General features: G+C 40.7%; 2 protein-coding genes across 7 annotated transcripts in view; one reads left to right on the top strand and one right to left on the bottom strand.

The window, feature by feature from the left end:
• ulk4 (unc-51 like kinase 4) overlaps window positions 1-2,949 on the bottom strand; it is a 92,404-nt gene extending 89,455 nt beyond the window's left edge. Inside the window, exons 1-6 of one of the 3 annotated variants that reach the window (XM_030749211.1) lie at window positions 2,776-2,949; window positions 1,895-2,035; window positions 1,412-1,511; window positions 910-1,049; window positions 662-824; window positions 1-16 (exon numbers count right to left, since the gene is read on the bottom strand). The exon at window positions 1-16 is cut by the window's left edge and continues 86 nt beyond it. In XM_030749211.1, coding sequence (XP_030605071.1) covers window positions 1-16; window positions 662-824; window positions 910-1,049; window positions 1,412-1,511; window positions 1,895-2,032 — 557 coding nt within the window. In that variant the 5' untranslated portion in view covers window positions 2,033-2,035; window positions 2,776-2,949. Of the gene's footprint in view, window positions 17-661; window positions 825-909; window positions 1,050-1,411; window positions 1,512-1,894; window positions 2,036-2,401; window positions 2,741-2,775 lie in introns of those variants that run through there. The other 2 variants (XM_030749209.1, XM_030749210.1) reach the window with 2 other exon arrangements.
• A 14,937-nt stretch (window positions 2,950-17,886) lies between these two features.
• On the top strand, window positions 17,887-58,027 carry trak1a (trafficking protein, kinesin binding 1a). Of its 4 annotated transcripts, XM_030749741.1 has the most exons (17): window positions 23,845-24,089; window positions 26,627-26,821; window positions 42,073-42,149; window positions 43,272-43,388; window positions 43,560-43,660; window positions 43,784-43,892; window positions 45,897-45,975; window positions 46,091-46,221; window positions 46,330-46,404; window positions 47,158-47,295; window positions 47,436-47,512; window positions 47,613-47,852; window positions 48,315-48,625; window positions 50,692-51,159; window positions 52,420-52,522; window positions 52,814-52,910; window positions 53,759-53,869. In XM_030749741.1, the coding sequence occupies exons 1-16, from the start codon at window positions 24,086-24,088 to the stop codon at window positions 52,884-52,886; spliced, it is 2,298 nt and encodes a 765-aa protein (XP_030605601.1). In that variant the 5' UTR covers window positions 23,845-24,085; the 3' UTR covers window positions 52,887-52,910; window positions 53,759-53,869. The 4 variants fall into 4 exon arrangements, with proteins under 4 accessions (XP_030605600.1, XP_030605601.1, XP_030605598.1 ...); XM_030749740.1 differs by lacking the exons at window positions 23,845-24,089; window positions 52,814-52,910 and adding an exon at window positions 17,887-18,106 and having other exon boundaries at window positions 53,759-58,027; XM_030749738.1 differs by lacking the exon at window positions 52,814-52,910 and having other exon boundaries at window positions 53,759-58,027.
• The last annotated feature ends 13,677 nt before the right edge of the window (window positions 58,028-71,704 follow it).

The raw sequence follows: 71,704 nt of genomic DNA, 5'->3' as shown, positions 1-71,704 counted from the left end.
CTGTAAGCTGTAGAACCTGAAAATATACATACATACATAAACATGCAGTAGTTAGCAAAAAAAGATACTGCACAGGAAAATAATCATATGAACATTTTAATTATTGAGGCTTTATAGCTCTGTTTTCTTGATATCACCAAGATGTCAAAACAACAGCTAGTCCTTCATCCACTCTCCCTCCTGCCAATCTACATGTCCTTACACAAGACTTGTTTTTGTTATTGCCTTAAGTGAAATATATCTCCTGAGGTTGCACACCCAGAGCACTGGCTGCAACATGAAATCACAACGAGTTGCTTCAAGGGGCTTTATATTGTAGGGTAAAGACCCTACAATAATACAGACAAAACCCCAACAATAAAATGACCCCCTATGAGCAAGCACTTGGCAAGGAAGTGGGAAGGAAAAACTCCCTTTTAACAGGATGAAACCTCTGGCAGAACCAGGCTCAGTTTTAAGCCTAAACTTAAAAGTAGAGAGGGTATCTGTCTCCTGAATCCAAACTGGCAGCTGGTTCCACAGAAGAGGGGCCTGAAAGCTTAAGGCTCTTGCTTATCCTTGTTTATGTTTCCATTTGATCCAAAGCAGCTACATATCAGCTTGAAATCTTTAGCGTTCTCTTTTCTCTAAACAGCAGAATGATTACAGATTTTTATCAAACCTTTTAATCTTTCCTTCATGTTGTCAGTGTTCTGATTGGGATATCCATCACCTGCCTCCTCAGATGCAAAGAACAAGGTACAGAAATCCTCCCGTGTCTCACTCTCTGCCTTAGACAGACAGAAGTTACCAAACTTCAGAACACCACTGCCATCTAGCAGGATCTATGAGCAACAGATGGAGAATTATTGCATTCATGTGATAACATTGCTATTATAGTCTTACATAGAGATGAATGCAGGTGCAAACCTTAGCAGGGGTCAGGTAAGAGAAAATGATTCCTGACTCATGGATGTGTTTCAGGCCTTTGACCAAGTCCCATCCAAAACTTCGCACCACATCTTCTGACAGGGTTCCATCATGAGCAATTACAGACTCCAGGGACCCCCCTGAAAGGTACAGCATGCACGTGTATATTCAATTCAATTTTATTTATATAGCGACAAAATCACAACAACGGTCGTCTCAAGTATGGCATTTGAGAAAAACAGAGAGACCCAAGAATGACACCCCTTGAATCATTTTAAAAAAACCAAAAAAAAAAACCCCCAGCAGTTTGTTGTTTACAATCTACTGTATACTAACACTCAATAAGTATGAGTAATGGTTAACAAAAATTCTGAAACGGTAATTATTATTAAAAATATATTAAAATAACTTAAGCTTTAAGCTGCTATAAGTTGAGGTTCTCATCCCAGATACGCTGATATTTGAGTACCACTTACAACAACTGCCAGGAATAAATACTGACCTGTACAGAGCTCCACCACCAACCACAGGTGGTTATTTGTCTCATACCACTCATAGAATTTTACTATATTTGGATGATCCAGATCCTGGCTGAGACGTACCTAACATGACAATGATAACACACTTAAAAAGTTGGCTTTTTACAACAAGGCTCAGTGACAAATTCCACCCTAAAAAAAAAAAAATCACATGCACTGATCACACGGTCTCATTCAATATGAAAAGCACATCGCATATACTGTATGTTAGTGTGCTGTTAGTGGCTGGAGAAAGAGAAAGTTATCCCTGCTGAGACTGCTGGCCCCAGGACTGAAACCCGCATGAGAAATGGATGAATGGATGGAGATATATATATGTATATCAAAAATGATCTCAGCCCAGCCTTCTTTGGGCAGTTTAAAACAACACTGTTATTGCTATGTAAAAATAATGCAACTGCAGCAGAAGTCTCAGTAAGTACATGAAGTTTCAAACACTGTCCTACATGGTTAGTAATCTCAGGTCTCTTGGTTTTGTCGATGCACTTGATGGCAACATAGCTGAGATTGCCCTTCCTTCTTCCTTTATAGACAATAGAGCTGCGGCGTGTCCCGAGCTCCTCATACAGAATGAAGTTCTCCATTTGCTGTGGAAAAGGGAAAAAAACAGGCCTAATTTATAATTATGCAGTTCAAATGGTTTTTTATCGCTGTCAAACAGAAGCACAAAAGTGACACACAAAGTCATCATTCAGTATCCCAAGCTTTACCATAGAAGGCGCACGTATGCAACATTATCGACTCTGGCAGAAACAACACATTTGAAACATTTTGATAAAAGGGACCTTTAGATTTTATTTGATTAAAACCCAATAAATATATATAATTACAGGTAGTGTGTTATAATTGTCCATTGCTGTCTTGTCCTGTTTAGTCAACCATATGAGCAACTTTATTGATCCATAGCTGCTGTATTAAAGTACCTGTAAAACGATCCGCCCGACCGAGCCTACCTTTAATTAGCTGAACACCTGTTTCAGCACAGCAGCTTCATTAGAGCGAGCCTCTTTTATAAAGACTTCTTAGCCTTTACCCAGAAATACAGGATAACAAGACATGTATGTTTAAAGGACATAGTTTACTTTAAGTGTGAAATAACACGTTATGTAGCGTCCACGTAAACTTTGAAATAACTGTTGAACTCCGGGGTTCAGGGTCTGTCGTATATCCAGGAGCTAAGGCAGTTTTCTCTCTTTTACCCCCCCCCAATAACTAATTAACCCTTGAAAATGAGCGTAATTACACGAGAAGTGCATGCGCTCGTACACAAGCACAGAAAAAAAAACCCTGCAGTTAATCCCGAGCTTGTCATCCACACTTAAAGTACCTCAAAACCCACCTCTTCAACGGACCGCCGTTCGTGAGCGGAAGAGTGATGGGCCGCGTAGTTCTCAATCGAAGAGGGATGAAGAGAAATTCTTCACATTAAATGAAGGCTAAATCTTCTCGCCACCGTCATTGAATTGTGCAAAGATATGTGTATTTCCCTTTTATAAAATGTATCCGTTTACCTATGATTTAATCAAAACGATGAATTTATTGAAAACGCGTTATTAATTTTGACCGAGCCCACCACCAAATGGTATAGTCCAGCGTTGCTAGGATACCAGAGTGAACACAACAGACAGCGGGCGCTTGGAAGAGCGTATCCAAATTAAAGTGACTGTATGTGGCATTTTATTATAAAATATAACAGAAATTTATATAAATTAAGAACAGCTTTCAATTTGGGTAATACAAAATCCTTTATTTCAGTATTTCTGAATATTTCGCAGTTAGGCTCTAACTCTGACCATACTCTGGTCTTCAGGGTCCAAACGCCACCCCTATTTAGCAGATACACATACACACATACACACGTGAGACTATACAGTGACGTCATTAATTGAATGAAATTGTCAGACATAAGTTCATATACTGTCACACTGATGAATGGAGCTCAGTCTGGCTGAGATGTGGTCATGTGTGAGTTGCACACAAAAATGGTAAAGCAGAGTACACAGGAGACGTTTTCCTTTGTAAGAAGTGGCTGACTTTTTTTCTGAACCTAACTAAGTGGTTTCGTTTCCTAAATCTAATCAAACTGTGTATAGAAATAGGAAAAAAAAATTTGAAGCTGGCTTAAGAATAACTTTAGGCAGTTTAAAGCTGGAGTTATTAGACAGCATAGAGCAGGGAACGGTGGAAATCTGTGCATACATTTAAAACTTACCAAATCGTTAGATTACATAAAGATGCAGAGTGCGATTTCCGGCGAGCATATTTTATTCACCAAAATAAAAGCCAGCAATACTTTCAATGTATTTATTTACTATAATTTCTTCTCATTTCAGTGTTTAAATTCAATTTCCAGTTGATATTTTTTTTTAATATAGTGCCAAATCACAACAACAGTCACCTCAAGGTGCTTTATATTATAAGGTAAAAACTCAACTATCAGCCAACCCCCTATGAGCAAGTACCTGGCAACAGTGGGAAGGAAACACTCCGTTTTAACAGCAAGAAACCAGGCACAGGAAGGGCAGCCAGGGGTGAAGGGGAAAAAGAGGAACAGGAAAAAGACACACCATGGGAAAGATGCAATTGCAATGGACATTTAATTTTAAAAAGTAGGCTGCTATCCCGGCTCTTTGAAATTGATTAGTAACTCTTATGCAATGCCACATTATTTATGAAAAATAAATGGAAGTCTTCCCTTTGATTCCAGAGAGCTGAGAAAACTGTGACTTACTCATCTGTGTTCATGCATCCATATGCTGACTGAGCAGTAAGAAAACACGGGGAAATGAAAAAAGTTAGAATTTGAAAATGGAAAAAAATGTCAGACTTTGCTTATATTGCTTAGGACTGATGTTTGTTTTGGTTTGAGAATAAACGCGCACGCACACACACACACACACACACACACACACACACACACACACACACACACACACACACACACACAGTGAGCAATAGTGTCATGTGAATTTATTATGGTTTGACAGTTCATTTTAATCAATTTCATTTTAATTCAGATGTAATTTACTTTAATTTAGATTTTATTTATCATCAAACACACAATCAATTTGTAAACTGTATGCCGATTTTACTGTATGTATTTGTAAACAGAGGGTAGTGCAGTGTCTTGTGTTCAAAGCAGGCCCATATAAGCAAGTGAAGTTCAGTCCAGTATGACATCGAATATACCATCAATACAGTTTATTTTGAAAAGGCCCAGACCGGATGTACGGAGGCATTTTTCCCGCCTTGGTGCGGCTCTGCTCCGTCAGCAGCTTTGTTTCAAGTGCCTGTGTCGCTCGCTCCAGCCGAGGAAGTAAGAAAGCAGCACAAGTTTTGTGAACAGGCACGGGGCTTAGTTTAGATTACACCCCTCGCCTGTTTGTTTGCCTTATTTTCCGCCACATTTTGACCTGAAACTCTGACCCAGCAGCATCACGGATCCTTTTATAGAGTCGGAGAGTGAGCAGGGTCTTTGCTGTTCGCCTCCCCCTGAAAGAGAAACCGGAATCATTTGGACTGAAGCGGTAAGAAGTGTTTGACGGTGCTGTGTGTGTGTGTTAGCACAAAGTTTGCTGATCATGGTGTGGAGCAGGTGCAGGTTGCCACAAACTGGCACCTCTTAACTGTCCCAAAGTAACGGATGCGAACCGTGCGTGTTGTAACCTGCTGTGCAATGTTGCGCTGCATTTCCTTTATAGTATTTTGTTTTAAGTGACACTTTTTTATTACTAAACTAATCCCTTGAGCTAGGTCGACAATCTAATAATGGAGCCGTGTGGAGTTTGCGTTTGCAGGAGAGCCGTCTGTCTCATGCGTTGCCTGTTTTCCGTCCTCAGTGAAAATGTTCTGCCTCGCAGCGCCGCGGCTGCTTTGGGGAAGAGGAGGGCACCTTTAATAAGATTAAAGTCAGATTTAGGTTGTTTTAATCTTATCACAGTAAACCTGTCTTCACTCATTAAGAGCAGCCCCCCCCCCCGTCTTCATAATCAGGCTGACAGATTATTATAGCCCCAACTTTTGCCACCTTAATGTCAAGTGACATGAGGTTTTTATTACTTCTCAGTTTAGTGAGTTGGATCATTGCTTCTTATAAATAACACTGAAGATCTAAAGTTGCTGTAAGCAAATTAGCAGCAGCTTTTCAGTCGAGAAAAAGGGACACTGAGATAACCAACTAGAGAAGAACCCATCAGAGAAGTCGCAGGAACACGGTATTGTAAATTCAGTGCATAGCACACTAAAATCATGTTCCTTTCAGCAATTGTTAGTTTTCAGGAGCAGCTTTTCTTTTGTCGGTCCTAAGAAGCTAAATAAGGTTCCATATCGTTTGCCAACTAACAGCACATGATCTGAGGACAGCCTGCATACTGTCAGATGCACAGCAGACCTCACTGTTAGCGCTGTGTCTGCTGAGGAAGTTCAGGGCAGGTCTCTGAAACTGAACATACAGTTTGAATGTCTGAGGGAGAGAGTTACTGACAGATGGACTGAGGCGTGTGATCTGATCTGACCTCTGTGTCTCATTCCAAACACACTGTCACGGGCTTGTTTACACAAAGAGCTGCTACACAGTGGGTTTTTTTGGTTAGTAGTAGGATATTAACCCAGCCCCTCAATCAGTCAGAATTAGCCCCTTTCTTAAGGGGCAAAATGTGTATTGATTTATTTTGCACCAGAGAGAGAGAGAGAGGGGGGTGGCTCAAAATCATTTACTTAACTTAATTTAAGAACAGGAAAAAATTTTTAAATACAAATCATGTGTCACACAGAAGTTTTAATTGAAGGGAAGTTCTACTGAAGCTGAAGGTGATGTACTGTAAAGCCTTTAACTGGTGGACTATTTCATATCCTATAGTGTGCAAAAGTAACAAAAGGCAGAGCAATACAGCACGTCCAGTGCAGCCTGTAGGATGTGTTGCTATTTAATACTGTTGTCTATAAAACAGGTTTTCAGGGTTTTCCATGTACCAGTTTTTTTTTTGCTTACTAAGTACTTACTCAGCCGGTGACCTGGGTCGAGCTGAAAATGTGATGTGAACAGAATGCTTGCCAGTGATTGGTTAGGCAGTGACATCACTAAAAGAGCCATGAGAGCGACTCCTTCACAAGACTCAAACCCGCTTTATTTGAAACCTGGCAATAAGGGTTAACGACTACACACTAACCAACACACGTTTTGTGGCTGAACAGAATCCAGGGGAAGCTAGGTGGAGCAACTGATTGTGTTTGTGTCACATACAAATGATGTAATGGGACTTTCAGGCCGCCTTGCTGATGCTTTACTCAATTGCGATGGAAAAAAATAAACTTGTGTCGAGTGGAAAAGAAGCATATTTTACTGGATAGGAATGTTTGTTGTTAGAAGTAGAAAAACTATGGATGCAAAAAAAAAAAAAGCCTCTTGGAGGCTCATTTCTTCCTCAATATTTTTATTCCTTGTGTGGCATTGCATGATTCAAAATAATCCTTATTTATCTCATTTTGACCTTTGGTGCAACCCTTTATTCATTTAGTGTCTGAAACACACTGTTTTAGCTTCCTGCTATCTCTCTTTAAGCCAGATTTTTTTTCTGATTGGCTGCCCCAAGCAAGCAAAAGATATGGACGGCAGTTGGTTGGAGTCTATTTTAATTTTTTTTTCCCCCCTCATGGCCTCATAGTGAGAATATTGGACACCATACAGAGCCAAGAGTAGGAAAAAAATAGTCTGGAAGTGAGTGTTTGAAGCCTGAGTACAGATATGACAGAAGGAAAAGCATAATAGGTCCCCTTTAATGACAAACAGGAAGAGTTATTTTTAGTGTGTTACAGTTTGCTGAGCTGAGCTGATGTGATGCAGCTGTCATTGCAAAACACATGTACTCATGTACTCAAGGTTATTGTGAATCAAGCTGAAGTCTTTATCAGATTTAAGCCCCCAAAATAGTTTGTTTTATTTGGACATAGAAGATAAATGCTTGCTGGATTAGATAATCCCAACAGTGTTGTTTTCTCAGAAGTTCTTCATGTTTTTACTAAGTGTGCAAATACCGGGCCTTATGCACACTGCTCTGGTTTGCTGTCACTGAACTATCACTACTGACTGTCTGAGGGGAGTGGGAGGGATTTGTAATACAGTATAATGCAATCAAAGTGGTAAGACTGATGGCTTTTTTTTTTCTTCTCCATTCCAACTTTGGGCTATCCCAACATGAGTCACCTGCTGTATTGTAACAGCTTAACTGCATGCATGCCATTCTGGGCCATGGTTTTGTTTGTTATCCCTCATGTCTTTCTCTTGTCTGTAGACTAAAGTTGGCAAATAATTCTGTCCCTGCCTCCATGTCTATTTCTATTTCATCCAGCCACTTCTCTTCCTTCTGGTATTATCGCTTTCTTCCATGAGCTTTTCCTCATCATTCTTTCCCTGGATTTGATTCTTCCTTTCTGCTGTGATGAAGAGCGTCTCTTCAGTGCTGCTTTTAATGTGGCTGTATTGCCACCTTTATGAGGATCTATCAGCCCTTTTCTAGTTTGCTCTTGCAAAACAACATCCCTCCTTTCTCTCCAGCACAACACCCAGGAAGAATTCAACCCTGACCTTAAATGAAGGGAAAGCATTTTGGGGGGAAAAAAAAAAATGCCTCAACCTTTTTGAACCAGTCATGTGACATGATGAATTTTAAAAATCCTATAACACCTTCTGTCTTCTAATTTTTTCCTCAACTTCTCTCTTTGTCTTCCTCTTTGTTGCTCCTCCCTGTGAAGACAGTTGAATTGAGACTGCATGTGTCCACGTGAGCAACAGTATCGGATCTCTGTTGTCTGACAACACGATTTGAGTCTGTAGGAAAACAAAGGGCTGGTTGCCATGTGTCACTGAGAAGCACTCGCATTGAGAGGCTGGAGTGAGTACGTCAGAGATGGGTACAGTGAAGAGAGATGAAAGAGCAGAAGAGATTTTCTCCTTTATTCATGTTCATTTTATGCAAGCCCTGATCTGCTCATCGTCAACAAACGGGGCCACTGAAAGAGCAAACACTTAAAAATGCTGCAGTGGTGCAGGACAGAGTTCTATAAGTTTACTCATAATAATATAAAACTGGACTGAGCAGATAGAGTGCCAAATCAAAGTCCCTGAATCGACAAATGTGTTTTCATTTGTTAGTCAAATGAGATGCCTGCTTGGAGCTGTTGGATGTGCAAGGTGGGACAAAAAACACCAACCATAACGCTGTGTGTGGGTCCTAAAGATATTATATTTAGAGCAGCAAAGGTAGTTTTTGAGTACTCTGGCAGGTATTTATATATCTCAGACTTTGAATAGATTTTGTCAGCACAAGAGTGATGCAGCAGTGCAAGTTACAGCCATGAAACGTTACAGGCCATTCCCTTAAGATCAGGCTGAGTTTGAAGATGGGTGTGGTCTGGAAAGTCACTGGGGTAAGATTCTCTAGTTCTTATTTTTCATCCATTTATAAGATCACAAGCTTTATATATGCAGTCATATTTATGTGCCTTTTCCACAGCTTAACTTTATACTGTGGTCTTTAGCTATAAATGTTAGCACTGCATGATGTAATCAACCACTTGCGGTGGGGCATCCCGACATTAACTACATTACAAGAATATATGAAAGAGAAGTTACGTTTGACACTTTGGACTTATAAATCTGTCAGTACGTTTCCTCAGAAAGTAAGGAAGTAAATGCTTCTTTTCCTCACTGCTGCCTGTCTTATAGAAAATATTCTGTAGGTGTAAACTGCAAAGAGACAGAGTATGCGTTAGGGCTGCAACGATTCATCGACGTAATCGATGACGTCGACTACAAAAATTTGTCGACGTAGAATTTCATTGCGGAAGCGTCGTACTTTTAAACTCATCCATCTATTTTGTTCCGCTTATTGTGTGATTTTGTAATTGCAATACACTACAGGAAGATATTGGGGCAGTATTGCCTCCATTGTCTGCCAGCAACAACAATACCAACGAAGAAGAAAGTAACAGAACAGCGTAACGCTAGTGGAACAGTATGGAAGCTCGTTTCCGCCACTAAAAAAAAAAAAAATCGCCATCCGTAACGCAAAATTTTGAGTTATTAACTCGAAATTTCGAGTTATTAACTCGAGTTAATAACTCGAAATTTTGAGTTATTTTCTTGAAATTTCGAGTTATTAACTCAAAATTTTGAGTTATGGATGGCGATTTTTTTTTTTTTTTTTTTTTTTTTTTTTTTTTTTAGTGGCGGAAACGAGCTTCCATAGAACAGAGAGGAGGGTGGAGAAAATGAGAGAAAATGGAGACAGACTGTCAAAGGTGTGGGAGCATTTCACAGAAAACCAAAATAAAGCTGAATGCAGACTGTGCAAAGCAGAGCTTTTCTTCCACGGCATCATCGCTGCAGTGCTGAGCGTTTAAAACGCCGGCACCCTGGAGCTGTGACTTATTTATTTGCACATTATATTTTCATTTAAAAATAAAAATTTCATTTACTTTAATATGCATTTTTTTATTTAATATTTATTGTGATGGTCACATTAATGTTAAAAATACATTTGATTAGTTTCAAACTTGTATTTTTATGGGTCATTTTAATTTTGATAAGAGAACAAGGTGTTAACAGGTGGGCAGACTTGAACAGGTGAGTTAAGATTGAAATAATCGTTGACTAATCGATAACAAAAATGACAGATTATTCGACTACCAAAATAATCTTTAGTTGCAGCCCTAGTATGCGTGTTTGTTAAGGGGGCCCCTCTCTGGATCTGCAGTTGAACCACAACATCCAATTAATTAAAAAAAAAAAAAAAGTGCTGTAGTGTTGGGAGACAGGTAATGTAAGCTGAATGTTAATGAGTGAAGAGGTTTTCATGAATGTATGAATCCAGGCAAGGGACCAGTGATGCATAAGCAAGACCCACCAAGTAACTAAATCTCTACAAAAGCACAGTTTTTTTTTAAACCGGATTAATCCTCCTTAGAGTTTCCTTAGTCGCTGCTCTTTTGTAGATTTCCTGTCAGACTTGCCAAAGGATGAACACTGTACTCGAGACCAGAAACCTGTGGTGAAGTTCCCGAGGTGTTTTTTATGCTTCTCACATTAGTTACTGCATAAATATTAAAAACTATCCTGTTAAATCTTAAGAAAGAACTGTAATTGATCACTTAAATTTGTTATTAAATGGAAGTTCTGAAATTTTTGGGTTTAATTGCATCTTTTTTTTTTTTTTTCTTTTTTTTTTAATCAAGTCTGTATTTATACGCCTTTTCATTGCATCTCTGGTCAGGCACAGGATAATGGGGTATTGATTGGTCCCATGATCAAACGGTGGTTGACAGGAAGGCCTGAATCCTGGACTGACCTTCATTTATAGCCTCACACAAACATTTTGTTGGTAGTGACAGTTCCACTGATGAAAAAACTGCTTAGTTGATCCTGAAAAGCAGTTTTTGACTTAAGAGGTACTGTTTTGTTTAGCCTTCACTGCCACCACACATTTTTATACATAAAGATAGTAATACAGGCTTAAATATTTTACTTTGCTGATATCTGAAACCTCGGGCAAACAGAGAGAATATGTTGGGGGGGGGGGGGTGAAAGTTTGGAGACTGGAGACATTTGAGACTGGACTGAACCTTTTAGGTAAACTTCTGATCACTTAAACACAGTCTGAAAATCAGTATTACCCTTTGTGTCTGTGTAGATTCTCAGTCATCCAGGTCATAGTAGTCTCTGGAGCTTGAAAAAGGCGACTGGACTTCTTTTTGTTTCTTGAAGACGTTTCACCTCTCATCCGAAAGGCTTCTTCAGTTCTCAACCAAATGGTGGAGAGACCCAGGTATTTAAACCCCTGTGGGCGTAGTCCCCTGGAGGTGGTTATGACCCTCTATTGATCATGTGCGTGAACACATGTGCCCAGGTGTTTCTTTCTCATCCTGAAGCAGAACAGATCAGGATGAAAGTTTCAGCCACTCTCTCCAGTGCAAGACTTCCTCCATCCAACCTCACCATTCAGGAGAAGAAGGCCATCACAGCCCTAAGCAAGGATCAAAACATCACCATACTGCCAGCCGACAAGGGGAGGTGCACGGTTGTGCTGAATTCATCGGATTACCACAACAAAATTACTACACTCCTCAGTGACAACAATACTTATGAGGTCTTGAGACGTGATCCCACAAGCAACTACAAGAAAAAAGTTGTTTGCTGCCTGCAACAACTTGAAAAGGAAAAAGCCATTGACCGCCCCACTTACTACCGCCTGTACCCTGGAGAAGCCACTCCATGCATTTATGGACTCCCAAAGATCCACAAAGAAGGAGTCCCACTTCGACCCATTATCAGCAGTATAAACTCGGTCACCTACAACATTTCCAAACACCTCGCCACCATCTTATCACCGCTTGTTGGCATCACACCCCACCACATTGAAAACTCTACAGATTTTACTAACAAGGTCCAGAATCTTGTACTGGATCCAGATGAAACCATGGTGTCCTTTGATGTGGTTTCACTTTTCACTTGCATACCCACAACTGAGGCAGTGGAGACCGTCAGAAGACGACTACAGGAAGACGATTCCTTACTGAACAGAACCAGCTTCACCCCAGATCAGATTTGTGCACTTTTAGATCTCTGCCTTACCACAACATATTTTAAATACAATGAGGGATTCTACAGACAGAAGCATGGATGTGCCATGGGCTCCCCAGTGTCTCCCATTGTAGCCAACCTTTACATGGAGGAAGTGGAAAGTAAAGCTCTTGGTTCTTTCAAAGGGATGGCACCTAGCCACTGGTACAGATATGTAGATGACACCTGGGTCAAAATCAAAACCCAAGAAGTAGAAGCCTTCACTCGTCACATTAACTCAGTGGATAAATACATACGTTTTACCAAGGAGGACACCAGAGATAACGAGTTACCATTCCTGGACTGTGCGGTGCTTATCGAGGAAGATGGAAGCCTCAACATTGAAGTTTACCGGAAGCCCACACACACAGACCAGTATCTCCTCTTTGACTCCCACCACCCTCTGGAACACAAACTTGGGGTGATCAGGACCCTACAACACCGTGCGGAAAGTGTTCCCTCTAAGGCAGAAGGGAAGCATAAGGAACACACACACATTGAGAAAGCCCTCAAAACATGCGGTTACCCCAACTGGGCCTTCATCAAATCAGCTAAGATGCACAGGAATGAAGGCCAAACACAAACTACAGAGAATGGGAAGGACAAGAGGAACAACATTGTCATCCCATATGTGTCAGGCTTGTCAGAGAAACTCAGAAGAATTTTCTCCAAGCATGACATCTCAGTATACTTCAAACCAAGTCACACCTAAGACTGGTTCATCCCAAGGACAAACCCGCCAAACACAAGATCAGCGATGTAGTGTATGCTGTTCAGTGCAGTGAAGAGTGCTCGGACCTCTACATTGGTGAAACCAAACAGCCTCTTCACAAACGAATGGCACAACATAGAAGAGCCACCTCGACAGGACAAGATTCAGCAGTACATCTGCATCTGAAGGAAAAAGGGCACTCTTTTGAGGATGCCAATGTTCACATTTTGGACAGGGAAAACAGATGGTTTGAAAGAGGAGTGAAAGAAGCCATCTATGTCCACTGTGAACAACCATCATTGAACAGAGGAGGTAGATTACGTCACCAACTTTCCCCCGCTTACAGTGCTGTCCTGAGCTCCCTTCCCAGACGTCTCAACCCCCATTCACACCTTTGTTCCAGTGACCTCAATAGGCCACAGGAAACAATGGAGCGGAGTCCTAAATTGGTTTCAACTGAAACCACTGATTAAATATGACCCACGCCCCCTTCACACCTGGGCACATGTGTTCACGCACATGATCAATAGAGGGTCATAACCACCTCCAGGGGACTACGCCCACAGGGGTTTAAATACCTGGGTCTCTCCACCATTTGGTTGAGAACTGAAGAAGCCTTTCGGATGAGAGGTGAAACGTCTTCAAGAAACAAAAAGAAGTCCAGTCGCCTTTTTCAAGCTCCAGAGACTATTACCCTTTGTATTCAACATTGCTGGATCCCTTTGTGTATTTGCATAGTTGAGCAACAGGATTATGTTGACCCTTGGTTTTTAGTCACAACCAATACCCTGATTTCTGTCTCCTTCACTTCATGCTTCTGTTACAGGGATTTCGGATGTTTGGCCTGCAGTCTACGGTGATGTTATTGAACCAGCTTTTCCACATCACTTACGTCTGCATCAGGAAACCTCACCCATTTATCTGAGGCTCTGACCTGATTGTGAGCATAGGCAAAAAGGGGGTTTGTAATAGGTGATTTAAACGCAACTAAATTAGTAAAAAACATTTGCAGGAAGTAGTTTATGGTGCACACAGCATTTCCTGTGTTTGCGCGCTAACTCATAGGCATAATCTCAGCATGTTTTGTACACTTTCTTGCTGCTAGACAGATGACCACCAGCTGTCTATCAGGATATCTTTGTATATTCCATTAACCAGGACACACACATACTGCACATAGTAAAGCACTGAAAACAAGTCTAAGTGCTTTACATGATCTGCTGTTGAAAGTAAAGAAATCCCCCTCTAGCAAGGACAAATCTGAGCACTCAGCTGTTAAAAGTGCAACGGAAGCATGTATTGTGAATTGATGCATTGACTGTGGTGTGCTTAACAGCAGACATGCTAATGGTATAAAAAGGCAAACTGACAGTTAAGTACTCACAAACTACAGTATAAAGCCTCAGTTAGTTGATATTTAACAGTTAGTGAAGTACGGTTGGATGTGTTGCTCCACCAATATGATCAGTGGAGTTCAGTGTAGCTTACTCTGATTCTCAGCCGCCTTGATCAAAAGGTGGTAGGTTGTTAGAAATGTGTGTCTCTGTATTTTAATGTAGTAATCAGTTGTTGTTAGTCAGCATTGGATTAAATGCACTGCTTTTCTTTTCCAAGTAGTTGAACATTAAAGAAGGCCAATTCTCAGTAGGAGACTTGGATATCACGAAAGACTAGAGCACACTCACCTTGGGCCGCTGTGAAGTTACACCACATGTGCCAGAAAATATGAAACGTATTGAGGTGACTGCTGTAGAGTTCTCATGCATTAGAAAACACGTGTGTGTGAAGTGTAACATTATCAGGATTCACCTGAATGTACGCACGGTGAAACACATAAACCGTGTGCGTGTGTGTGTGTGCGTGCATGCATGCGCACATAAAGACATGGGATTGTGCTTTGCTGCATTTTGGTTCTACTGTAGGTGTCTGTGTGTGGTTTTGCGTATGCTGATTAGAATCTAAGGCTTGTTAAGGTCAAGTTGCAGCAAAGAAAGGGTTAGGCCTCTGAGCCAGCCTTGACTCAGTCTTAGTGGAAAAAGTTTTTAACATTGCTAAAAGGTTTGGGTGGTGCAGCTCTGGTTTCTTAAAACAGCTGTTGAATATTTGTGGTCTGTGTTGTAATGTCCATATTGTTGCATTTTCAAGCCCAGTCAGTGGTAACTGGTTAACAGGATCCACTGACAAATCATCTGTTTGTGTTTTTTTTTTTAGACTGTCAGGGCTAAGATTGAACAGTTCTCATCTCTACATAACAAAATCTTTAAGGGGAATCACAGAGTACAAGTTGTACCTAGAAACCCAACATGAATTCTTCCAAGCAGCTAATGTAAATTTCCCCATTGTGGGATCAATAAAGTATCATCAAATGAAATCAAATCATCTAAATGATTTAAAATTTCCACTTAACACAGCTGTGATGTTTTTTGTTTTGTTTTTTTTTTTTTAGGGAAAATCATCTTTACACTATGCATTATGAACTCTGTATCATCAGAGCGAAGGATGTGTATATCGCCATCATCAAACAAATATTTGGACATTGGCGCAGTTTTTGTACTCTTGCCTCTTAAAAGCAAGAAATGCACTGTACAGCTCAGCAACACTAAAAGACAGTGGATGATGGGGTGGGGGGGCTGATACAGCATAGTTTTGAATATTGAAATATGTTGTGTGGCAATATTATATCAGTACAGAAACACCAAATATTGATAATTTATTAAATAAACAAGAAGCCCTCCGAGAGCGCAAACCTTCACCAAGGCTGCTCACTCTCTGGGCAGCATTTACTTTTGAGGGAATGGTGTTTTATTTATATATATATATGAATGACATATGACTTGACTGGCTGTAAATCCTAAACATTCATGCAGTTTGTCAAACTCCGTGAATTCAAGTGGATAGTGTGCGACTTTAATCAAATCTTGATTGTTTGATTTGAGAGCCTCTGTGGGGGTTTAAAGAGGCAAAAATATGTCATTGTCCAAAAACTTCTTCTTGACCTAACTGTATAATTGCTGCAAATCTTATACAAGAAAAACATTTAAGGTGCTGGACAACACACTTTGTCCTTGAGCCCTGGCTCCACAGCACAATGACATGTTGTTCCCACCCTGTGGAATTGTGACCATAACATAGTTGATCCCAGTGCTGCTGAGTGTGTTATTACTGAAACTTAACATGAAAGTACAGTACTGCTTAGTCAGCATTACACTTGTATTATAATGATGCGTACTTCACTCAGGTTGCTAACCTTGACACGGTTCAATAATTCCAAAGGAAAACACTTAAATTGGACTATTTAATAATGATTAATGATTTTTTTGCCCTTATTGACTGATATTGGTAAATAAGATGCATTTACTAATGTCAGTGGGTGGTGTTTATTTGTTGTGCCACATCAGTTTTAGTTAGTTTTTCTAGAACAGTGTGATGAGGCACTAAAGTACTGTAAAGTGCTTTGAGTGCTTAGTTAGAGTAGAAGAGTTCAGACTATAGTTTTCTTACAGTTGTTTACTTTATTGAAAATGTGTTTCTTTCTTTGGCCCAAAGAGAGAAATAAATGGCACCAAAATCAAAACAAAGATAAGAAACATATTAATATTGGCATCTCCTCCTATTGGTATTAGAATTAGGCCCCGCTAATAACAATACATAATATATTCTGTACAGTATTTGTACACATTTACAGTTATTTTAATTTTGTTAGAAGCTGTGATAATTTAAGACTTCATCCAAGTATTAATAAAAGCATTCAGGTCCAGACCTGCAGCAGAAAGTGTGGCTTGGTATGTTTTGCAGACTGTATGCTTTGTTGTCATTAGCAACAGTGCTTTGGCCTTTATGATGTCCTTTTTCTCCTAAATGATGGAAACTCTGTGACCTAAATTCTACTTCCCACAATGCTCCATGAAATCTTACTCAGTATGTCTGAGAGGAGGCTGTGGTGGAAAAAGACAGATGGTGAGAAACAGAAGGAGGAGTGTGGATAAATGCAGGGGAGAGAACGGGAGTTTTAATATTGTAGAAGACAGAAAGTAGAGAAACAGAAGAGGTGCGCAATAACACCACAAATGCATTTTTTTTTTTAATGATAATTGAGAGTGAGTGTGTTTGAAGGCCTGGCCATAAATAGAAACATAGATAAGTTCCTCTGTGATCCTGGGCTGGCAGCCTGCTGAGTGATAATGTGGTTACTTTTGTCTGCCTTTTAGCTTGTTTCAAAGGTTTCCTTTAATTGTACTTAGTGTGGCTGAGTTGTAGTTTAATAAAACAGTGACATCACAGTAATTATCTCAACCACTACTACTTCAGATTAGCTCCAGTTTTTATATATGGGATTTAGAGGCATTGTTTTGAGGCTATAACTATTGGAGGTGATGCTCTGGGTGGTGTTGACAGTATATTGAGAGGGTTTTCTAATACTTCAACTTCCCCAGTCATGACCCACAGGTCGCAACCTCCCTGTTAAAGTGCCAATAAAAACATGGTTATAACCTCCTCAGACATATTATTGGTTACATGTTGGTTTAACTGGTTTCTATTAGGTCATAGAGGTATACCTGACCAGCTGATAACACAAGTTAATGTTAAATCATGTCTATAACGGTCAGCATGCGCTCTGTTTATGAGCCAGTCACCCATCGTGCAGTAGAGTGTGATACCATGTCTATAAATACTACTGCGTGCCCTAGTGTGAGTGAGAAAAAGACAGAGAGAATCTTGTTTACTGTGCTAATATTTGATAAACAACCACTAAGAACATGTTTCCATATAGTAACCTAAATACATTAAAAAGGCTGCAGTTTTAACTTGAGCCTATGAGACACTGTTTTGTTTTTTACATAATTTTGCTGCAATTTTTATGCATCTTTTTTTTACATGTTAATTTAAAAAAATTTTTAAAAATCTTTTAAAATCTTTTTTTCTCTTTCAGATATTATCTCTGCGCACCCACAAGAGTCTGGTTTGGCAGCTGCCCCATCTGCCCTGTGCTGGTGAGACCACCTGATCATTTCTGTCCTGTCCTGTCAAATAATGCGCTCAAGACAAATCTAATCTTTCTGCTTTGGTGGGTCCAAGTTTGGTCCATGGCCGGTCCTGTTTTTAATCGGTAATCACTCGGCGCCAAGCTGGACCCGAAGGCTCAGACTCCCCCCACCTGTTCCTGCTCCTCCGCCCCGTCCCCTAAACAGTCGTCTGAACACATACGCACATCCCAGCTCCACAGCCAAGGGCTCCGATTGGCCCGTGAGGAGGAGGAAGAGGAGGAGTATGTCAGTGAGGCTGCACTTCAGAGGTTCACGGCCACCTACACAGATGCTGAGACCATTACTGGTAATTGCTGCATGCATATGTTATAACCACTGGTAGACAAAACTTACTGGAATCCATTTGGCGCTGTTGTATCAGCACTGTGTGCAGATGTGTGTATAATTCATCTGTCAAAAATTATCTTTACCACTCCATTTGGCTGCATTACTGTATTATAGACCTTACACAGTACATCAGAATTTAACCCAATTAAAAGTTTACAGTAATGCCAGCTCCCAGTCTCTAATGGTTTTGGAGTAAGGTGGAAGGAACAGTGCAGGCAGATGAAGATGGTTTGGATGAGAGTTTGGCTTTTGGAGCTGTGAGAAACTGTCCCTTTCTGTGACCCTTTTCTAATGTAACATCCTGTCAGTAAAGCAGCTCCAGGGGACTTCAGCTCTGTGTATGAGCCAGCATGTGAAAGAGAGAAGAGCTCGCAGTGGACTGTTTCTGTCACTTCTTTCATGCCTCTCTCCTTTTTTTTTTCCATCACCCCCTTAACCTCCTTCCCAATAGAGCAGGACGACACTAGTGTCCAAAGTGTAGCTGGCCCTTCTACTTCCTGTTTTCAGTCTGGGCAGAATACTCACCAGACGCTTTTAATTCAGTTGCTATTACATGCAAAATGAATGGCTATTGGAATATTGATTTTCTTTTTTGCTATGCTAATCATGTAGAACTCTAGATTACAGGAGCTTGGGACTCTTAGGATCATTAAGGAAGGGAGAGGGAGCTGAGTACAACCTGGCTAAAAAGCTACTTCAGCACATCATAAGGCTTGCCAAGCACTTATACAGCAACATGCTATGTAACACTCTTACTCACAGGAGTGACAGGAAAGGACCCTCCCACAGACATTCTTTTTCCACCCTTGGGCATGACCTCAGTTCCTTGTATTATTTTGAACAGCAAGGTCTCAAACAAACAGGCATCTATCAAAGGGCTTACACATTCAGATTTAGTTATATATTTATAATTAAAACAGCTGTCACGTCACCAGATAGAGGAAGCCAGAGCACCTCAAATCATTCAGCGTGACCAAAGTGAACATTAGCACATATGGTTTTTTGCAGGCCTGTAGCTGGTGCAGTGCAGTTTTCCACACATAGCTTTTACCCAGGCAGGCCACCAAGGAAAATTAGCACCCATGCAAATATAATCAGCAACTCATTTAATCCATCCCAAGGAACAAAGTCATCTTCAGTTAATTTAACTAGCGGACTATCCCCTTGTTCTTATTTTGAAATTTCATTCACTGCTAGTCAGGCAGCCTCAGCGCTTTACATCTTCTGTTTTGCTACCAGTTGGCTTGTTTGGCAGGTTGATGTTGTGGGGGTTCTTGATATTGTGTAGATGCTATCTGAGTCTCTCATCTCAGGGTTGGACAGCCTCCAACTCTTAGTCTGCAGCTGGGGATGGTGGTCTTTGTTGCTCTATGGGAAATCTGTGGCATAAAATGTTATGAAGTTAATGTTTCTGGTGTTTAGGGCATTCTCCAAAATAGTCAAATTTTTAAAGGAGCTGAGCAAATCACATAAGAGGCATGTTCCCATTTTGAAAGTGAAATGTAAATGTTCCTAGGTTTGACCTAGTAAGGTTGCCATCTAGATTTTCATGGAAAAGATACCAGGGTGTTTATCTTAGATAAGAAGCCAACACATTTAGATTAATGGGAAGTATAAGTTTTTATTTACTGTAAATAGGTTAGAGCCTGACCAATAAACAAGGGGCCGATATTAGCTATTTGCTGATATATCAGTATCAGCATTTATAAGGACTTGGATATGAAACTTTGAGACAGTTGAGACGGGAGAAACACCCTTCAACTGTGTTATGAGTGTTGATGTTGCATAGTTTTTTCACCGGAGGGCACGCTGCAACTTCCCTGCTGGCAACACGTTTGGAACGCCACAAGCAAAACAACCAGCTGATCAAAGCAACGTCGGGCAGAGCATAATCGAATAATCCACGACTTGTTGTGTCATCATATCTTAGTAAGGGCTCATAAGTAACTACACATAACAAATGTGAGGGGAAACCCGTTTGTTTGGTGTATCCGAAAGGAAAATATATAAGCCAAAATTTTGGATTTTTAAATCCCCAAATATTGGTATTGTTCTTAAAAATCCTTTATCTGTCAGGCTGTAGTAGACTAAGTGAAAACCCACACTGCAGTGTGCATGAATTTTTTTTTTTTTTTTTTAAATTGTCAGGAAGTCACTGCTTTAATGGCTGGACTTCTGATTGCATGCTGCTTAACTATGCTTAGACAAGCAGGTATAAGACATGAAATGACAACCTGTGGTAAGATGTACAGCAGTCCTGTTTGTTGTTTAAAGGTTCAAAGTCAGAACAGTTGAGGACGTTGGGTCAGTGCTGCCATCTGCTGGTTTCTGTTTGAATTTGCACTTCTCATTTGTTTATGTCCTCATGTCTCCCTCTGTCAACCTTCACTGTTGTTCTGCTTCTCTGCCTAACTCTCTTTTTGAATTTCTCACTGAGGGAGGATGGGTGGGTGTGTGTGTGTGTGTGTGTGTGTGTGTGTGTGAGAATGAGAGAGAGAGCGTGCGTGTAAATGAATGAACACAATGAGCTGAATAGAGCAGCTCATTGCCATGCGGCAGTTTCTGGGTGCGAGCTTAATTCTCCGTGGTTACCAGCCAGCAGTGATGTAAAGAGTTGAGTAACAGTGAAATTATGGGATGTGTGGCGTGGAGAGGAGAGGAGGATTTAGGAGCAAGCAGGCAGACAGAAAAGACACAGAGGGCAAATAACTTCAGTAAGGTGCTGGCAAAGTTATTGAGTGGACAAACAAAGGTAAAGCCTGTCTGAGTATGCTCCCCTGGATCCAATCACGGCATGCAAACACATTCACTGTGCTGTCATTTTTAAATGAGAGCTGGGCTCTGTTTGCATTGTTACTGAGAGAGATCCTAAAGATGGGTTTGAGCCTGTGCTGACCCACCGGGGCCTCCATAAAGTGCTCAGAACACTTTTGTGTATGTAGAGATTAGCCTCGGTGAGCTGTTACAGTCAGTCTGACCAGTGCTGCCACCGTCAGTCACTGAGGGGGGACTCTGGCATATGTGTACTGCACACATAAACTGAGTGTTGCTATGGATACACTATTTTTATACATGAAAAGTGTGAAAAATCCACCACAAACTGAGAGCACGAACACTGACTACACACTCAACAGAGTAAACTGAACTGCATTAGTCTGGATTTTACAAATTTGGGGGGGGGCTGAAAAATATTTAACAGTAGTTTGAATCTGAATCTAACATATAAAATATAGATTGTGAGTTTGTACCAGGTTTAGCCAGATGATCCTCACCTTTAAACAAATGGAACAAAGGAGTTGGCATGCTGTTGCCATGTGACTTCAGATGTTTACATACTGCATCTGATGAGAACTTGTGTCCTCCTTACTGTTCTGGTTGTTTCCAGGTCTTGCATCAGTGTTATTGCTACACAGCAGGAGCTCTGGGGGTAAAAAAAAAAAAAGGGGGGGGGGGCTTTATCAGCGACGCAGCCAGTTCTAATATTAAACTAAAGATGACATTAAGGGGTAACGCTTTACAGGTTTTCTGTCCTTTTTTTTTTTTTTTTTTGCTCTGCTCTGCTCTTTGTTTCTGGTCTGGTAAACTTGTCCCTTAAGCTTCATCCACACTGGAAGTGGCCGCTCAGCTGATGGCTGGTCGCTTGCGTGCGTTCCAGGCTCTGGTTGCCTAGGTAGCCTACTAAGATATTTACTACCATGTCACATATCATATATGGTATCCTGCGCTCTCATTGGTAGTCACTTCTGGAGGTTGAAAAAAGTTTATCTCCAGTCCCGGTCACTTTGCCTCGCCAGCGGTTATTTCACCTGTAGTGGCTTGAAGTCCCTGAATGTGAATGACTTTTTATGGACTCCGGCCATCGTGTTGCTTGCAGTGCAGATGCAAGTGAGCTGCCTTATATTACCCCACAGGAGGTCCAGCTAATCAAAATCACCAGGTTACATTTGGATCCAGGTAAACTGATTTGTGTTATATGGGTTCTTACCTTCAAATGCACTATAAGTACAGATAGGTTCGAGACACATATCACACATCTAATCATTGCCACAGACCCTCTTCCCACTCCCCCCATGGTAATAGCACTCCCTGACAGCTGCCGCCGTCACCAGCTGGATAATTTGGAAACTGCTCACAAACGGCTTCAAGAACTGAGACCGAGGCGCTGACCCAACTTACTGTCCTTCAACCCAGGATTCAAATGATCCACAACACAACCCCAGATGTCCTGCATCCATCCCTTGACCAGCTAACATGGGTGGGAGCTATACTAGGAAGCAGGTTTTGTATGTTGTGGGTTATCGGTGTCATGTTAGGCAGCCATGGAAAAGTAAATGCACATGGCAAAAAAAATCTTAGTGCTGATTGTATAAACCAAACAAGAATCACTGTTGCGTGGGAGTTTGCATGGGTTCGTTCTGGAAGAATGGACCAAAAAAAAGAGCAAAGAGACTTTGATGGAAACTGTAATAATTTATTGGGAAATCCAGCAACTAATCCCATATCGTGTTTGTTATTCTATGTACTTTCCTTTGTTTATAAAAATCTGAGTTATTTTTTTTTAAAGATGTTCACTTCCAGAGAGTCTGCTAGGATTTGCAGGATTCTTTGTTTTGTTTTTTGTTGTTGTCTTTATTTAAAAAAACAAACAAACAGGTGTTATCACCTTGGCAAATACCAGCACGCGCTCACACTAGACTCAGATTTACAGGGTTAGTGACATTTGAAAACCCTGGTCCGACCACCTACATGTAGATTTGTGAGCTGCCAGTGATATTTGATAACACTGACGTACTGCCCTCCGTGACCAGCAGCTGCTTGTGCTGCAGTCTAATTCTGGATAACCCTGCGCTGCAACTCCACGAGGGCAGCATTACAACTTAAATGGAGGAAATTTAGTAAGTGTTAGTGGATTATGGTTCACATCAAACCACCCACCTACTTCTGTAGTTCCTTAAAATTACAGAAACATTTCTAAAATAGAACATTTCAGTGATTGGTTACTTTGTGCACCACCCTATTCGCTTACATTACCATGAAGTTTAGCAACTAGAGATTCTAAACTGATTAATGTAGCTATTAGTCTGCTTCTAAGACTATTACACATCAGCTTAGGATCACATGTAATCATATCGGACTTCATTTGGTACCAAAAGCTGGGATCTGTGGGATTACAGGGGAAACTCTTGAGTGGGGTTTTGGCAGGTTTTCTGCTGCGGCTTTGCTCCCGTTGTACTGACTATGAATCCTGCGTTAACCAGGAGAAATCTTTTCTGCTGACCTGTTTCTCTGCTAGTGTAACACCTCCTTTATGTTGAGTTGTTCATCCTTTGGCTCGGGCTATGTTTTCAGCCCCTCCCACCACCTTTTTAAATTCCTCAGTCCATCTGTGTCTCGCACACTTGAAAGGCCCAATCTCTCTGTGCGAGTGTTTTTAATAAAGGAGCTTGAGCAGCTAGAAAGTAAAGACAGTAAAGAGGTATGAACAGTTTCAGGCCTGCTGTGACCACAATGGGTTTATACAGGATTAGCATAGGGAAGGAGTGTGTGTGTGTGTGTGTGTGTGTGTGTGTGCGTGTGAGAATCTTTCAGCTTGTAGGAAGAGTCCAGCTGGGTTTATTGGCTGCCACAGAGTGGAAAAGTGAGAGAGAGAGAGAGCGGGGCGGTCCATGTGGTCTGTCGTCATTGGCATGTCAAGCATGATGGGACCAGTTTGGTTAGCTCCTCCCTCCCTCCCTCCTTCCCTCCCTCTTTTTCTCTTTTTGTCTCCTGCACTCCGAACTGTCCTCAAACTTTTAGCACCCCATCTCTTCTTCCCACCCTCCCCACACTCTTTCTCTCTCCTGTATGTGTTATTTCCCGCGACCTTGACCTCTCCCGGACCGCTGGAAAATGTGATTGGAAGGCAAGAGAGAGGTAGCGGTTGTCGGGCTCAGGCACCATGAGTGAGTATACTGTGCAGAGAATGGGTTTTCTGGCAGTTTCAGCTCATCTCTAGTGACAGTTACGAAGAGTCTAACATCTGGATAGAGCCGCGCTCGCAGTGTTTTTCAGCCTTCCCTTTCTTTGTTTGTCAGCCACGGTTGCTTTCTTGTCTTTTTAAACGTAAAGAACTTTGCAAGAGAAAAACTGTTTGTCATCAAGCTTTATGTTTGTTGAATGCTTTTGATGTATGAAAAATCAAAGTGTCAAATATACTGTAGGTTGTATTTCCAGGTTGTAGGAAGTGTGCCCCAAGGGGGCATTAGTGCATTGTTTTGGTTAACAGGAGGCAGCCATGTTGCATTTCAGATCCATGCTTTCTGTTTTAAAAGTCACATCCAAGAAACTGAACAATCTGACACAAACAGCTTGTGAATGATTTAGGATCTTAGTTCAGTGATACTAGTGAGTTACACAGTACCTTTCCTGTCATTTAAAAAAACTCCCTCTCCGTGTCTTTGGAGCCTGCGAGGTGTGTTTATTTGCTGCGACCGCCTGCGTGACGGGCCTATTTTTACATTTGAACTTGAACTTTCTTGTTGTGGTGTCCTCGCAGCTTGTGCGCTCTGTGCCTCCTCTCTGTATTTACATTTGAATATTGTTTTGAACTTGTTTAAAAAAAAACCCAAAAACAAAAAACCCCCCAAATTTATCCAATTGTTATTTGGATTGGTATTTGGATTGGTATTTTGAGAGTGCTGGTGAAACCCAGCACTCTCAAAATACCGTAAAGATGGTGTGCAGCAATCATAAGCAGCTTCTGCTGTTGATCGCTGTCGGCATGAGACAGAGAGATTTTGGTGTGTTAACATCCTCAGACAGAATCATACTGAAGTATTATTTGTGCACAAATATATTGTAAAGGGAGTTTTTAATAGTTTGTTACAAAACTGATGCTTAGGAAACCAACCTGTCAAATGTAATATCACTCTTCATCTGCTGCTTTACTTCATATTGTTTAAAACCAGGTGATTAGCCAAAGTCACGATAATCAATAATAATCTTTCTCAGTGAACTTTTACACAGTTTTTACACAAGTCAAAGGTGGTGCAAATCAGTTGAACATTGTGAAATGTCCATTTTCTGATGGAGTTAGGAATTCAGCACTTACTTGTGTTGAAATTCCTCTGGCTGTGCTTGCTAAATGTTGCCTCAGCTACTGCTGAGAGTGTGTGTTCCCCTTTCCAGCACAGTCAGTCATTCAGTCTGGATTAGAAAAAACTGTAAGAGACCGCATTGTTGGGGAGACAGACAGACAGACAGATGGGAGAGTGGAGCAACAGAACGGAGAAACAAAGGACTTTATTTTTACTGTATGTTAATTGTCATGTTTTGTCTCATTCTGTCACTCCAAGGGCTTCTCTGTTCTATATTTGTGGAGGGGGGAAAATAAAAAGGCAAAACCTGATTTGAGTGTGTGAGCAGAGAGAAAGTGTTCTCTAATAGAGCCAAAAATGGATGACGCTTTTAATAGCACACTAACGTGATGTGTGAACAGAGAGGCGCATAGCAGAAAGCTTAGGTAAGGTTATTTAGGCAGGCACAGCAGCGCACAAATGGGAATCAGTGGTTTTCAATAGAAGGCTGCTGCTGATTTTGTGAAGGAAAAAAATGCAGAGCGCGCTGCTCAATGGCTCAGTGGTTAGGGCTAATGTGCCTTGAGCATTAAGTTCCAATGAAATCCCTGCTGACCAGAACTGCTGCATGTCATTCCATCCATCCATTTCTCCCATTTCTCATCCCTTGTCACTGCAGCTGTCATATAAAGACTTAAAAAGCCCAATAATCATAATTAGAATTGTAAAGGAAGAGGGAAAATACAGAGAATTTGTCTGATTTGAGGTATAACTTATGCAAGAGGTGTATAAATTGCAGGGCCTTTATTTTTTCATAGGAAATGATAGGAAAACAATGGGAAGTTCAAGTCTGGTCTCACAGTTAGTAGGGAGGCTCTGTAGCTGCTCCACACTTATTTAAATTTTGTTTTTCTTCTAATATGTCTTCTCTAAGATACAAGCAAATCTCATATCAGCTGCCTGCACAGAATGGATTGCCTTACTGCTTTGTTATTAGCTTTTGGGTAATAATGGGCTAACATTATGGCTGAGGAATTATTTATTGTCATAGATTAGGCTGTGGCACAACCACAGGACTCAGTAAAATTGTTTGACCAGCCACCTTTTTATAATAATTAAAAATGTTTAACACATGATCATTATGATCATAGAGCTCCAGTACATTTGATTCAATTTAACTAAGGATGCCAACTCAACTTTGAGTTGCAATGAAATTCAACCAGTTCCTCAGTGGGCCACTAGAGGGCCTCATACACCTTCAGGTCCAGAAGACTGCATGAATGTGTTAAATGAGACCTGTCATGACCCAGAAGTGATGGTGTTTCCTATGCCCATTGGCTTTATGCAAGCTATGATGATGTAAAAGAAAACTTTTCCAAAGAAATCAACAATTATTCTACAATTTGTGTTCTCTCCTTGTACAGATGTGTGTAACAGTACTGATTTGCCGGAGCTCGAGATCATCAGCTTATTGGAAGAGCAACTGCCAGTGTACAAGCTGAGGGCTGACACCATCTTCGGTTATGACCAAGATGATTGGCTGCACACTCCACTCTTGGCCCCTGATGCTGCCATCGACCTGACTACTGAACAGATTGAGGAGACCCTCAAATACTTCTGTAAGTGCTTCACCTCCACCAAAGACGTTATGTTTTTGGTAGCACGTGTAAACACGACAGCACAAAGTTTTGAAGAGTGTAAAGATGATTTTTCAAAAAAAAAAAAAAAAAAAATCACAGCTGTGTTAAATGGGAATTTGAAATCATTTACATCAGCTGCTTCGAAGAATTCATGTCGGTATTCTGAGGGCTTTAGTTACCACATATCTGTTTAGGTACAACTTGTACTCTGTGATTCCCCTTAAAGATTTTATTGATTTATGTAGAGATAAGAACTGTTCAGTCTTAGCCCTGACAGTCTGAAAAAAATAGGAGCAGATGATTTGTCAGTGGATCCTGTTAATCAGTTACCACTGACTGGGCTTGAAAATGCAACAATATGGACATTACAACAAAGACCACAGATATTTGACAAACCAGTGCTGCACCACCCAAACCTTTTAGCAATGTTAAAACTGTACACTGTAAAATATAACTTTTGTGCCTGTTATTGGAGCGTGACAATGAGAGCTCTAAAAACGATGGTGACTTTGATGTTGTAGAAACGAGTGTGGGCGCGGTTAGTGGCCGTGGTTACCAACACAGACCTACTTAATGGCTCTGGTTACTGTTTTGCTTTCTCGTGCACTCGCCACTCGCATTGTGTTTTTAATGCATCTGTCAGCCTTTGTATTATCAAACTATGTCTTTCGGTTGTCATCTGTGCCAGCTGTAGCACATACACACCCACTTGCACACATTTTGAATTAAACAAATACACACTGGCTCATGAAAACGTGCAAACACTGCACATGGCAGACCAAGGGAGTGTAAAATGGGTTTTTTCACCATCAATTATTCAGATCTAACTCATGTCTACTTGAATAGTGACTCAGGGTAAAAACAGGTTCTAAAAATAAATCAAGCATCTTATAAATAGGCTTAATCAAGAGCTGCAAATACACCTCAGCGCCCCATCGCCAGCACGGTCATGGGATTGACATTCATCAGAGAACCAGGCTGTCAGGCAATGATGAGGGTACAGAAGAGACAGGATACAAAGTGTGTTTGGTTATACAATCAATACCACTTTTATGCTTGATTAACTGTATCTCCACTTAGATTTTTACTAGTTATCCTCATTCTTACAGGGGGCATGCTGCCTCTCATTGTAGCCTCAAACAGATGGCTGGGTATTGGCACCCTAAGGGGGGGTGATACATGAGCTACTACAGTTAATGGGAAGGCTCAACTTGTCTTGTGTGTCTGATTATACTAACAGTCACAGAGTGCCAAATTGTTATCATATTTAAGCATTTATATGATGAGCAGTCCAATCCAACTTCCATCTTAATCAGGAGCACTCTTTCATTCGTTGCATGGTTTCATGCTGCTGTGAGGTAGCCGGATATTATGCACACTGTTGCATCATTGATTTGATCTGCTGCCTGAGAAGGATGAGTCAGAGGAGGTTGTGACATCGAAGCAGCTGACCAATCAAAGGCAAATCAATAATGACATAAAACCCACATGTAACAAAGACAGTGGGCTATCTGATTGGCCATTAGCTGGTGATAGGTATTATCAACAGTGTAAAAGATAACAGTGTCTGTTTAAAAAGACTGACTTATTAATTAGAATACATTTATGTTGTCTTGTGGATTGTATTGTTTAGTTTATCTTTTTGTGTGACTGCATACTTATGATATTAAATAACTGCATAAATATATTTTATGCTCAGACAGCATGCTGATATGTATAAATGCAAATGCTAAGTGATTCTGCATTATCATGCATTATCATTATCATGCAGAATCACTTAGTAAGCATCTGTAACTGAATCTGTAATGGGTCTTATGCAACCTTACTGCATTACACGAGTACGATTTGGAGCAGTTTTGACCCTTCTGGCTCATAAGCATAAAACTGTGTGCTTCCCACTTAGTTAGCAGCAATTTTTTTTTTTCCCACACTGTATAAGAAACGCGTGCTATTTTTAGCAAACAGCAGTTCAATAGTATGCCGTTAGACCTGTGTTAGCCCATCCTCTGATCATTAAGCTGTATTATGCTGTCGTTTCATAATGTGCAGTGCTGGTCTTTGCATCTCGCTGGGGCCCTGATCAGCTTTCTGTCTTCCCACGCATGTGCTTCATCACTGCCTGTATGACAAATCCCCGAATCCCCATTTTGGTTCATTCATTTTTGGGTTAGCCACGTCACCCCTGCCAACGCTACACTGCCTTTCTGCATCTACATGCTGCTCAGCTGTAGGCCTTTGAGTCTGAGGCTGTTTCTATAACAACCACACAGAAGGACAAAGTAGAGGAGAGGAGGGAGGGGAAATGTTGACATGAGACCGGTGGGCGGGAGAAAGCTGGTGATATTTCCAACCCCATTGGCTGTATACACCCTCTAAGCCCACCCCTCCCACTGTGTCGTCATTATCATCATTTCTGCTGCAAAACCCGTGACTGCTGCTGCTGCCTCGCTCTCTGTATCTGTTATTGAGTCATTGCTGGAGATGCGGTTGTCCATGTGTTGAGCTAAGGAATGTTACAAAAGGGAAGGAAAAGGTCATGTTATGACTTCAAGAAGAAAACACGGCCAGAGGATCAGCTTATAGTAGCAGAAGATATGCTGACATGAAGCTATAAATGGATTTAAGATGAAAAATCTGATTATTTCTTCTAAAGCTTTGGAGGGACTGAGGACAACTGAGGACAGAAAATAAGGAAGATAGGGAAGAGATTGGCAGAAGATGGGAAATTTGCTGAAAATGGTAATGACTACCTGATGGACTAAAGTGACTGTTTTTTCCAGCTGACAGCCGATGACGCAAATAGTGGTTCTGACTGATGACATCCAAAAATGGCACCAGCGGTGCACTAAATTAAACATAATACACTGCCAGGCTTCTGTTAATTAGTGTGGAACAGAAAAGAAATCTGATAATGAGAGGCAGATTCTCATCAAATATATCCGTGCCCATGCTGATATCTACTAAGCATGCTGGGAAGGAAGAATGAGATGCTGACCCATTGACCACTGAACAATATTGGTAACCAGATAAAACCCAGTAACAGCTGCTCATCTCTGACCTTTCTGGGATGCTACAGTTAAGTATGCTGGGACGTTGGTACATCTGCGTGTCAGAGCAGTGAGGATGAAGAGACGAGGCCAGGCCAGAGGTCAGAGGTTTGTCAAGGCTGACTACTATGAACTGGACTGGTACTATGAAGAGTGTACTGATGGTAAGAGAGTGCTTCAGTGTGACTTAATGTAGCGACATGTAATAGTTGAAAAGTCAGGCAAGTGTTATCAGATTGGTGTTATTGGGAATGCAGGGTTGGTAAGAAGTTGATTTTATTGGGATTATATCCTAGTAAAACAGAAGAGTTGAGACTGACGATACCAAAACCAAAGAGCAACTACAATGACACAGAAAGAGAGCTATTTGCTGCCCAGTGCATACATCAGTATCTCAGATTATTTGTAATCGAGCGAGAAATGAACAGGTTTGAAGCAATGGCCGAGAGGACTTCTTGGAAAGTTAGCTGGGAATTTTTGGGATTGACGTTCACAAATATAAGAACTGCTCTGAGGAAGTCGTGCATACCAAATGTGTCATAACAGCAATTATATCAAAAAGGTGAAGTACATTTATTGTCTTCCACGTAGCTCACTGTTGGGATCAGATTAAACTTATGCTAGTTTCATTCCTAATTAAATTGTGGGAATATGACCTTGTGGATTGGCATTCTCACCAAAAACACTGAGGTAGATGTCGTGGAAAGGACAGAGAGAGCAGCATTACAGCTACAGCAAACAGTAGCTGCAGGACACAGTAGGTGTTATAATAGGTGGTGTTTGGCAGCTGAGTCAGTGGCTCCTAATATAGAGCCAAGTAGTAGTCGTGGGTGTTAAGTGTAGGAAGTGTGGCTGGGTTTCATGGTGGTTCCTCTGTTTCTGGGCAAGGACTAAAGGGCTTGGTGTGCTAATGCCAGCTACCTGCTGATGGTGACAGCAGGTAGCTGGCATTAGCACATCCAGATAAAATGAATTATAGTTATGCTGTGAAGATAGTGATAAATAATAAAATCAACTGAGGTTTCCAAGAGATAACTGCAATAAAATAATCTCCGTTACACAGAATGGAGCTTTTGGAAGTATCCCCAACCTATAATTGCTTTGATTAATGGGGTTTAAAGACTGAATCTCTGCTGTTATTATCAGCAGATATTGACCTATCACAGCTATGCTGGCATCAGTGTATATGTTGTTCTATGTTCACCAAAATTAAAACTTTTAGACGTAGAACATAAAGCAGAAAAAGACGCTTGAAAAGTTTTAAAATGGTGTCATCACCTAGTTTATCCAGCAGAGTGACTCCAACTCAGTCTTTATTAAACTCCCACAGCACTGACTGCAGCACATGTAGCAGAGCATGTTGTAGATGGTGCTGTGGAGTCAAGCAGTGTCTTCACTGTGGGTTGGTAACTACACTTCTCAAAAGAATTAAAGGACCACTTTGAAAACACATCAGATCTCAGGAAAAAGATCATGCTGGATATATGTACTGATATGGGCTGGGTAATGTGTTAGGAATGAAAGGATGCAACATTGTTTGATGGAAATGAAAATTATCAACCTACAGAGGGCTGTAGGTAGGCAAAGACGAAAACCACAGTGAAACAAATTATGTAGCAGTAGGGATGTTCCTGGTGACTAATTTCTTAATCGAATAAACAAGGGGGAAAAAAATTAGACTTACCGACTTGTCTAAAACTAAGAAACACTCAGATATCAAATTAAAATTTATCACTGAATATGAGAAAATAACACCCAAAAAATGACTAAATTGCGACTTAAAAGTGTGGCGCATTGTGCTGCACATTATGAACGATGCTCGTTGCTCTACAATTCATGACACGCATCAAAACAATACAATACAAACATCCATCCATCCATTTTCTTCTTCTTATCCGGGCGGCATCCTGAGCAGTGGAGCCCAGACCTCCCCCTCCAGCTTACCATTGATTCAGACTTCAGCTGCTACAACGTAACCTACGTAAGTGGCCGATGTTGATGCAGGGGTTTATACCTGTGCAGGTGCATTGCGTGTGTTAATTACCTTTCGGTCGTGTCCGGTGTTTTACATGCGGTGGCGGCTGACAGAAACATAAAATGCTGGCACTTGTTTCCCTCCTGGGTCCTACTCATTTCTGTGATCAGTTTAAGGCCAAACACATCAGTCCCTCTAGTTTTTTTCACTTCTTTGTACAAACTTGGAGGAAGTAACCGGAAATGCAGGGAAGGAAGGGTGTTTCTGGGAGGTTACGTTATGGCATTTTTCTATAAAGATGTAAGGGCTGCAGCTCCATCTGGTGGCAGATGACTGCATAACATTTAGGACAAACATTTACCAGCACTGAGTTAATTAAAAACGTAATAAGTAGGCTAACCGACTAGAACGTCTGGTACCGACTAGTAACAGCAGCAACGATTAGTCGTCTAGTCGAGTAATTGCGCACATCCCTATGCAGCAGTCTCGTCCATTTTGCTGAAATTTCATTGCAGCATTTCAAAATGGTACTCAGTACTTTGAATGCTTCTATGCATGCCTAACAACCCAGAGCTGTTCTCTTGGATTTAGGTCAGGTGAGTGTGGGGGCCAGTCAATGGTATCAATCCTCCAGGAACTGCCTGCATACTCTGGCCACATAAGGCTGGGTTCAAGGATTTCATCCCATTACCTAATGGCAGTCAGGGTGCAGTTGCCTAGCCTGGTCTGTGCATCCGTCCATGGATATGCCTCCCCACCATCAAACTGATCAAGCCGAATGAATTTATGTCCAGCATAATGTTCTCCGTGGCTTCTCCAGACCCTTTAACTTCTGTCACATGTGCTCAGGGTGAACCTGCTCTTACCTGTAAAAAGCACAGGACACCAGTGGTGGACCTGCCACCGCTGTGGGCTCCACGTGGTGGGCTCCACGGTGCTATACAGTGAGCACAGGGTCCACTAGAGGACATCGGCCATCATGAAGTCTGTTTCTGATTGTTTGATCAGAGACATTTGCACCAGTGGCCTTCTGGAGGTCATTTCGTAGCTCTGGCAGTGCTCATCCTCTTTGCACAAAGGAGCCGATACCCGTCCTGCAGGTGGGTTAAGGACCTTCTGCGGCCCTGTCCAGCTCTCCCAGAGTAACTACCTGTCTCCTGGAATGTCCTCCATGCTCTGGAAGACACAGTAAACCTTCTGACAATGGCATGTATTGATGTGCCATCCTGGAGGGGTTGAACTACCTGTACAGCCGCTGTAGGGTCCGAGTATCACCTTATTCTACCAGTAGTGACACTGACCCTAGCCAAATGCAAAACCTAGTGAAAAATCTGTCAGAAAAGATGAGGAGGGAAAAATGTCAGTGGCCCCCACCTGTAAAACCATTCCTGTTTTGGGGGTTGTCTCATTGTTGCCCCTCTAGTGCACCTGTTGATAATTTCATTAACACCAAAGCAGCTGAAACTGATTAACAACCCCCTCTGACCAGACTGACCAGATCAATATCCCAGACGTTTAACTGACTTGATGCTATACTCTGATTAAAAAGTGTTCCTTTAATTTTTTTGAGCAGTGTATTTTATTTAAAAATATTGCAAGAACATTAATGAGCAGTGGCAGCTTATATCAGACTCTATTAGAGACCTGAAAAATGAAACAAGCACCACTAATGCAAAACAGCGCGGCTAACAAATGAGGAAAAACAGGTTACAGAGTAGTAAAATGATCCTTCATTCGTTGAATCCTAGTGCGTTACAACATCCTGCAGTATTGTCTTCCAGTAGCTTTAGCGTGTGACCTTAAATAATTAAATACCAGATTGATCCATACGCATACAAAAACACACACACAGAGTGTGCTGCCTGGTCATGTGACAGGTGTGACTCTCACCTTTTGGCGCTCCTACTCTTTCCTCACCTTCACATCTGTTGTGTCTCTACTCCCTTGCCTTAGTCTTTTTTCCCCTTTTTTCACCAATTATGATGCTGCTGCTTATGGTCCGTTATGTGATGTGCCATGTAACTGATTTCATGCTATACATATAGCTATCACCTATAGTAATTGCTTTTTGCATATTTGTTAATTTGTTGCATTTCAACATCATTAAATTGTGCATTTAATATGGATGGTAGAAGAGAAATGAATAATAGGTTGAGTGCCCTATATTATGCATTCTTACATAACAGTTTGAGACAGATTCCCAGTGTGAGTTGCGCAGCTTAAATATTATTCACATGTGGCCGCTGGCCGAGGTTTTATTTTCAGTCTTTTTTAGAACAAATATTGTCTGCTAGACACTCACAATGTGTTTACTGTACTGAAATGTTTAAATACCAGATGAGAAGCAACACCACACGGCTTCTTTGATAAGGCTTCCCATGGAGCGTTGAGACAGAAATGGATATGCAGCTGGTTTTATGCTGGGGAGGGATGAGGAAGTAGGTTGGCTTATATTTAGCCCAGTGATTTGCATGCTGCTCCAAGCCACTCTTGTTGATGGCAACCTGCCACATATTTTTGGCACTTTCAGAGGCCTTCAAAACAAATGGCTTAATGGACAGAGGACAACCAAGACAGAGGGCTGGGGCTGAGTAAAAGGGCACCCTATACTTTTGGTGGGAATGTGAGGGAGAGTTGTCACAGTATCTAGGATTTCAAGCTCGATACTGATGCCCAGGAAAATACAGGATACCATTTTTGATTTGGGGGGAAAAATGACACAAAAAAACCCCAATACAAACAATAACATCAATGACTATTCTATTTTTAACATGTGTCTGTAATCCAAAAAAAGTATAACTGTAAGGAGAGGTTAACATTTAATACTTCAGTGTTGTTGAGATTGGACCTTTGCTGACCCCTCAGAATTCCTCTTAAAGTGCTGTTCACTGTTCTGAATGTCAGCGACTTCAGCTGCTAGTGAGCCGAGGGGCTGTGCGCCTGCTGTAGACAATTTTAAACAAGGTGAACGGAGCTTTCGGGTCGCAAAAATTAAGCCAATATGGAAATGCCTTAATTCTCTCTGAAGGCCACCAGATGGCGATAGCTGTAGTTCCAAAAAGACTTCGGGTCGTGTAGAAATCTGTGGAAAAACAGAGCTCTGTCTTGGCCCTCCTGTAAATACTTTCCGGCAGAGTTCACAGGCTCAGTAGTTCATTTTGGATCATGTTGAATAAAAAGCAAGTCTATTTTGTTAATGTTGACCATACAATGTTTCATAATGCACAATTGTCTATGGTATAAAACAGTCAGACCCACCCCTCCTCATCACATCTGGTTTTTTGCAACCAAATGATGACGGAAACATTCAGGTTGAGGCTTCAAAATGGTACTTAAGTAACCACTGGATGATGTCACAGTAGCTACATCTATATATACTGTCTATGGTGTCTGGCTGCCTGCAGTGGTGTTGTGTGAAGTTGTGTGTCAGCTGCAGGACGTGTGAGTGAAGTCAGCACTGTTGGTATTGATACTGTCTGTATGAGTCAAATATTTCATCTTGCATTTACATTTGCTTATCAGTGCTTAGCAACTTCTGAGGAAGATTTTTTTCTTAATTTTCTGTAAAATGTAAAGTTGATGCAGCTTTTAAGTGGATTGACAACAAAAGTCGAAGACACAGGCTTATTGAAACGCAATTTATTATGTCTGTATAAAAGTGGGAAATGCATGAGAGCTAAAGAGGGAGAACTATTGGCGCATTAAGAGTAAAGGTGACCATAAAACAGTGGGAGAGGCGAAACGTTGCCTGGAAGCACTGAGTGCTGTTTGTCCAGAGCTCTTTTGTTGCCTGTTGTGCTGCATCCACAGGACCATTGAGTGACGCCACTCAAGCATGCAGGACAGTATTGAGCTGTCATTAGTTTTCTAGACCAATTACTATAATTATAACAGTTGAGCAGCAACTAATGGGCAGAAAATCGAGCTTCTTTGATGTCATTTTTGGAGATTAGGCCCCCACAATAGCTCAGCTCAGACAGACGTGACACTGACATGGATGGTATGTGCATTTAGTTTAGTTTTTTTATTTTTTATTATTGTAATCTTTTTATCCATGTTTTCCACCTCACCTCTTCCACCTCAAACCATTTACATGTTATGATAAAATGTTCTAAATGTGTTAGTAAGCTTAACTCAAAAAATTGAATGGTTAACTTGTGGTGCAATTTATGGCCCAGGACTGTTTGATCTTTATTAAACTCTTAAAATGTTCTGAAAGTTCACTGGAGTTGACCCAGTTCTTCTTATTGTTTATTTATAGTCTCCTGTCTTGTGTTTTTGTGCCAGCTTTCAAAGTGTCGATTTGGGATTTTTTTTTTCATGCATTCTATAAAATATTTATACCTATTAAAATTAAGAAATACATGTGACAACCACCAGCTGCATTGAACTGACTTGCTTTCAGATAGTCATTTTTGAGCAGCATGAGGCATGTATGTGGTTAGCTTGGTGCTCAAGGAACTTGAGGCATGAGATTTGATTCCAAACTGAAACTGTGTCTGTCCAGTCTTTGCACACTCTTTTGTGTTTGTGTCTGAGTCATCTACTTCCTGTATGTCTCCATTATAGAAAAGGAGTTAATTTCTCTACTGTATTATATCTCACATTCGCCTAACAAACTGTGAGAAGACACAAATCCCTTTTGGAGTTGCGTTAGGAAGGGCACCCGGTGTAAAAAGCTTCCAAATCAAACATGCGGAGCTACCCGGTGTGGTGAGCCCTTGTGAATAAATGCAGTTCATACAAGATTAGAGTACGCAGTGCTTTGCATTTTCTAAGGTCAGTTTGTATGGCTGTACAAACCAAACACATTTTCCCAGTCTTTTTTCTGACTGACTTTATGTTAATAGAAATCCAGCAGGAAAATGTTTAAATATTTGCTTAGTTCCAATTCAAAGTGCACTTGCTTATCCCTCAAAATCTCTAATGATAGCACTGTCTGCAGGTTAACTATAGTATGCAAAAACATTCACCTGTGAAGGTGTCTGTGTCTGGCCCAACCCTGGAAACAGGTTGTGTGTTATTGTCACCATAGAGCTGAGCAGGACTGTACCAAGTTACTTTCACTTGAAGGGGGTGGGGGGGGTAGGGGAGTTGTAAAGTGATTGGTTTCATTGGAATTTGAGCATCTGTTGGACTTGCATTGTCCAAGCCAGTTTCTCTTTTGTTTGCTTGTGGTAGGTGTCAGACTGAACCACAGCAGCCACACAGAAGGAAACCACTGGATGGGTAGAACAGATGAGGATTACAGGGATAAATATTACAGATTTTTAATGCCCCCATCTTTGGGATTAAATCTGTTTTAACCTACATTTTTATTAACCTTAAAAGCAGATTCCCAACCTGAGTGAATGTGCCAGTCTACCCCATGTTTGTAGCAGAGTGGAGAACTCCATTCACTGAGGAAAAAGGGGAGGAGTTAGGTTGTTTAACTGAGTGGCCACAATAGATAAATGACACACACTCTTAGAACCTGAGTCAGCTGGTATTACTAGGAGGGACACACACACACATGCTTTACCAGACATACCATGGAGTGTACAGAGAGACATATACATTTAGAAAGAAACTCACAGTCATTTGCCTTTGGAGCAAACGCAGCATTGGATGCATGCTTTCGCACCTACACACACAGAGAGAGACTAGGAGACTGTTTGATAGATTAAAACACACACAGGTAGGAACCATGGTGTTGTACCTGGTTAGTTGAAGCATCAGAGTTGAGGATGGCACTCTTCTTGACTGGCAATGAAGACAATCTGGAATTGCCAAAGGAGGATGAGGAATATGTGTGTTTGCCAAAACATGACAGCACAAAGCAGGAAGAAGAAGAAGAGGAAGAGGAATATTCCTGTTTTCCCAGTCATGGAAGGTCCAAACTGAAGGAGGGGGATGAAGAAATGGATGAAGAGCAGCAAGTTCTGTGTGAAGGTGAAGCTGTAGTAAGCTCTTCTTGGGTCTACCTGAGATGTGCACCGTTAGACTAAATCTCTTGATGTGATTAATTGGTTCTTATTGCTCAAAGTTCATTAAGATAGCTGTTTATATAACCTTTTTCAAGGGTATCACGTCTTCTGAGGGCTGTGTTTTCATCCAGCGAGCGTGCGCCGTGATGCTGGTTGTTTGGTTTGCGTGTTTAGTTTCAACACGGCATGGTTCACCTACCTGCTCGGCTGACATGTTCAAATATGGGTTTGGCTTTTTATCTCAGCTGTGACTTTTGTTTTTGGTATGAAGCACCAGCATTAGACATTAGACATGCTCACCCTGTGCTTAGTCCTTTCAGGGTTTGTTTCAGGGATACTTAAAAAGAGATGAGGGAGAAGGACACGTATCATGAGAGATTGCCATTACGGTGTATGTGTGCATGTGTTAAGCAAGAAAAAAGGTCTCTTTGCATTAATGCTCAATAATATATGAAGTGTTTGGTCAGTGCATGAGAGTCAGCTGCTGTTGCATGGATATGTTTTATGCTGCCCCAGCTATAAACATGGTAATTCATGGTCTGCGCCGGCTGTGTTTGGGGTATTAATTTGAATAACAGGGCTTCATTTCATTCCCTCTGTGTTTATTTTTATTTTTTATTTTTTTTGTCTGTGAACCTGTGTGTTGCAGTTAAGATTATTAGGATGTCTGTAACTCCAGACTTCAAGCACAGTCACTATCCCTGCTGCAACACACACACACATACAACAGAGAGCCACGAGGGTCTTCTCATGTAGAGGTTTGATTACATTATCACTCTAATCTGTTTTGAGGTGATTATGTTTAGTTCTACTTGTCCCCGAGGGTGGAACCCACATAGTTTTCACAGATAGGTGCTGCTGAAAAGGACCAAATGTCTGATGTCCCCTTTCTTTGTCACCAACTTGGAGCAAAATAAATAGAAATAGAGAGTCTTAAGTTACCTGCTCTTTGGATAATATATCAAGAAAACATCCTGCTCACCTCCTAGAATTAGGTTACACTTCCTTTTTGATAATCCAGGTTTCAGTCACCTTCTCTAACCTGTGTTGTTCCCCCTTTGTCTTTAATGCCTGTTTCTAACCAAAGTGGTTTTAATAGAGTCAATCAGTAATAGAATGAGTCCTTCCTGTAGTCATATCAGCTTTTGTTAGTCAAACCATCCTCGCTGCTTTCAGCTTAGCCACTTCACCTGGGTGGAGTGTTACCATGGAACTAAAGCAGCATGGAGAGCATGGCAGATGACCAGCAAACAGCCTGCACTCTGCCAGCAGCAGAGTCCCATAATAGGCCAGTTATTAAGTAAGTGTGTGTGTGTGTGTGTGTGTGTGTGTGTGTGTGTGTGTGTGTGTGTGTGTGTGTATGCATGCATGCACGTACACAAGTTTCCTCATACCAATTTGGTCCAGTAAGTTTGTGGGTGAGAAAAGGGTGTGTGTGTGTGCAACACTTGTGTCTGACAGATATTTACTGAAATATTAATGTTTGAAGTAGAAAGTACCCTTTAGCCTTTTATGATTAAACACCACTGTGATCCATCCATCCATTTCTACTTCCACTTATCCAAAGTCGGTGCTCAGTGGCAGCAGGCTGATCAGAATATTCCAGATGTCCTTCTACCTACACTTTCCAGTTCCTCCTGCTGGATCCCAAACCATTCTCAAGCCCGATAAGATGCACAATCTCTATAGTGGGTTTTGGGATCATCTCCCAGTTGGGCATGACAGGAAAAATCTCTCCAGAAGGAATCTTAACCAGTTTTCCCAACCACCGTAACTGGCTCCTTTCGACACAGAAAGGAGCCAGTTACGGTGTCAGTTGACGTATTTTCATTTGTGAATATTTGTTGGACGACGTTTCAACAATACACACATTCAGGATCCTCAGAGAATGACAGTGCCTGACTTTGGAGATCCCTTCACCAGCAGAACAAAACTTTAGTTTCAGTTTTTGGGTTTCTGTGAAAAGTGTTGCAAAACCTGTAGTGCTGCTTGGAAAGTGCTTTTTTTTTTTTTTTTTGGTAATAGGCCAAACTCAGGTGGCACACATTATACATGCTAAACTTCAGTTTCCTAGCATTCTCACTGTGAAAATGACATCAAAGCACAGAAACAAAAGCAGTAAAAAGAAACAAAAAAACATTATGTGCAGGTTTTAGGCCTCATTTGGACTCACCCTTGAAACTTTAGGCTAAAAGTAAACAGCGAACAAGCCATTTTATTTAATCAAATAAAATGCCTTTGTAAAGCTTCAGCCTTTCCTGGCTCTACATGCTTACTCAGTAATAGATTAAATCCTTAACTAACCTTTTATCCAGCATCAAGCATTGTGTCTAATTGGTTTCCAGCAGCGTACATGCTCTCTGCAACATACAAGGACATGAAAATATCTTGTTTGCCTTAGCCACCGCTCTTTTGCATTCTGCCAGGCCTTCACGCCATTTAGCATGTGGATGAAATGACATTTTTCCTTCAATACCTGCAGTAAACTTCTATGTGGACTGAAAGAATTAAACCTTTCCTCAGCACACAGTGAGATCGCACTCTTTCTCTCTCCAGCTGACAGCAGGGGAAAAGCCTCACTGTTTAAATAAATTATACTTTTTAATTTTATTTGTTTATTTCTTTAAATAACATCACTGATTATTGCTACTGCCAGATAAGGTCATTCATCTTAATAAACTGTCTTGCATATTGCAAATCTATCAAAGTGATTGTTTAGGACATTATAGCTAAAATAAGCAAAAAAAAAAAAGATCTTTAAATGGAGTCAGTATCTTTGTGGCACTTGATGGCTCCATATTATTCTGTTTTGCATTTGTAAAGCTCACAACATTTACATTTTAAAGGCTCCCCTGGGCCTCAGGGGCAGGGGTGAACCGCTGGTCCTCTCGGGCTGAAACTCACCATGAAAGTGCCCCCCCCCCCGAGTTTCTGCCATAATCCAGCATTTCCACATAAATTTATGCAGCTGCTTGATTATGAAAGTCTCACTTTTCAATCAGTGGCCACTGTTCAGAAATATCTACACTGACAGGTGACTTCAGCAAAAGTTGCAATACATTTTTCAATAAAGAATAAGCAGTGAAACCAGTGCTGGAAACCAGTTCAGGAGCAGGCAAGCTGGTTTGAATGTTTAAGATTGTTAAAGCTTCTGACTGTCGCAGGTTTTCTATCAAGAACATTTCCAGTTTAAACTATTAAATCATAAAAATGTAAAGTCAGAGCTGTTTGAGGACGAAGGGTTTATAATGAACAACAGGGCTGAGGCGTGGCCCTTCTTGCCGACCTCTGTGTCAGCGTTCAATAACATATCTTTTCTGAGTCACTTACTTGGAACAAAAACCTTAAGCTATGCGGAGGGTCATTGTAGGCGTATTTACGCATTCATGAAATTAGTGCCGGAAGGGTGACGTTACTGTTCGCTCGTCAGTCCTTCTAGTTGCAATGTGAAGTCCAGTCTGTGCTGTGTGCTGCACAGGGCTATAAAACCTGGCATTTGCATGTAGCTAAATAAAACGAATGCGCTCCACATCCTTTATGTCCATATGTGAATATGGAAAAATTGCTTTTTTTTTTAACAACACATTATTGTAGAAATGAACAGCTTCAAACAGCTGAATCAACATGTCGCAAATTGTTTGAACAAAAACGAGATCTATAGAAAGATTTATTTTTGCACCTGGTAAACAGGTGAAATGTGATGTACATGTTAACAGGCTTTTTTTAATATTCCTGGAATACTAGGAATCTCAAAATAATGCTTGCTTATTGTATATTAAATAAGCTTGATTTATCCTAAAAGTTGGGAAAAGATTGTGTCAGAGCATCCAATCAAGCGAGAGCTCAGAGAAGCCAAAATATCTCAAAGTAATGATGATAAAAATCAAAATACAGAGCTCAGTGACTACAAATCTAAATGTAATACAATAAGAATAAGAACTAATGAGAAGTTTTAAACAGTTAAAAACAACCATTTAAGACATGAAATCTAAGATTTTTATCTTAAATATATATTTAATTTTTAAATTTGACATAAAATAAGGAACTTTTAAAGAATAGGCAGCAAGTTGCCCCCCCAAAAAATTGCTTATAAAGCTGTTTAGTGTGATTGTGGATTGTATGGACACGTACATGGTAAAAACTCAAAAAGTCGAGTGATCATGCTCGTGATAACATGATTAGTATTATTGAATGTAGTAACTAAACACCATTTGCTCTCCCTGTCTGTTTCTGCGTCTGCAGTGTTGTGCGCTGACAGAGTGGGCCAGATGACGAAGACCTACAGCGACATTGACGCTGTCACTCGACTGCTGGAAGAGGTAAAATTAGCCAAAGCAGAATAAACAGAAGACCAGAGCGCAGGCAGGCAAAGGACCTTCGGTCAAACGGCATTATGTAATAGTCAAAACACAGGTCACTTTATCAGGGTCGCGACAAACAGAGCAGCACCATAAAACTTCTTTCCATCAGCTGATAGTCAAATGTAACTTTATCCTCCCCAGCTGAGCAGTGACCAACATGGACAGGACGGAAAACAGAGTGACATCACTGTTAAAGTATGAACTAAGCAACCAGACAGACATGAAAGCATTGTAAAAACACAGCTTAGACAAATATCACACCATCAACAAACGCATGATTTCTATTACTGTGAAAACAATTAATATTTAGATCTGTGTACTTCTCACCATTTTAGCTGCCTTTTATTTGTAGTATCACATTAAACCATTACAGTATTTGCTTTGCTGATAGTTGCCAACAAATAGTTCTATTAGGTGTGCCCAGACCTACTGATTAAAAACAGGAGTGGCAAGTTAATAAGTTTTTAAATTACTGGTTCATGTTAACTGACAGCAGTTGTCCGGTGAAGATTGTGATTGAAGTACTAATGTTTCCTTTTTGAGGTATCACAAAGGTTTGTATTTAGTCATTAGTAGATATTGTGTTACTGTCAGCCTCTTTTATTCTTTTGTTTTGCCCTTTTTCTTCAAGTATTTGAATCTTCCCCAACTTTTAAAGCTGGTTTGGGGGTTTCTGTTGAACAAGTGCCATTTAAAATAGTAGGTTAACTACTCTGACAAATGTGCAGGAACATTTTTTTTTAAATAATTTTTTTTACAGAGACAAAAACATAAGTCCGTATATTAAAGAGTAAAGCTCCACAGTGTAGTCATTAACACATTTGCCTAATGCATGATCGCTGTCCAGTTCGAGACCAGGAGGAGAGACAAATCCCTGGCAGGGTTGCATCTTGCAGATAAGGCAGCAGCTGAAAGAAGGATCTATATATTAAAACCTAACTGGACTAACGTTGTACGGTTTCGTTTACATAAAGACCTGAAGCAGGGGAAATTACTTGCATGGCTCTTTGCAAATGTTTAATTATTAATTTACTAAACTGTTTCAATCCTTTTGCTGAACACGGCCGTGTTTTTGTGCAGAAAGAGCGTGACTTGGAATTAGCAGCTCGCATTGGGCAGTCGCTGCTGAAGAAAAACAAAGCTCTCAGCGAGAGGAATGAACTGCTGGAGGAGCAAGTGGAGCACATACGAGAGGAGGTACGCAACAAATGTGTGTGTTTGTCGGGGCTTCAGTATTTGGTGGTGGCAAATGTTTAATAATCTATGTCGTGTATGTCTGTGTTGAACGGTACCTCGTGTTTGGTTGAGTATGTCTTGAAACCCACATGCACCCCCTTTTCTCCTCGGACTTTAACCGTCTTCTTACAGGTGTCTCAGCTGCGTCATGACCTGTCCATGAAAGATGAGCTGTTACAGTTCTACACCAATGCAGCCGAAGAAAGTGAAGGCGAGTCCGTTACCTCTACACCGTAAGTCTCCTTTTATTACTTCCTTTCTTCACTGTTCAGCAAAAAAATCTAGCAATCTGTTGATTTTTTTTTTTTTGTTTTTTATCAGTTTAAGTCATTCATCACTTTCCTTTGTGTTCACAGTGTCCGTCCCAGTGAACCAAGTGTGTCATCTCCAAACTTTTTCCCCATCGAGTCTTTGCAGAAGAAACTCAAAGATTTGGAGGAAGAAAACAAATCATTGCGGTCTGAGGTATACATACACATGCAGTGGAGATCAAAACAAAACATTTTGGTTTTTGTTGTGTGACAGTCCAGCAGGCATGTATTACCATACTACTACTACGACTACTACTACTACTACTACTACTACTACTTCTTCTTCTGTCACACCAACCCTCTGCGTGTCCTCCTTCACTACATCCATGAGTCTTCTTCATGGCCTTCTTCTTTTCTAGCTCCATATTCAGCATCCTCTGCCCAGTAGGGTTTAATCCCGGGATCCGGGATTCCCGGGAAATGCGATCAGAACCATTTCCCGTTTCCCGGGAAACGTTAGACGGGAAACCGGGAAAAAAGTCGCGCGCGTCGATTTGACTTTCAGAAAGAAAAGAAAGCTTCAGAATGTTAAATTTAAGGAAATATTGAGAGAAGGGTTCGTTTAATGCGAAAAGCATTACTCTTCATTTCAGGCACGTTCAGCCTCCGTTTAAGGCTTCAGCCTTCATCTCAAGCGTTTTAATAGAGGTATTACACAGTTGTACTTTTTTCCTCTTTAATTTGTTGAAATCGTAGGCAATGTGTTTACCCTAAAGTATTTTGTATTATATAATTTTATATTATTATATATTGTTATATTGCATTATATAGCCTATAAAATATGCCTGCCCTGAACAATAAAGAAATATCTGTTTAACTTCGAGTGTTTCTTTTCCTCGTTTGCAGCCGCTTACTAACAATCATGAATTAGGATACGGGCCTAATGTGTGAAGAAATTATCATGAAATAGATTGCTTTAACATATTTCGCTTTTAAAATGGGGTTGAGTAAAATGTATATTTTTTAGGCTATAAGGATCGGCCAGTTTTTCAATAGACGATTCACAGCGAACCTACTTTAACCCTCAGACACGGTGTTATAAATTTGTTGTTGCCAGAATGGCAATGACCAAGTCGTAGTGCATTACTCAAGGCCCTGTGTTATGCCATATTATAGTGTAGTACGGTAGTTAACTTTTCAATGACTATTACAGCGTTCCACTGGTGGAGATATAGCGCAACAGATGTCGCCACGACAGCGTGGCTGAGCCTTTATCAATGCTGTGTGGAGATGAACCGTATTGTTTTGCACCAGCAGTTGTAAAATATCTTGGTATAATTCCATGTACAGTGGAGGAATATTCGAATTATATTTGTTAAGGGAGTGTTGAGGAACGATACAACACCGCATAGCTCGAGCACTCGAATGTCCAGATGTAGGTTTTATTGCGTTAATCAAGCCGACGTTGCCCCCTACTGGGCATAACAGGACATAGCTGGAAAGCTACATCTACAATATCACAATAGGTTAAGGCCGACACAGGCTACAGAAGGCCTAATTAAAATAAATAAATAAATAAACTTTTTCCCGGGATTCCCGGGAAATGGCTCGTCATTTCCCGGGATTTGATTCATGTCATTTTCGGGAAAAATATTAAACCCTACTGCCCAGTATATCCACTGTCCCTCCTCTGCACATGTCCAGCCTTGATTCTCTAACTTTGTCTCCAAATTGCTCACCCTGAGTTGTCCCGCTGATGTTCTGGTTCCTAATCCTGTCCATTCTGGTCACTTCTAAAGAAAATTGTAGCATCTTGAAATCTTATCACCTCCAATTCGGCTTCCTGCCTTTTTGTCAGCCCTATTGTCTCCAAACCATACATCATAGCAGGTCTCACTACCATCTTATAAACCTTTCCTTTCACTCTTGCTGCTATTTTTCTGTCACAAATCACCCCTGACTCTCGTCTCCACCCACTCCACCCTGCCTGCACTCTTTTTCACCTCTCTCGTGCACTGTCCGACAAAATATTACTGTTGACAAATAGAGATCCTGTGACCATCCCAAACTGTTTCATAGATTCTGAAAACCTTCATCTAAGTCTTTACAGTATAAGCATCTTCTCTTAGCTTTGATAAGAAGTTAGTTATTAGGATAAGAATGCCCACAGTGTGTGGTTTTGATTAGTAATGCCTGATTATTTTGTTTGTCCATCCAGGCAAGTCATTTGGAGACAGAAACTATCTGCTATGAGGAAAAAGAACAGCAACTTGTCAATGACTGTGTCAAAGAACTACGTGAGTATTTTATAGTTTTATTTTGTTTTCTTTTTTTCATTTTAAATTGCAGTCACTCTCTAGAAGCAGTGTGGCCATAACCCACATTTTGCTGAACACCTGTTCTCATTCCCAGGCGATGCCAACATGCAGATTTCCTCTCTGGCTGAAGAGCTGGCCAGGAAGACTGAAGATGCCTCCAGACAGCAGGAGGAAATCACACACCTCCTCTCCCAGATAGTCGACCTCCAGAAGAAGGCCAAGCTCGTACGAAAGTCCCGATACCTCTCTTAGATTATGTTAAATGCTAAAAAATGCTTTGGTTGCGGTCTTTTTCACACCCTGCTGTCCCGTTTTTGTTTGGTGTGTTCTCAGTATGCTTTGGAAAATGAGGAGCTGACTCAGCACTTAGGTGCAGCCAAAGACGCCCAGCGACAACTCACTGCTGAGGTATGGCAGTCCAGAGCCTGCTCGCCGTGCCCACAGCACTGTGTTTTCTGCAGTGCCGGGTGCTGCCAGAGGGGGAAAATGTGTAGTATAACTGTTCTCTGCCATCAGTTTTGTCTTTTTTCATTAGTTTTTATTTAGATTTTTTTCTATTTTTGTTTTCAGTTCCCTTTTCAAGTTGGTTTTGATGGTTTCAGTCTGTTTTTTTTTATTGTTTAAAAATGATTCATTTATTATTAATATTCATCAGGAGCAGATTTAAGGAATTTAGTATACAGATTACAAATACTCTACTCACAGTCATGTAGACATCCCATCCCAACAAACATACACTTGAGCCTCTTTTGCTAGTTGTGTTGGCCTATTTGACCAAAGTGACAAAAACTAAAACTGGAAAAAGATTGAAAACCTATTACGCATGTTATTGCACATGCATGTGGAGCATGTGCAATAACATGCGTAATAGACTGCTCAAGGGCCTTATTATGGCTTCTCCTGGTTTTTATAGCGTCTTGAAGGCGTGGTTGGTTGCAGCTTTTATAACCCCACAGTCTACAAATATTATATCACTGAATTTGACATTACTGTATATTACCCTTCTCAGTCTCTCTAAGAAGCAAATGTAATAAAAGTCAGTCCCTTCACTGATAAACAGGAAACAAATGAACTCCAAGTTGGAGTTCAAACACTGCTGCAATGCATTTAACTTTCTTCATTATTAAAATCCTCATCTGTTCTTCCTTTCTTCACTTTCAGTTGCAGGAGTTGCAAGACAAGTATGCAGAGTGTATGGAGATGCTCCATGAAGCTCAGGAGGAACTGAAGAACTTGAGAAATAAAACTCTCCCACTCAGCACACCGAGGCGTTTCCATTCCCTGGGTTTGTTCCCGATGGTGAGAGAATGGGTTAAGGGTTATCACAATGCAAATTAATTGTACACGTGAGAGACCGTCTGTCTGTATCACAGTATCAACACGGCCCAATCAGCAGAAAAATCACTTTTACTTTTTTTTTTTTTCTTCTTCTTCTCCAGGACTCACTGGCAGCAGAAATAGAGGGCACCATGAGGAAGGAACTCCAAATGGATGATCCAGACGTAGAAGAGCAGAGGTACATTCAGTTTTTGAATTCTGGTCTGACTGTCTTAATGATTTGTAATAATTTTATAGTTTCCAATCAATTCCATCTTGGTGTGGTCGTGTGTCTGCAGACTGCATCCAAAGCGGGTGTTCCAGACAGTGAAAAACCTCAATCTGATGCGTCAGCAGCGTTCTTCCGTAGCCCCCTCCCCTCTCAATATCCCAGGCTCCAATCAGACTTCATGCTTCACCTCGGGGCGTTCCAGCAGGGTGGGCACGCCACGCTCCAACTCCATTTATGGTAGTGAGACGGGAAGTGGGATCTACCTGGACAACAGGACTAGCAGTATCCTGGAGAATCCTGATGACTGGTATGGACACCGCTCCCACTGCAGACCGCAGATTTTAATGATGGAGTGTAACGCTTTGATGAAATGTCTCTAAGTTTGAGATGCAGCAACTAGCCAATTGACACGAGTGTTAATTTGCAGTTATTTTGATAATTAAATGTCTCATTCCAAGAAAATTTGGCAAACAGTGGCTGGCTCCAGCTTCACAGATGTGCCATTTTCCTTTGTTTCTTTGTGATATCTGACAGCAAGCTGAAAATCTTAAATGTTTTCATCTGTGATGTCATTCAGAAAAAAAATGAAGTCAATGAGTAAATGATATTTTAAAGAACTGCGAGCATTTTATATACTTGAACAGTGAATTGGAAGAAATTACATGACTTGTCATTTGTCATTATCACTTTATGATCAAATTAACTCAACAAAATAACTGTAAGAGCTTTGTAGTGTTTCACAGAAAACTGTCTCTGTCTCCCTCTTCAGGTCAGAGGACTCTAACAAGCGCCCCCCTGGTACCCCTGGGACTCCGGGCAGCAGGGACTTGGAGGCAGCCTTGCGCCGCCTGTCACTCCGCCGGGACAACTACCTCTCAGAAAAACGCTTCTTTGAGGAGGAGAGGGAGCGAAAGCTGGCTTACCTGGCCAAAGAGGAGGAAAAAGGAGGCCCAGGAACCCCAACAGAAAGTTTGTTCTCGCTGTGCTCGCATTCCTCAGTTGGAAGCATCTGGTCTGGATACTCATTCACACCAAGGTCCTACCTGCCGGAGAAGCTGCAGATTGTAAAGCCGCTAGAAGGTGATTATTCCCCTCAGAGCCACAAGTCCTCTAACCTTCCACATACTGAAAAAGAAAATCTGAATTGCAGCAGTGAAAAAGCCATTTGTAATGAAAATGAGATTCTGAAGGAAAAACGCAATCAAAATCAGAACCTGGCACAAAATTCCAGACTTACTCCTCCCAGAACACACACCCAGGTTTGTGAGTCCCAAAGCCAAGCCCCTCAGAACCAGAATCAATATCTAATTTTTCACGAATGCAATCAGTCCAAGATCTTTGTGAGTGCCTCACCAGATCCTTACAACCTGCCAAGGAGCTCCAGTTTGATGGAGCTGAGCAGTCTCTCAAGCTCACAGCCTTCAGTGGCTTTAGCCACAGGTCTGCTGGAGAGGTTGGTGCAACAGGATGGTAGTTTAAATCTCCAACACTCCTTTTATTTTAGACATACACAGCTGCGCTGTTTCTTTGAAATATAGAATATTTAACAGCCTGCTGTGTAAGGAGCCTATAGTTAAAAATATATATAGTACTGTTTTCCTTGTATTTGTTTCAACCATCATCCTCAAACTATAAAGTTTTGCACAGCCAAAATTCATAAAAAGCCTTACTTAACATAAAAAGATATGCTCACTGTACACTACTACAATTGCAATGAGCGATTTCCTGTATGGTATTTGAACTGCACATGCTGAATATATTTCGTATACCTTGTTTTAATAGGGGAGCTTTATATATTATATATTGAATTCTTAGAGTTGGATAGTCGAAATAGAGCAATTATTGTTACATTTACAACAGCAAATATTTCTCATGCAGAAGAGTTAAGAGGAATTTTCTGTTTATATCCTTAACTTGTTTTTGTTAAGTTGTATTTGTGACCACTTTAAATTATTCATTCAATATTGTCCACTGGAATAGACAGACTTCCATACATACTGTATGGTGGCGCCACCTTGTGTCCAAACCTGAAGTTGCAACCACTCAAAAAAACATGAACATGTGAAATGTAAAGAACAAAAAGACATTGAAATGTTTCACTTCAGGTCTAATGATGATTAGATTAGAAATGAGAGGTGATGTAAATTATTCTTAGATCATTATTTCTTAATTAATGGCTAGCTGAAATGATTTGCATGACATGGATGTTCTTCATAAGTTTCTGGCCAGAGATTTCATTAGTGCCGTAATGCTGTATGTACTATCCACCTATTTCACTCTTCTTTTGTTGGCCTTTCAATTCTTTCCACTTTACTCTTTTCTGTTCTCTGTTTGTTTTCGTTGATGATTTCTTGAATAAAATCTTAATCATTTTTTCACCTTCCTTTTCTCTTATTCCTTCTGTGGTAGTTTTGATTTTCTGTTTTTGTTTTTGTACTGGCATCTCTCAAAATGCATCATAAGAAGAAAAGCAATTCACTGTGCAAAGACACGTTGGTCTATAGACATTTCTACTTTGCCATGACAGGCACCCTCACTGCTGTGTGTGTGTGTGTGTGTGAAGCTCTATGTACTGCATGAAGAATCACTGCAACCATGTAATAACCTAAGAATGTGGCCCGTTTGTCCTGTCTGAGTATATGTGATAATGCCACTGCAGGTGTGTCTACATTTCTACTCGCAGCTTGCCTTGTGCATATGTTTGTATATATAATGTCTTAACAGTAAAAACAGTAAACACAAAAATGACATCTGTATGTTTGCATACAGTATGACATTGTAGTAAAGACGCTTTAAGAGGATAAACAGACATAGTTGTGGGAATTTGATCTGATCTCCTTTTGAACAGTACAGGAATTGTTTAAATCTTGATAAGCACAATAAGTCCCCCATAAGTCACACTTTAATGAACTTTTATCTGTTGTTCTCTCAGCATTAGAAATGTAGAAAAGCTTCACCAACACCACAGAAGTGTCTGAGTTGGCATTTAAAGAATATCTGTTTTGTTTTTGAGAAACTTCATCACAGACTATGTGGGAATCTTTGTATGCATGTTGAAAGTGGGTTCTAGCTTGTTAAAAAATAGCTGAAATTACTTCTTTTGATGTTGATTTTTGTGTAACTTGAAGATGTTCTGTTTTTCCCAGGCTCTGCTACACTCCACGCATGGCAGCAGCTGGCTCAGCCTCACATGGGCGCTCTGCTGGATCACCGGCCCGGCGTGGTCACAAAGGGCTTTCGCACTTTAGCGCACGAACAGGAACAGGAGGACAGCTGGCAACTGGACCAGCCAGAGGAGGACGAAGTATCGTGTGACTCATTTACAGGAGAGAGCCCTGCTGCCACAGATCTGCCTCGCTCTACCTCTACTCCCTCAGTCTGCTGCAAGAAAAATGGTGACGCTGATGAAAACAGCCGGTCAGACACACTGAATGGAACAATCTGTGGGGCAGGGGATGTAGTCCAAGGAAAAGATGGACATGTTGCAAGCATGCCCTTTCCTCTCTCCAACCCTTCCCCATGTTCCCCTCTCCTTTCTTCTTCCGATATCAACGGGCACGTGGACCTCAAAGAGCGCCAAGCCTTACAGCCCAACACTGTGGACCGCATGCCTGGTGAGGGAGCCTCTTAGCTGGGGTTACAGCACTGCATCAAACCACAATATCTTCATGTTGACTCCGAAGCATGGGGATAAAGGGGACAAGGGAGAACAGCAGGGGTGGGAGGTTTAGAGGCAGGAGAAAGGATTCACTGGACATCTGACAATCCCAATGTGACATCCCTTCCTGCATGATCACGCTCATGTGTACACACCTGCATACTCATCCACCCCCACCCCCCAGGAGCTGTCCTTGTGTACGCAGCCGTTGAACCGCAGCGAGACAGAGTACATGTTTTTATTTTTGTTCTTTAATTTACATCAGTTTCCATCTGCAGCTTTTCCTTCTCAGTTCTGCCACACTTTGCTTTATTTCAGCCAGTCACGCTTCTCCATCTTTTGCAAAGCTCGTCTTGAAGCTTAACTTAGTATCTTTAGGTGTATTTTACAACACACTTAGAACCCTGATTAGGAGCACCATTGGGGTTTAACATTTCGCACTAAGCTGTACTATAGCACACAGATACAGAAATATGGCTGAGGTCCAGCTAATTCTGAAATACATGCAGGTCAAGTGCTATTAGGACAGCTGTTCCAGTCACATGAACTCGTGACGTCTACGGCTGGCTAATATTGGAGCTGACTGAGGGGCTTTGGTGTGGATGACTGCCATGGCACTGATATCCCTCATGCTCCAGAGATCCCAGTGCAAATCTTGTGGGAGTGGGTGACTTTAACCTTGCTCTGTGTGTGTGTGTGTGTGTGTGTGTGTGTGTGTGTTTTCTTTTTTCCCCCAGGTAATATTGATTTTTATGAATCTTGTATATCTAAGGGTGGCGCTGTGGTTAGCTCTGTTCCCTCATAACAACAAGGTCCTGGGTTAGGTTAACTGGTGATTCCAAATTTCCCATAGGTGTGACAGGCTGACAACCTGTGCACCCCTAACTATGACAGCTGGGATAGGCTCCAGCCCCCCAGGACCCTGCAAAGGATAAGTGGAAGAAAATGGATGGATGGACATTTGACAAGTGTGTAACAGATTCAGCTACTGTTTCTTGTTATCAGGGCTCACTCTCACCAAGTACGTTTTCCAAAACTCAAAGTTCGTCCTAACAGAACGAAACTGGGGGGAAGCTGGTGCTTTTGCTTGGGTCTTGAACTGTCCATGTCCTATTTTCTCCACTTTGTTGTAAACATTGCTTTTGTTTAGTAGTGTTTGGTTCACTTTGTGTTAGTACTAACAGCCTTTCCCTTCTCCCCTTGCTTTTTCCTCTAGTTCATTTCCCAGGGAAGTGTATGTCCCACACCAGCTCCACATACACATTCACCACCTGCAGGATTCTCCACCCCTCTGATCAGCTGACCTCTGTATCCCCCAGGTAAAAAGAAAGAAAGCACACATATCTTAAATACTCTACCTGATCAAACTTTGTAGCCTGATTTGTGTAATGTAAACTATAATGATCAACAGCTGGCAGGCAGATATATTGTGTTATATCTTTACCAAATGGTACCTACAATAGTTATTGTCCATTTTGCTTGGTCATGGCTTGATAGTCTAAATAAAGTTTTCTCTCACTGTCATCAAAAGTAGATTTCGAGGCTTCTTTGTTGCCACAGGACCTGGCTCTTAACTCTCCATTTCCCTGCTGTCTTGATTGGCTTAACAGGTCATGTGATGAGGAAGAAGAACTGGAGTTGTATCATATGGTTGTTATGGCCGAAGTAGAGCAAGCCCATTGAGTACACCTACTAGTGTGCACATGGGTGAGGAAATGCATGGTAGTGCATTTCTAAAGACTTGTTGGTGTGTGTGAACGGGAATAACTCTGGAGAATTTGCACCGTCCCTCTTGTCCAGTCAAACTTATTTGGCGGCAACTTGTGGGCGGCTTTCTGAGGCAAATTTCGCAAGCACTAAACTGCCAAAACATCCCGCAAACAGAGACTTGTTATTACAGTTAAAAGCTGTGTACTCTAGTTAGTCACAGCACAGCGTGCGTTATTTGCCTCGTAAGTTTGCCTGTCAATAAGCCCCTATGTAACTAACAAACCTGACGTCCCAAAGAATCCAATCACTGATCAAATCTGATTAAATCTAACCAAGTTATACTTGGTGGAAGTAAACTAAGCAAAGAGGTCCAATTTTTGACTGAACAAAGGGTTCTGAGAATTGGCTGAGAGGAGATCACTCACTTTTCAACGCTAAAGGCCAGCTTTCAACTCAGAACTGGAGTTCAGTCTCAATCTTTTTGACAACTTTTCCCATCTGACCCAAAAACCAGATAAAGGTCATGTGACAGTGCCTGCAGGGGAGACTACTCCCCGTAGAGCAGTTAAGAACCTAGAAATTGGACTGCTATGCTTAATGCCTCTTCACCACCGATACAGGGCTGAAATAACTAACTTATTGTGTGATTAAATTGTTAAATGTGTGGATAATGTCTGTAAGCCTTGATGCTTCTGACTGCAATTAGAATCAGTGTTGAGTCATAACTACAAATCACTGTGCAGACTTGAGCCTAAACTTGTATGCACTGCTCAGTCACCACATAAATTTTCCTTTCTTTCTGCCTTCCCAATCCCCTCCTCCTCTCCTCATTCTTCCATCTCCAGCCCAGCCATGGCTGCTTGTCAGAGCAGTGCTTGCGCTGGCACACCTGCCCTTACTGCCTCCCCTGTACCGTTCTCAGCCCCACCCACTCCTTCCTACACTCCCTGCTGCACTCCTCGCCGCCTTTCCCTCTCCCACGCCGAGTCCTCCACCAACCTTAGGGACTCCACTAAGACCACCAGCACCTCTCTAGGCCTGGTGCGCCTCCTGCTGGAGAATGGGATTTCTGCCTCAGTGTACAACCCATGCAGCTGGGACCGAGGGCTGGATGCTTCAGCAATCTTGGGAGGGGCGCAGAGGTGCACGGACAGACTGGAACAGTCGGGAAAACGTCCAGACACCCTTCTCCTCCAGCCTTCCACCCCACCCAGCTCACCTCACTCCAAATCAGCTTCTTTAGCCACTACGGGTCCCGTGTTTCAGTTTAGCCCTTCCAGTGACACCTCATCGTATTATGATACCTTCCTCGCTTCTAAGCCGGCTCGTACCATTTTGAGGGAAGTGCTGGGGGAGGCAGAAAGAGAGATGGGGGCCCAGGCAGATGATGACAGCCAAACAGAGATGACAAACCTGCGACTTGTGGACAAACTGAAAAGTTTCCGTACCCTATCCCCTCTTTCTGCTTCAGCTTCATCTGGAAGTACTCTGTTAGGTCCTTTTGGTTCTACTGGACTGGGGAACAACACGCTCGGTGGAGGACTTACAGGACTGAGGAGGAATCGAAGCTATCCCGCCATGGTGGGGGCCAGTATGGTGATGAAAGACCCAGGAGTTCCCCCCAGCACAGAGATACTCATACCACATACGATGCAAACCTCACATACACAACTCACAGCGCACACACAGGAAATGGGCAAAGTGCAACCAAACAAGACGCTGGTCACAAAGGGCGTGCACGTACCGCAAACTCTAAATGCATTGGAAATGGTCACACCGCAGACAATAATACAGAGACACACCAGGCCAAACGGTGATTTGGGGGATTCAACCAGACACGACAAACACAACGATGATGAAACTGGGACATAATAGAAGTAAGATCATATTATAACACAAAGTCTCACATATTTTACAATACAATACTTATGACATGACCACACGTGTACACATACATTCATTTACAAAACCAAATAGCATCAGCAACTACACTGCTAGCATCTCTCCAGATGAAAAAAGGTAAAACCAGATGAGCGACGCAGCCCACCTACACATTCACTAACACAGTTATTCATCTTTCTAAAGAGTCGTGATCAGTGAGGACCGAATGAATGAAATGGTGGGATGGAGATGGTGGCTGCAACTGTTACACTGTGTTATACTCATATTCTGTCAGGCTAGAGTGATGATGTTGCCTTCCTGTCTGTCATAATTGCACAGCATATTGTATATGCAGTATACTGTGTTATATAGTATAATATTAAAGGCCCAATCTGGTGTACATGCCCCACCACCACCTGTTTTTTGTTTTTTTTTTTAACAGAAAAATGCAACAATTTTAAATATGCTCTTTTGTCTTGATTATTTATGCAGAAACTGGGGTGATGCAGTATATTTCAGTAGTACACAATCAGTGCATTCACACCACCAGATGTCACCTTTACTTTAAGATTAAATCTGGTGTATTGTGGCTCTTTTGCCGGCCGTTATTTATCAATGCAAAAATTTTATACAAATACAAAAAAAGCATTTTCCCCCCATTAACAACCTTCATATATGTAAATCTGCTGACTACAAGATACTCCTCCAGTTTTTGGCTTTGCTTTCCAACTGTTGAGTTGATCATTGTGCAGCCAAGGAGATAACAATATTGTGTGCACAAAAATTACCATTTTATCGTTGTCGTGTCAGCCCAGTGTTGCCAAAGACTTAATGTCACCGTCAGCCAAAGCAAAACCAGAAAATCTTGATCCTACAACTTTTTTTTTTCTTACAGTTGGAAGGAAAAGTTTTGAATAACTGGGATTTCTGCAGTGACCACTCGTTAAATTGAATCTGATCTATATTTAAGTCTCACATAGAGAAACACAATCTGACTAAACTAACACACAAACAGTTGTTCTTTTAATGTCTTTGTTAAACACATTTAATCGTGTTTGTCTAGAATTGTGACAGATGTAGTTCAGGCTGCATTTTCTGAATATTGCTCCCATGTTTTTCTTGCAACTGCGTATTTGGACTTTTTTTCTTGTGTACATGTTGCAATGGACTGGAGTCAGTTTAAAGCTATGCTACGTACACTGGCAATGGCCAGGAACCCCTTTTTGTAATTTATACTTTAAAAAATAATCCAGATTGGGGCTTTATGTCCTCTTGCTGTGACTGAATTTTTCTTATGTGCCTAAAACCAAACATACTGTATGTCAGTGGAATATGGATTTGCATTTGTTTCAGTTGATTACTTCATAGTTTATGTTGCCTTTTATTATTATGATATGCATAAGAGGAGGGTACATAATTGTGCAGATTTGTAACTGTTTTGCATCTGAACCTGCCTATGCCAATAGGAGATGTTTGTAGCCCTCTGTTTTTGTCATATTAAGAGGTTTTGGACACTGCAGGGAACATGTGGTACATACACTGAGGGGAATACAGACAAGGTCTAGCTACTGTTAAAGCACTGTGACTACAAACCTGCAGAGAACGTATGAACCTTAGATTTTTTTTTTTCCCCCTAATTTTGGCTCACCTCTGTTTTCATATTCGTGAGTCAGCTTGAGGGCGACAGTGAATGTTGGGTGGATTCATTGAGATTCTGATGCATGACATGGGCACTAACATTTTAAGCCCAGCAAAATCCAGATGGAAGCTGCAACACTGCAAAACCTCTGCAACATGCTGACTCCTGAGCTTTCACTGTAAACCAAAGTTACACCCCGATGGAGACGGGGAGGGACTGTTGTCATGCAGGCTTGAAGTTAGTTTCCACCATTTATTTATTTTTGGTCATATTGCAAGTGCCCATTGTATGCATACAAGTCTGCTCCAAAGTAGAATAATTTGCATACACACTGACACCCTATTATTTATTCTGTCAGACACACATGGGAGTGAAAAGGAGTGTAGCAATATTAAGTGATGAGATTTGTACCATTTTTTGAATGTAACTGTAAAACAAAACAAAAAAGAAAAAGGAATGACTTGAAAAGGATAAGCAGAAGAGGACTGATTGATTGATGGATGGATGACTTGAAATATTCAGTGGTTTTAAGAGCCCGTGGCTTCATGTGTAACAGTTTGCTGCTGAATGTTTTGGTGTCATTGAAGCAGTTCCAGTGGCTGCCATTTGAGCTCAGACTTGAATGCATGTTCCTGACAAGGCCATAGAACAGTCCCCCTATGAAGTGCTGCAAAGCACCTAAATAATCATATTTTCACACATCAGGTTCGTCATACAGCTTTTCCTGCATTCACTGCTGCTCAGGCACTTGTGCTAAATGTGCAGGTTGCTTCCATTAGAGTTTGAGTTTGGGTATTGCATCTGGACCAATGAGTGATTAGTGGGATGAATGGATGGCTGTGATACTGACCTGCTGTGATTCTTAATGATTAAGGGACTAAATAAGCAGTGTTTTTGTTTTGTTTTTTTCCTGGTGGCAAATAAATGTATTTAACAATCATTTAAGTACTTGGATTGTGAACAGTGAGCACGTCTATAACAGAATGACTGTTTAAATTAAGGAATTTTGAGGATTTTTTCTTTATTTCGAAATGTCACAACAGCATTTGGAACCTTTCATTCAGCAGGTTTGTACTGTTTAGTTAAATGCTAAGCATTTTATGAGTACTTTGAGTAAAATCTTAGACACATTTCCATTTCGAACAGTGGGTACAAACCCACAGTACACTGATGCTGCTCAATGCTTCAGGGCAGTTTGTATTTTGTCAAAATCAGACCATTTTCAGTATTTAAAAAAAACACAAAAAAAAAAACAAGTGATGAGACTGAAGCCACAATGAGATGGGCTTTGTGTGTGTGTGTGTGTGTGTGTGTGTGTGTGTGTGTGTGTGTGTGTGTGTGTGTGTGTGTGTGTGTGTGTGCTTCAATTCATCTGAATGTAAGTTATGACAAACAGTAATCTGCTGTAGGGCCATATGTTTGTGTACAGTACGTTGATTTAACTTGTTTGTGTCGACCTCATAAAAGGGAATTGTTATTGCATTGTAAATTACGCAACACAGATGGTCATGCTAACTTAACAAAATCTTTTTAAAAAGTATTTGAGTTTATATTGGGTAAAGAAGGGGAAAAATCCTTTTTTTTTTTTTTGGTCATGGACTAATGAGTTCTATTCTACAGAACTGACTGTACTGTCGAATAAAATAATAAATACAATAAAGACTGAGTTTGTTTTGTCTCATTCAACACATAACTTGACTTTGGAAGGATGGGAAAGTTCTACCGTAATTGCAAAACGAGCGTGACACAGTCTCACCAAATGGCACTAAATTATGCAGAATTATTCGCCCCCTGCTTGGACTACTGCAGTTCTCTGCTGCCAGGCCTCTCTAATGCTAAGCCTCCCCACACCTAAGTTCACGCAGAGACCACAGCCGTGCTCCTTTGATTCTGCAGCATCATTTTCTTCTTTATACATGTAAGCATGAATATCGATTAGTGAGCACCCACCATGAAACGTGTAACATCTCAGAGAGCCACTCATCTTTTCAGTGTCACTGCTTTTTAACTCACCTGTCTACCAATTTAAACGTTACTGCAGGCATCGTCTATAATACAGCTCTGCAACCTATATTTAAGGACAATCTTACACTGGCTATGCTTTTACAAATGAACAGCAAAGAACACAAGAGGGCAATGAGTGTCTACTTTTGTGGTTCCACTTAAAGCTTTATTCCACTGGGGGGCGCTGTGTCTCAGAGCCCAGAATGGACAGCTGGTATAAACGCAAACCGCAGCCAACCCTGTAAGCCTTCAGAAAGAAAGCAAACCAGCACTCAGAGATTAAGTGTTGGTCTGGTAAGCCCGTATGTGCTCCTCTTGGCCTTGTAGTGAAGCTCAGTAAAGCGCTCTCTTGGGTTTCTTCGTGTTTTTCTTTAAGGATCCCTCAATGATGCTCAGACACACCAGCATAACAAGCCATACCCTCAGCTTTAAGCTAAGGCTGTAAATATGATGATCAAAACTGAGATGGAAAATTTGACTGTTAAAATTATGATTTATTTGAGATCATGAAGAGGGAACTCAAAACTATCCTGCACTATGTGAATGAGAGAGCACAGATGGATAGGCAGCACCGGTTGGTTGTGAGATGGGTTTTGATGCTCGGAGAAGCGATGGCAGGTGTGTGTGTGTGTGTGTGTGTGTGCGTGCGTGCACGCGCTCCCACAGGGGATATGAGAACATTCCACAGAGCTGAGTCAGTCAGAACACAGACAGACAGAAAGAAAAGAAAAAGCTTGCGATTATATTTGAGTTCCGATTAACAGTTCGTTACAGTTCATCATCTGTTGAGGAAGATCAAAGTTACTGCAAACTTAGTGGAAATCACAGAGAAAGCAAAAAGTCTCATAAAAGCAAAGGCTAATTGTTTCCCTCTAGTAAAAGATTCAGGAAGCCCTTCAAACTGACTTAGTGAATCTGTCCTGATGTAGAGTAGCTCCACATCTCCACCTCTTCCCCTTCAGTTGCTGTGCATGCATCAATGCCAAGATTACTTAAGAGACACTCAGGGACGGTGTAATTAAGAGCTGCTTGGAAAGAAGCTCGACTTCAGCAACAGCTTGTGTGATTGTAGCCTCAGGAGGCGAACCCTGATGGGCTGCATCTTCCAGCAATCCTTTCCACTGTGACTGTGAGTACTCTGGCCAGTGGAATCGACCCAAACACTTCCAGAAACCTCAAACAAGCATTACAAACTCTGAATTTTCACTCTGACAATGCCTTTCTTCATATACTGTATATAAAATAATTATTTAAGTGGTATCCTTGTGAAAGTCTTTTTATGATTGTTATTTTTCTGGGATGGATAATTCATCCAAGAGCTGTTGAGCTACTGACTTAACTCACACTTCCAGTTATCCAGTCAAATACATCAACATGTAGAGTGGCTCTGCTTTTGTACAGGCATTCACCTTTTCCAGAAGCACAGATGTTTTTAAGCAGCAGCCATTTTCACATGAAATAGTTGATAAGTTTCTATTTTTTTTTCCAGTCCGTGGCTGAACACTCCACATCTGCTTGCTGAGAATTCAGGCTGAATCATGCTGGGAGCTCTGCCTTTGGATAGTCGCTTGATCGATTCTCCTATTAGTCACTCTCTTTCTCTTTGTAGCCCACATGTCTGCGATATACACGCAAACAGACCACATGTAGAGGTTTTTGTTGTATAACCATGTAGTCTGTTGGTTTTCACTTGCCTGTATAATCACTGGACAACACAAATACTGCTATAAAAATATCTCATCTTAACAGAAATTACACACATTTAACATCAGGTGTGTCAAAATGTCACTAGGCACTTATCTGTGTATCAAAGTATGATTTTTTTTCCTATTTCTAAAGGACATACCTTTCAGATAATGTTCATCTGCTGTAGTTTCCCCAAATTGTTTAAGGACAGTACATAGTATACCTAAATGTGCCAGGTTTTTGGCTCATAGCTCTTTGGGAATCACCTTGTTGATGCAAAAATACTTTATATGTCTGCCAAGCTGTGTTATCATTGGTATTTTTCAAAGATTCAGCTAAAGAAATGAGAACAAATGATGTATTTTTGTGACAGGATACTAGTAACAAAGTGTCTAATAATACAATTTAAAATTGGTTTGTTGCTAAGTTCTCTGTTATATTTAGACACAACACTGGTTTATCTCTTAACTTAGGTGCTTTTTTAATGCTTGATCACAAAGCAGTGTTAAATGGCTTAACTGTGTGAGCAGTAAAGTCTGGTTCAATACTGGACAGAAGTATGTAAATAAAAAAAAGTTGAGATATAATTAGTAATTTAAGTGCTAACTTTAACATTTTGACAATGTGCTCTAAGGAAGACAAAGATACAAGTTAATCTCTGCACAGCTTGACTAAATTTGTATCAGTGACTTTGGCTGCTTTCAGCCAGACTCACTAAATGCAGGAACTGACTCTGTGACACCAGTCAGCCAAAAACTTCCTTCTGAACTGTGGTTTATTTCAGAGTCTGTAATGTTTCTTGTCACACTTTCCTCACTACTTTCCCCTCAGTACTCATGTTAATTAACCTCAGAAAAAAAATCCTCCGTCATTAATATTCATATCGGCACAGCATGGAGATGAATTCTCAGTGCTTCCAATCCTGTAAACATGCTCCAGAAATATGCACCTTGAACTAAGCTGCTGGTTTTCCCCTCTAGCAACTATTTGCTGTATGATCTTAATATCTTTACAGATGCATGATTGTATTGTCCGTACTGCAACAGTATTTTAATACTCCATATATTCTTTGTTCCAGTTTCTTTCATTTTAAAACTTTGTGAAGATAAGAAGCTCCAGGCACCTGTTAACTCACCATCAGCAGGAGTGTGACCCACTTCCATGTTCATATAAAGGCACTCATAGGTGGCTAATTGGCTCTTTTCTCTAATTACCACAGCCTAAAAAATAGAAGAAAATGGAGAAATCAAACATTATTCACAGGTTATGCCATAACACATTAATCTGAAGGCAATCATTTATTAATAAGTTTGCTGTTCAAACCAAAAATGTTCCTGCTAATATTAATAGTACTTACAGTAGTGAAACAAAGTCCAAATCTATCCAAACTTTCTTGGCTCTATGTGAAAAAGTAATTGCCCCTAAACCTAATAACTGTCTCACCCTTGTCAGCAAGAATTGCAATCAAGCATTTACGATAACCGGCTTTAAGATAGAACTGGATTTACGTCCAGTTATAACCAGTTATTTTTTTAGCCATTCTGGTGAGATTCAGATTGTTGTCCTGAGTGCACAGCATAGAGAGGTGTCAGAATACACAGTGCATCACAGTTTGTTGTGTCTGGGGCTGCATAGCCAGAGACCAGTCAGGGTACCTATGATGACCCCTGTCCACCTGAAAGTGCCACAGGTGCTGATAATGGATACATGAGCATCAGAACTGGACCACGGAGCAATGGAAGAAGGTGGCCTGATCTGATGAATCAAGTTTTTTTTTTCATCCCTTGGATAGCCTGGTGTGTGTGTGTGTGTGTGTGTGTGTGTGTGTGTGTGTGTGTGTGTGTGTGTGTGTGTGTGTGTGTGTGTGTGTGTGTGTGTGTGTGTGTGAGAGGTTTACCTGGGGAACACCTGGCACCAGGATGCACTATGGGACGACGACAAGCCGGTGGAGGCAGTGTGACACTTTGATCAATGTTCTGCTGGGAAACCTGGGGTCCTACCATCCATGTAGGACCCATGCAGACAAACTTACACCCTGGTCTTTATCAGGAAAGCTCCCGTTTCAACAGCAAGTATTAAGAGTTAACATGAATGCTAACCTGGCTGGCGGAAACATCATTTAACTGTTAATCATTTAACTGTTACCAGCTACCTACACTAACCATCTATTATATTTAAGGTAGCAGCTAGCAGCTATGTCTAATAGTAAAATCATAAGGTTAGTGTGGAAGCTAGGCGGTATCATCTGCCCATCTGTAAAAGACAGTGTTAATTTAACATGATAATACAATTATTGTGTCTAAATATGTAATGTTTCTCTTAAAGTCCCGAACTGAAGCTGAAAAAAACATAACAGAAGAGTCTTTGTGAATTTGCTCAGCCCTCCTCACCTGGAAATATCTAGCTATAAAGATGTAACGATGGCAGCTCTGTGCTAACAATAGTTTAAAACTTTTTTATATATTAATGAATTCACTGTTGCACTATGTATATCGTACACACACACTAAAACACAGATGCATTCTGTCATAAGAGGAGGTTCACTGCAGTATATGTTGCTATACTGGGTAAGCTGCTGTCTGTATGGATGTGTTTTGGGATCTTTGATTGTTGTAAAGACATTCAAAAACACCTGAAACATATATATAGGACAAACAGATATTAGCTTCATTTAAAAAAAGGGGGGGCTGCATGCTATCTACCAGTATGCAGCTTCATTTCCATTTTCCTTTTCAGGCCACAGTCGCTGTGTCTTCCTTTTTTTCAGTTCAGTCTAATTTAGATTAAAACCTAGTTCTCTGGCTTTGGTTACTGCAACCAAAGTGCCAATAACCTACTGAGTTTAATATGATGATGTGTAATAGCTATAATAATACAAATTATACTGCTGTGTCTTTATAGAGCATTTCCGTACTATTATGTAATCACTGTAATATTCGTACTGTTCGAGACAATATGAGCACAAGATAACTGCCTTCCATTTATTCCAGGTTGTGTATTTCACCAGCAGCATCCTTCATGTGATTACTAATAAGTCCAGGAGCAACAACAAAATGAGAGTTAATGTCTTCCTCTTCTGTGTGAGGTGGGTCGACTTCCTCACCTGCACCACTTATTACAGTTTCATTGTGACATTTTTAACTTTAACAATATTTAAATCGTATTATTAAAATTTGCCAGACAGCAAATTGAATCAAGTCAGATGAAGCAGAATTGCATTTCTCTCAGTCTGCTTGGGAAGCAAACATTAGCTGACATTTCCTCCTGACACCCCTTGAATGCTCGCACAACAAAAATGATTTCATGATGACTGAATCACAGTTAAATAGTGACACAACACCCAAACATAAAAACACAATAGAATGCCACCGTTTGTATGGAGAGCCGTTTCATTCAAAATGAAATAAATAAATGAATAAATAAAAAAATATATAAATAAATAAATAATAAATTAAAATAAAATAATAGTAAAAATAATAGTGAAAATTTATTTTAAAAATATTTTTTATTTCATGGGGATATTTATTTATTTCATGGAATATTTATTAATAATTTATCAATAGCAGTATTTATTTATTCATTTATTTCATTTTGAATGAAACGCCTCTCCATACATCTGTGCCATGCTGAAGCCTCCATTACTTCATGGACTGAGAAGAACTAAAATCATAACCGAGGGTCACACATTTGAAATCCAAAAAGACAAAACTGTTTATGGAAACCAGGCTGGTCACAGCTTTAGCATCTGAAAGAGGCTGAAAGAGGGGTGGCTGTAGCTCAGTAGGTAGAGCAGGTCACCTACTGATCGGAAGGTCAGTGGTTCAATTCCTGGCTACTGCGGGCTGCATGCCAATGTATTCTTGGGCAAGATACTTAACCCCAAGTTGCTCTCCGACCGTTCCGTCGGAGTGTGAATGTTAGATAATTAAAGCACTTAGCTTAATTAATTAATCATGGAAGTGCTTGTATGAATGGGTGTGCATGGGTAAATGTAAAACGTGTTGTATAAGTGCTTTGAGTGCTCATATCTGAGTAGAAAAGCGCTATATAAGAACTAGTCCATTTACTCATACAAGGTTTAAGATGAAGTAAACACACACATGACAAATACTCTATATGGAAAAAAGTATTCTGCCACAGTCTCTTCATCTTTGATTTCAGGTGTTTTCACTCACATTGCCACAGGTGTATGAACTCAAGCACCTAGGTATGCAGTCTGCCTTTACAAACCTGGCACAGGTTTCCATGGCTGAGCAGCTCCTGTAGGTCTAATGTGTAGGTGGCCCGATACTTTTGTCCAAACACAATATGCATGCTTACGTGCTCATAAGATGTTAAACAGCTGATTGACGCAAGAAGCATTTTGATAACAGGTACTTTACACTGTTTTGGTGACATTACAGGATCAAATAAAAGAACTAATGCCAATAAAAATAAAGGCTGGTTATTAGTTATTTACACTTTGGCTAAAGTACATTTAGGTAGTGTCCCTAAAAATGTAAAATATCTAACAGGTGCAGTGAGTGAACAATAGCCATAATTTTGCTGTTCTAATTTATTCAAAGGTTTATTTTGACTTATTATGGTAGCAAGATGTGGCAGAAAAGCACCTTTAACTTTGATCTTGTGGTAAAGATTGCTCGTAACTGTATGTGTTTAACAACTATTACTCATTATCTGTGACCTTTGATAAACAGTCCAAGAAGGTCACATGTGTCTCTTTGCCACAGCACAGATTCAGCCAAAGCCATCTCTGTGCTTTACTTGTTAACCGATCTTGTGTTTCCCTTGAGTTAAGATTATCCATGGTTTCTTTGGCAACTGTCATTTACACGCACTCACGCACACATACTTTTGTATCTCACACAGTTGACTTTAAAAACCACGAGTCCACTTTGGGCCACCGGGGTGTAACCAGTTTATGTTTGAAAACTTGATGAGGTTTTTAATCTGGGAATGTGACAGTGGTGACATTTCCAGTGCAAAGTTATATTTAGCAGACTCTGCTCGTATCACCTGCGTCATCAGAAGGATGTAGAACAAGATGACATGACATGAAAAAGGAGATGGCACTGTTATTTATTTGTGTGCATCTCTGTGAGTGAGTGAAGGGGATTATGTTTGTCAGAGTGATTTAGAGGTATTTTTTTATTTTTATTTTTTTTACATACAATACTACTTAAAATGTAGTAGAGATGAAAGATAGGAAAAAATCAGTACTGATCCATTAATGTAAGACACTTTCTGCTCATTCCTAAAAACAGAAATATGCATTGTTAGTGCGCTTAGTGTGGAGGAAGCACACAACAATAAGATATCACATCTTTTTAGTTTCCTTTAAAGATTAAAGTGATGAGTGAACCTGACAGAACAGTTATGAGAAAGGCATCGTGACCTGAGATGGTTTTACCAGCATTACATAAACATAAGTATATTTGCAGCAATATGCAAGCAGACACATTTATAGTGACTGAAACGCATTAACTTGTCTTTTTTTCCTTTTTCCCTTTACATTGAAACACTTGTTAATCACTGCAGCATGCAGGGACTGATAAAGAAACTTTAAGTATTAAAATAGTCCCACTAGGTTTGTTTTCCTTTAAATACCATCCAGATTGGTCTCTGTGACTCTTACACAAATGCCCCACAATAACCTACCCAAAGCTCAGACATTAGCTTCTGCTTCTGTTATGATGACAAGACTGCCAGGTCGCATAGATGTCCCTTGGTAGCAGCTAAACAAGTCTGACATGACAACAGGAGAATAAACACTATAGATGCTGCACACAAATGTACAGGACTGACTCTGGTCAGTGTAAAACAAGTTTAATGCCTTTGAATCAACCCTCAGGAATGCTACAATCGTAACAACTGCCAGTGTGAAACTATTATGTTGCAGGATTTTTGCTACAGTTTCTTACTGTAATAAAAAATAAAAAATCTTTACATTGGCCGTGGACAAAATAAGGTAGTGGGAACTGATGGGACATAGGTAGACTTTAATCAGATTTAAGATGAGATATCTTTATTGTCATTGCACAATACAATGAAATTTTGTTGGTGCTGTCCCCCAGGTGCCAAAATAATAAATAATAAGAGATAGAGAATAAGAAATATAAATATTTACAGTGAGCAAATGCAGTATAAACAGCAAATAAATGGTCTGTTTACAACTGTATGCAATGTACTAAAGTGGTGCAGTGGCTGTGCAAGGGGGTTGTCTGTTGGATTTGATATGGTCGGAGTTCCTCAGTGTAACAGCTCTGTGGAAGAAGCTGTTTTTTAGTCTTGTGGTTCAGGTGTACGGTGTCCTGTTGCACCTCCCAGAAGGCGGGGTGTGTGTGTGTGTGTGTGTGTGTGTGTGTGTGTGTGTGTGTGTGTGTGTGTGTGTGTGTGTGTGTGTGTGTGTGTGTGTGTGTGTGTGTGTGTGAAGAAGCAGTGTTTGGGATGTGTTCTGTCCCTAATTATGGCTGTGACCCGCCTGGCGCAGCGGGTCCTGTAAATGTCCTCTTGTCTGGGGAGCTGGGTGCCGATGTTCTTCTCAGCAGTCTTGATGATGTGCTGGAGAGTTTTCCTGTTGTCTGCAGTGCAGCCAGAGTACCACACTGAGAGGCAGTATCTGATTTAAATGAAAAAGAAACAAATGACTATATTCTACTGTAAGACTGGAGGGCGCCTGTTGCTTTTTAACTGTGTTCACAAAGAACAATGCATTACTGTGCAGAACTGATTGTATTTATACAGCAATTTGTTAAAATGTGGGGTTTGATCATTTAAAGGAGCCAATCTTTACTTGAGATAGACAAATCTAGTAGCTTCGGTCTTCCCCAATTGGCCAATGTCACTAGTTTCTAGGGTTCAAAAGCTGTCATTGTTTCACAGTGCATGTTAACATGGTGATCTAAACTGTGGACATCACTGTGAAACTCACAAATGTTTAACATTATGTTCATCAGCACTGACATGCATCATACAGAAAACAAACCAGCAATTTCAACTCGACTGACTAAACAGCACCTTGTGTTAATTAGTAATGTCATAAATTATGGTAGAGACAAGACAAAAAACAAAGACAAAGTGGACATGTATTTATTGTGAGTTATTACAAATCACTCTGAATAGAAAATAAAATTTTGGCTCGCTAACTAAAGTAAACATAATTGCCACAAACAGTGACTACATGAGGTTCCCTTTTACCACACAGTGAAGCCAGAATAGTACTGAGTGGTGCCTAATATACATGTAACAAATCAATAATGCCAAAGTGATAGTTTATTATCAGTCTGCCGACACACACACAGATTTTCATATCCAGCATCTATATGTCATATTTATGAATGATAGCTTGTTGGCTTGCTTATCTATTCACCTTTGTGGCCAGCTGGGTATCAAAAGGGACCGGCTGATGTGTGTACTTTATACACATTAGCGCCGCATCTTACTCATTTGTGTGGATGTTTTATGGTTCCTACTTCCTGCAGTTACATACTGACTTTATGGCCACTTACCAAAGTCAACAAGGAAAACAGAAGGAAAGCATGAGGGAAGGAAGACGAGGCCACTTTTTTCAGCAGCGGTATACAAATATTGAGTAATGCGGCTTTAAACTTGTACTGCTTTTAATGACCTAATGTCACGGTCAGGGGCTGTGTGCGGGCAGGGGAAGGACCCAAATGCAGGACATATGCAGGCTTAAACTAAAACTGTTTATTTGCAGGAACTCGAATAATACAAAATACAAGAACCCGAAATCTCCACCAAGGCAAAACACAAACCAAAAGCCTGAGAGAAAGCGAACAACAAAACACACAGCTAAGAGGGGAATACTGGGGAAAACAATGACAAGGACGCAACAACGAACAGAGGAAAACTAAGGGCTTAAATACACACAAGGGGATTAGGGCAAGTGAAAACAGGGGACGACAGGTGAACCAAATGAACCTAATGACAAAGGGGAAGCAAAACTAAACACAAAGCACTGTCAAAATAAAACAGGACCTGACTAACAGATGCAGACCTAACAGAAAACCTGACAAAGGGAACATAACACAAGAACAACAAAGTCAACCAAACAGCATACTCAAACAACAATATAACTATAAACTATAAGAAACACTAAGAAACATAACCTGAAAAGTACAACAAAAGAAAGCTACACAAAAGATACTCAAAACACTGGTCCACCGGCCCAGGACCATGACACCTAATCACGGAACTGCCCTCAGAAAAAACAAAAAACTATTTCTTTGTGTGCTGAATACAAAATTTTTATTATTTTTAATTAGAATCAGTTGACATATTGTATATTGTTATATAGGAAACAGACATTATTTTACATTTTGTGATATGAGGTTTATTGTTTTTTTTCTCAATAGCTCCAAGACCTGTACAGAACGTTTATATTAATTCTTTTGCTCTTCATTGCAAAATTTGACTGATGCATTTTGGCATTAGGATTTTCAGTTTCAGGATGCTTGAATCTAATCTAAAGTGACATATCAAATGAGAAACATCCCAAGTGTAGCTGTTGACTAACGTCAGTCGGAGGTCTAATCAATTTAAAGCCTCCCACTGAGAGAAATACCACCTTGTTTTAGAGAGATGCAAATGATGTGCAAATAATGTCTTGTGTATCAAACTATTTTAAAACAAAAGTGTCCACATGTCAGCAGAAACAAACATGTTTTTTGTCCACTTGCATTTAAACCTAAAAACTACTAAAATAAAGAAAAAAATGTATGCACTTATTTGAATGTGCGTCCTGGCCACAGCACATATAACATCATCTGCTACGTAAATTCATAAGGGCCAGACGTCAGCAGACTCACGCAGGGATCTTAAAAAGATACATTCATATATACAAAAATATGCAAATCCATACATTTATACCATAGTACGCTGACAGAAAATCATAAAAGAAAGGGAGTCACAACAAAAACAAACTCCTGCATGCCTCTGCTGCTTTCACTCTTCAGTGCGGCCACTTGACTTTGAGTTCATGACAGTTGTTATTATGCACAGGCACGCCATTTTGCTAATCAGGACTGCTCAGATCATGAGTGGACTCTTCATCTCCATCTGTCAGTGTAAAACAGGGTGGGTCAAAAACCACAGCCTGCATTAGGCTCTCCTATTATGTCTCTGCTACGCCGTGCAGCTTCACTTTGTCATTGTGCCCATCTACTCTTTCTGGCATTACAAACTACATGATGGCAGAACTCACAGCCATCTGTTTCAGCCATGGTGCTTTTTTTTCACATACATGTTGTAACACACTGTGTACTGGTGAGAAGAACTTCTTATACTTCTGCAAATGATGAAGCTGCACGGTTTTCATTCATGGTTTAATCAAACAGGATCATTAGTGTTGTTCTTGGGGGAGTTGCCCTTAAATTAGAAGTGTCCTAATACTTCAGATGAATGAAGCATGTTTGAATTTTAATAATATTCAGAAATTAATCTTTAAAAGATACACCAGTGTAGTGTCAGCTTCCCGAGTCAACACTGACTACAGTGTACATATTATAAGCATGACTACTCGCTATGTGTACACAGAGGTAGAAAATGGAGAGAAACATGTCCATCTTATCTGTCACAAGATAGAGAGAGCTGTTTAGTGTTTTGTAGCAAGTGGATAGATATTATTTTACTCTTCACACCTAACTTTATCAAGTTCATCCAACCAAAAGGCGCCCTATGATGAACATACCACCTTACACACCAGTCACCATAATGTGCGCGCAACAGCCTTTTGTGAAATTTTGACACCCCACTTAGTCAAAACAAAGTCGATACCTTCGTTGGATAGACCGTTGCACGAGCTGAATGCGTGGAGTTGATTAATTTTTTTTTTCTGCACAATTATCATTAATCTTCAGTAGTGATAATGTGATCTACGATTCACCTGTGACACTAATAACTCATCTAATAACCGATCATGCTGCTCAGCATTCTTACGGGACCATTATGGTAGTTTGTGTTGGTTGTGTGCCTGTGTGTCAATCAATGAGCGTGTTCTTGTCAGCTGAGCATTACTTGTGATTATTGATGGGAGCTCATTAACACACACAACAACAGGATCAAAGATTTTAAAAAAGAGAACTGTTTAGTGACTGATAGCTGTTGGTTACTTAATGTCTGGACTGAGCGTTCTCTGCTGGAGGCTCTCGACTAGATTTGCTCACCAGCAGAAGAGATATCAATTATTAGAGCCCAACTAGTACTAGAGCTACTACTGCAAGACTGATAGAGCTTTCTTCTATTCAGCCCATATTCTTGAAATACACACAGAGAAGACTGTGTTCTTAGGTTGGTGCGCAGTCTGTCAGCTGTGAGTCTCAGCGTGTCTGGTGGTGGAAGAAGTTGATTAGCAAACTGGCAGCAGATGTGCCAATCATTGTACCTGGAGCTGCTTCCTGAACTACTTTGGAGTCTCTTCTGTTCTGTACAGACATTTTCATGTCACCACATCATAGAAAACATACTGTGTATGTCACTATAATGCCTATCTAAATAGAGTGTTTTAGCATTTAGGTGTCAGGGTTATCCACAGCTTCAGATGATATCAAATTATATGTATTTGGCTGGTATGATCAGTTTCTGTTATTAAAGCTGGGTTGTTATTTAGAGAAAAAAAAAAAAACAGCACATACTGATTTAGGATCCAAAACCTTCTGTGAGGGACACTCAACCAAACTGGCTAACAGACTTTTAATAACTTTTCAGACAGTCTGGCAACATTCTCAAGGACTTTTTAGCAGAGATGTTATGCTGCACAGATCCTGATGCACCTTATCTCATAAATTATGGATGAAGGCCTTAATAGATACCACTCAGTATTTGCTCTGTGAAGTGACATCTTCTTGTCCTTCTGAAGGTTGTTTTTATATATGTTATACATTTTCATGATGTTTCTGGAGTTTGTCTTATCTTTTGATTTAACTTTCTTTATGACCTCTCTGTTCCCAAACTGTGTAGTTCATTCCCCCCAGCAGGAAAGAGACACAATCACAGACATGGTCACAGACACGGTTTAACTCATTGATAAACAACCTCAAAAGGTTGACCTGCAGAGAAGGCATACCAAGAAGAACTATACTGCCAATCACTGTGTCTAAACCGTGAGCTGCCTGCAGAGGCAGAGGTGTCTGCTGAATGGTGTCTGCAGTGGCTCCACTCTCAGGTCAAAGGTGTAAGTGAAATAAGTTCCTTTTGTGTTGGGCTGAAATTGAAATCTGAACTGAGAACACTCAGTAGAATAACTGACACCAAAAATATATGATTTTACCTCAGATCTTCTTTTTCTCGTCACATTTAGAAACTTTGCCACTAATCTGCGTTAACAAACGTTTGTTAGAATGTATCATTTCTTCTGCCAAACTTTTGCATACCAAGGCAGAAAATTAAGATTTTTGGGCAAACTTCAGTATAATGTAGTAGAATTTAAGGATCCATGTTTGGCTGCTTTTGGTTTAAATAGGAGAGATGACTTCATTTGACGTGTCCACTGAGGGGAGTGAACACCACTTTTTGGCTGCTTTAACCGGCATCATTTCAGTCTATGTACTTTAGTGTCTGATTT

This window comes from Archocentrus centrarchus, chromosome 16 (genome assembly GCF_007364275.1).
Source record: "Archocentrus centrarchus isolate MPI-CPG fArcCen1 chromosome 16, fArcCen1, whole genome shotgun sequence".
NCBI lineage: Eukaryota > Metazoa > Chordata > Actinopteri > Cichliformes > Cichlidae > Archocentrus > Archocentrus centrarchus.
Note: the sequence above shows the minus strand (reverse complement) of the source record. Positions and strands in the feature narration are given on the sequence as shown.

What these genes read in the sequence shown, in the direction of transcription:
- trak1a (XM_030749738.1), top strand. An exon ending in GGAGACCCTCAAATACTTCT is followed by an intron (nt 26,822 to 42,072) that starts GTAAGTGCTTCA and finishes CTGCGTCTGCAG; the next exon opens with TGTTGTGCGCTGACAGAGTG. An exon ending in GAGTCCGTTACCTCTACACC is followed by an intron (nt 43,661 to 43,783) that starts GTAAGTCTCCTT and finishes TTGTGTTCACAG; the next exon opens with TGTCCGTCCCAGTGAACCAA.